Source organism: Somniosus microcephalus, chromosome 22 (assembly GCF_052327205.1).
Source record: "Somniosus microcephalus isolate GS21.2 chromosome 22, FLI_Smic_1.0, whole genome shotgun sequence".
In the NCBI taxonomy this organism is placed as follows: Eukaryota; Metazoa; Chordata; class Chondrichthyes; order Squaliformes; family Somniosidae; genus Somniosus; species Somniosus microcephalus.
The window spans coordinates 52,058,673-52,116,536 of record NC_141008.1 but is presented as its reverse complement, the minus strand read 5'-3'; the positions used below and the strand labels follow the sequence as shown (position 1 = coordinate 52,116,536).

Sequence of the window (57,864 nt, the reverse complement as noted above, 5' to 3'; positions counted from 1 at the left end):
GTCCAGGTCAATATTTATCACTAAAACAGATTATCTGGTCATTTTCACATTGCTGTCTGCGGGAGCTTGCTGTGCGCAAATTGGCTGCTGCGTTTCCTACAACAGTGACTACACTCCAAAAGTACTGCATGGCTGTAAAGAGCATTGGGACGTTCGGTGGTTGTGAAAGGCGCTATAGAAATGCAAGTCTTTCTTTCTTTCCTGTGTCACTGGAATCCAAGAGCAGCAGAGGCTGCGGTTCTGGAGTGAGACAGAAGAGGGTGCCAGAGTGCTGTGACAGCCCCTCTTCCCCGTGTTGAATTGGTTGTCTGACAGTGGCTGAATGTTGTCATCAGAGTGCGACGGGCTGCTGTCTCCTGTCGCCCTGCAGGGGAGAGAGAGAGAGAGAAAAAGAGAAAGAAAGAAGGAAGGAAGGAAGGAAGGGAGAGAGAGAGCGAGCGAGTGACAGAGACAGAGAGAGAGAGAGAGTAAGAGTGTAAGTGTGGGAGAAGGAGAAGGAGCGGAAGAGGAATAGGAGGGAGAGGACAGGGCAGAGGGGGGAGAGGAGGGAAGCCACCATTTGATGTCTGGTGTGAAGCACTGAGGCAGCATGTCCCGGGAGAGCGTGGGAGGAGAGGGCCGTTCCCCAAAGGGAGCGGGGTCGAGGGGGGTCAGGGCAGGGTCGAGGGAGGTCAGTTCGGGGTCGTGCGATGTCAGGTCGGGGTCGAGGGAGGTCAGGTCGGGGTCGAGGGGGGTCAGGCCGATCAGGTCGGGGTCGCTGCCCATCCACCGGCACAGGGAGCAGCTGGTTCAGGCGGTCAGGGACCATCCCTTCCTTATAGTGACTGGAGAAACGGGCAGCGGGAAAACCACACAGTTACCACAGTATCTGTACCACGCAGGTAAGCAAAGACTTGCATTTATATGGCGCCTTTCACGACCTCACGACATCCCAAAGCGCTTTACAGCCAATGAATTATTTTTTGAAGTGTAGCCACTGTTGTAATGTAGGAAATGCGGCAGCCAATTTGTGCACAGCAAGCTCCCACAAACAGCAATGTGATAATGACCAGATAATGTGTTTTAGTGATGTTGGTTGAGGGATAAATATTGGCCCAGGACACTGGGGAGAACTCCCCTGCTCTTCTTCAAAATAGTATGGGATTTCTTACATCCACCTGAGAGAGCAGACGGGGCCTCGATTTAACGTCTCATCCAAAAGACGGCATCTCCGACAGTGCGGCACTCCCTCGGTACTGCACTGGAGTGTCAGCCTAGCTTTAGGTGCTCAAGTCTCTGGAGTGGGACTCGAACCCACAACCTTCTGACTGAGAGGCGAGGGTGCTACCAACTGAGCCATGGCTGACACCATTGGTCCAGGTGTGATGCCTGCTGTAGTTGAACAGCTTTCCAGCTGACACAGTCCAGGCCCTCGCAGCACGAATGGCCACTTGGGCGGGGTCCTGGAGGAGGTCCAGTCTGTGAGAAACTGTGTCCAGTCAGGGGGCTCTCCGGGCATTCACAGAATCACAGAAACCCCACAGTGCAGATAGAGGCCGTTTCGGCCCATCGAGCCTGCACCGACACATATCCCACCCGATCCCTGTAACCCCTACACCAACACATATCCCACCCTATCCCCGTAACCCCATGTATTTAATCCCCCTAACACTAAGGGTCAATTTATCATAGCCAATCATCCTAACCCGCACATCTTTGGACTGTGGGAGGAAACCGGAGCACCCGGAGGAAACCCACGCAAACACGGGGAGAATGTCTGTGTGGAGTTTGCACAGTCACCCGAGGCCGGATTCGAACCCGGGTCCCTGGCGCTGTGAGGCAACAGTGCTAACCACTATGCCACCGTGCTGCTGAAGGTTTCTCGGATCCGGGATGGGGAGAGGGGGGGATTAAGATTTCTCTGTACCTCCTATTTGAGAAGCACACAGCTGGTTGTTTAGTTCAGCAACTCCTGGTTTTACTTTTGAACTTTTTTTCTTTTCCCTGGTGTTTCAGGACTCGGTCGGCACGGGGTCATCGGGGTCACACAGCCGCGGCGCGTTGCCGCCATTTCGGTGGCCCTCAGAGTGGCGGAGGAGATGGGCTGCACGCTGGGGAAGAGAGTGGGTTACCAGGTGCGCTTCAATGACTGCACATCCCAGGTGAGAGGTCGTGATGTCGTTTTCTTGTGTGAAAGAACATTGGCGATGCTTAATCGCTGCTCCCACTAGAGGTCGTAGGTCGGCAGTCCAGAGCTGCCCGAGACTGGGTCTGAGCAACCTTGGTTCTGTGCAGTCCTTGGGGGTCGTCTCAAAAGTTCAATGAAATTTTTTTTAGCCCGTATGTAGCAAGCCCAACAAGGGAGGGGGCGGTGGGAAAGCAAATTTTGCTAAGCTCAGAGGGGATTTAGCCATAGTGGACTGGAAACAGCTACTTGAAGGTAAATCCGTGTCAGAGCAGTGGGAGGCATTCAAGGAGGAGATCCGGAGGGTTCAGACCAAACATGTGCCCTTAAAGAAAAAAGGTGGGACTAACAAATCTAGAGCCCCCTGGATGTCTAGAGACATACAGGGTAGGATAAGGTAAAAAAGGGAGGCGTATGACAGATACCGAAGGCTAAATACTCCAGAATCTTTAGAGGAATACAGAAAGTGCAGGGGTGCAATTAAAAATGATATTAGGAAAGCAAAGAGAGAGCATGAAAAATTCTTGGCAAGTAAAATCAAGGAAAACCCAAAGATGTTTTATAAATATATTAAGAGTAAGAGGATAACTAAAGAAAGGGTAGGGCCTATTAGAGATCATGAGGGTAATCTGTGTGTGGAAGCGGGAGATGTCGGTAGGGTTCTTAATGAATACTTTGCGATGTGGTAAACCACGTTCACTATCGTATCACTGTTAGTAGTTAGCACTGTTCACCACTGTTCGTTATAACTGTATCACTGACCACTATTGTATCACGGTACGAGGTCGCCTCTTGCCACACTGCTATACCTGGGATGACCACTGCCGACTCCGCCTTGGCTCCACCCACCAGGCCAGGTATAAAGGTGAGCGACTGGCTGGTATTCCTCCTGCTTGGATCGGATCACCCACGAGAGTGGGCTCTGTTATTTAGTCAATAAAAACCTTTAGTCACCTTCGTAACTCTTCGCCTTTTATTGGAGGAATTGATAGGTATATCAATTTTATTGACTAAATTTAATGATGTCCGACAACGAGTCACAACCGGCGGAGGAGCCACCAGCGCAGCTCCCAGGAGCACAGCCACACCAGCCAGCTTGGCTGCGAGCCCTCAGACCGCCGTACCTGGACCTGAACCCACGAGCAGCAAACTCAGCCGCAGACTTTAAACACTGGCTGGTCTGCTTCGAATCATACCTGAGAGAATCCAGCGTCCCTCAGGCATCCAAACTAAGTGTCCTGCAGGCACAACTGAGCCCGAGAGTATACACTCTCATCGAGGACATGACTACCTACGAGACCGCCATCAACCTGCTGAAACAGAAGTACCGGACCCCGGTAAACTACATGTACGCTAGGCACCTCCTAAGATCACGGCCGCAACAGCCAGGAGAATCAGTAGCCGAATTCTCACAGGCGCTATATGCACTCGCCAGGAACTGTGACTTTAAATCGGTGTCGGCAGCCGAAAATACTGAAGATAATATCCGCGACGCATTCCTGAAAGGCCTACGGTCCGAGTACTCACGGCAAAGACTGCTGGAAGCTAAAGACCTCAGCATGGAAAAAGCTGAAGCCCTCGCTATCTCCCTGGAAGTGGCCCACCAAGATCAGGAAGCATTCACCAGGTACTGCTCGCGACCCTGGGACTCGGGCCCGACCCCTACCACAGCACCCTTCCCAGCGCCGCCCCCGGGACCTACCTCTGCGTCAGCGTCCCGGCCCCGCCACCCCCGGCACCGGCCCCGACATCGGGCATCCGCGATCGGGCCGCCGGCTGTTTTTTTTGTGGCCAGGAGAAGCACCCGAGGTCGCGCTGCCCAGCCAAGAACTCCATATGCAAAACCTGCCTGAAGAAAGGCCACTTCTCCAAGGCCTGCAGGAGCGGATCCTCAGAGGCCAGCAGTGCCGCATGCGAACTATGGGGGCGGCCATCTTTGTTTAGGGCAACTGAGGCCAGCATCCCCACACATGAGTCATGGGGCGGCCATCTTTGATTAAGGCAACCGACCCCAATAGTGCCTCATGGGGCCCTACCTCGTGGGAGACGCCATTTTACTCACCACGCCCGACCGCCTCGCCCGCAGATGACAACGACTCGCTCAGCTACACACTAGCTTCCGTCACCCTGGACCAAGCCCGCCCGCACCATCTGTCCAAGTCAATGATGGACATCAAAGTGAACGGCCACGCCACGACCTGCCTGTTCGACAGCGGAAGCACGGAGAGCTTCATCCACCCAGACACGGTGAGCCACTACTCCCTCTCTGTCCTACCAACGCGCAGCCGAATCTCGATGGCATCGAGGTCCCACGCCACGGACATCAGCGGCTACTGTGTCGTGACCCTGTCGGTTAAGGGCACGGAGTATAAAAACTTTAAACTCCTCGTCCTCCCCCATCTCTGCGCTGCCGTCCTACTAGGGCTGGACTTCCAATCCCACCTCCAAAGCGTAACCCTAGCATACGGTGGACCCCTCCCCCCACTCACAGTCAACAACCAGCAAACGTTAAACCGCCCACCGCGTAACACCTGCAGCCTCTCCACCCTCAAGGTCCCGCCACCCTCTCTGTTTGCTAACCTTACCCCTGACTGCAAACCCGTCGCTACCAAGAGCAGGCGGTATAGCGCCGGGGACAGAGCCTTCATTAGCTCTGAGGTGCGGCGCCTCCTGAAAGAGGGCATTATCGAGGGGAGCAGCAGCCCCTGGCGTGCCCAGGTCGTAGTCGTAAAGACCGGCGATAAAAACCGCCTGGTCATCGACTACAGCCAGACCATAAACAGATATACCCAGCTGGACGCATACCCCCTCCCCCGCATATCTGACATGGTCAATCAGATTGCACAGTATAAAGTATTCTCGACCATCGACCTGAAGTCGGCCTACCACCAACTCCCTATCCACCCTGAGGACCGCCAGTATACCGCCTTCGAGGCGAATGGGCGCCTATACCACTTCCTTAGGGTCCCCTTCGGTGTCACTAATGGGGTCTCGGTCTTCCAAAGGGAGATGGACCAGATGGTTGACCAGAACGAACTGCAGGCTACATTCCCCTACCTAGATAACGTCACTATCTGCGGCCGCGACCGGCAGGAACATGACGCGAATCTGGAGAAATTCCTCCGTACGGCCCAACGGCTGAACCTCACCTACAATAAGGAGAAATGCGTGTTTAACACCACGCGCCTTGCCATCCTCGGCTGCATAGTGGAGAACGGAATCATCGGCCCCGACCCAGAAAGAATGCGCCCCCTCATGGAGCTACCCCTCCCCCACTGCCCTAAAGCACTTAGGAGAACCCTGGGGCTTTTCGCCTACTATGCCCAATGGGTACCCAATTACGCGGACAAAGCCAGACCCCTCCTGAAAGCCACTTCCTTCCCCCTCACGGAGGAGGCGTGCGCGGCCTTCTCCCTCATTAAGGGAGACATAGCCAAGGCCACGATGCACGCAGTGGACGAGTGCATCCCCTTTCAGGTGGAGAGCGACGCATCCGACTTCGCCTTAGCCGCCACCCTAAACCAGGAGGGGAGGCCAGTGGCCGCCTTCTCAAGGACCCTACAGGGCCCCGAGATCCGACATTCGTCGGTCGAGAAAGAGGCCCAGGCGATCGTGGAGGCAGTACGGCGCTGGAGGCACTACCTGGCAGGCAAACGATTTACCCTCCTCACCGACCAGCGTTCGGTGGCTTTCATGTTTAATAACAAGCTGAAGGGCAAAATCAAGAATGACAAGATTTTGAGATGGAGAATCGAGCTCTCCACCTACGATTATGAGATCTTGTACCGGCCAGGCAAGCTGAACGAATCCCCTGATGCCCTTTCACGAATGACATGCGCCAGCGCGCATATCGATAGGCTTCAGACCCTCCACGACCAGCTCTGCCACCCCGGAGTCACCAGACTCTACCATTTCATTAAGGCCCGCAACCTGACCTACTCCATCGAGGAGGTCAGGACCATGACCAGGAACTGCCAGACCTGTGCGGAGTGCAAACCGCACTTCTATAGGCCGGACCGAGCAAGCCTGATCAAGGCCACCCGCCCCTTCGAGCGCCTGAGCATCGACTTTAAGGGGCCCCTCCCGTCCTCTGACCGTAATGTGTACTTCCTCAACATCGTTGATGAGTACTCCCGTTTCCTCTTTGCCTTCCCCTGCCCCGACATGACCAGTAGCACGGTCATTAAGTGCCTGAATGCCCTCTTCGCCTTGTTCGGGTTCCCGAACTATATACACAGCGACCGGGGCTCCTCCTTCATGAGCGAGGAACTCCGGCAATTCCTCCTAGAGAGAGGTATTGCAGCAAGCAGGACCACCAGCTACAACCCCAGAGGTAACGGTCAGGTGGAAAGAGAGAACGCGACGGTATGGAAGGCCGTCCTCTTAGCCTTAAAGTCTAAGGGCCTCCCAACCTCCTGCTGGCAAGAAGTCCTCCCGACAGCGCTGCACTCCATCCGGTCATTACTTTGCACGGCCACTAACACCACCCCCCATGAACGAATGTTCGTTTTCCCCAGGAAGTCGACTACGGGAACCACTCTACCAACCTGGCTGACCGCCCCGGGGCCGGTCTGGCTGCGGAAACACGTGAGGACCCATAAAACGGACCCCCTGGTCGAGAGGGTGAACCTCCTGCACGCCAACCCCCAGTACGCCTACGTGGCGTACCCAGACGGGCGGGAGGACACTGTCTCCCTACGAGACCTCGCACCCTCAGCCGATCCGGAAACACCGCCACCACCCCCCCCCCCCCCCAACCTCAGTCCAGGTAGACGGCATGCCGGAACCCCACTAGCCCTCGCCGACCACGCAAACACCAGCATCAACACCGGATAAGGCACCAGCACCGGATAAGGCAACACCACCGCTGCGGCGATCGGAGAGGCTTACGAAGCCTCCGGACAGACTGACCTACCAGAATTGGTAGTACACTTCACCCCGCCGGACTTAATTCTAAACAAGGGGTGAATGTGGTAAACCACGTTCACTATCGTATCACTGTTAGTAGTTAGCACTGTTCACCACTGTTCGTTATAACTGTATCACTGACCACTATTGTATCACGGTACGAGGTCGCCTCTTGCCACACTGCTATACCTGGGATGACCACTGCCGACTCCGCCTTGGCTCCACCCACCAGGCCAGGTATAAAGGTGAGCGACTGGCTGGTATTCCTCCTGCTTGGATCGGATCACCCACGAGAGTGGGCTCTGTTATTTAGTCAATAAAAACCTTTAGTCACCTTCGTAACTCTTCGCCTTTTATTGGAGGAATTGATAGGTATATCAGAGGATAACTAAAGAAAGGGTAGGGCCTATTAGAGATCATGAGGGTAATCTGTGTGTGGAAGCGGGAGATGTCGGTAGGGTTCTTAATGAATACTTTGCGTCTGTTTTCACAAAGGAGAGGGGCGAAGCAGACATTGCTATAAGGGAGGAGTGTGAAATATTAGATGAAATAAACATAGTGAGAGAGGAAGTATTAAGGGGCTTAGCAGCTTTAAAAGTGGATAAATCCCCAGGCCTGGATGAAATGTATCCCAGGCTGTTAAGCGAAGCAAAAGAGGAAATAGCAGAGGCCCTGACCATCATTTTTCAATCCTCTCTGGCTTCAGGTGTGGTACTGGAGAACTGCTAATGTAGTACCCTTGTTCAAAAAGGGAGAAAAGGATAGACTGAGTAATTACAGGCCAGTCAGCCTAACCGGTGGTGGGAAAATTATTGGAAAGAATTCTGAAGGACAGGATAAATCTTCATTTAGAAAGACACGGATTAATCAAGGATAGTCAGCATGGATTTGTTAAGGGAAGGTCGTGTCTGACAAACTTGATTGAATTTTTTGAGGAGGTAACGAGGGTAGATGAGGGTAGTGCATTTGATGTAGTGTATATGGACTTTAGCAAGGCTTTTGATAAGGTTCCACATGGCAGACTGGTCACGAAGTTAAAAGCCCATGAGATCCAGGGCAAAGTGTCAAGTTGGATTCAAAACTGGCTCGGAGACAGGAAGCAGAGGGTAATGGTTGTTTCCAGTGGGGTTCCGCAGGGCTCAGTAATAGGTCCCTTGCTTTTTGTGGTATATATCAATGATCTAGACTTGAATATAGGGGGTATGATTAAGAAGTTTGCAGATGATACTAAAATCGGCTGTGTGGTTGATACTGAAGAAGGAAGCTGTAGACTGCAGGAAGATATCAATAAATTGGCCAGGTGGGCAGAACAATGACAAATGGAATTCAATCCGGAGAACTGTGAGGCAATGCATTTGGGGAGGGCTAACAAGGAAAGGAATACACATTAAATGGTAGGACACTGAGTAGTGTAGAGGAACAAAGGGACCTTGGAGTGCATGTCCACAGATCCCTGAAGGTAGCAGGCCAAGTAGATAAGGTGTTTAAGAAGGCAAACGGAATGCTTGCCTTTATTAGCCGTGGCATAGAATACAAGAGCAGGGGGGTTATGCTTCAACTGTATAAAACACTAGTTAGGCCTCAGCTAGAGTACTGTGTGCAGTTCTGGTCACCACATTACAGGAAAGATGTGATTGCATTAGAGAGGGTACAGAGATTTACAAGGATGTTGCTGGGAGTAGAGAATCTTAGCTATGAGGAAAGACTGGATAGGCTGGGTCTGTTTTCCTTGGAACAGAGGAGGTTGAGGTGTATAAAATTATGAGGGGCATAGATAAAGTGGATAGAAAGGACCTATTTCCCTTCGCAGAGGGGTCAAAAACCAGGGGGCACGGATTTAAAGTAAATGGGGGAAGGTTTAGAGGGGATTTAAGGGGACATTTTTTCACCCAGAGGGTTGTGGGGGTCTGGAACTCACTGCCTGAAAGGGTGGTAGAGGCAGGAACCCTAACCACATTTAAAAAGTACTTGCATATGCACTTGGGATGCTCTAACTGTAGTGTATGTACCTTTAAGAGCCCCTGTGTACTGTAATACCGGTAGTGACCACTCGGGTATATAAGCCTGTATAGCATCTTGTATCTTTTAGTTCATCTCCAGACTTTGTTCAGTAAACACCTGTTAAACCAACTCCTGCATTCCGTGTCTCCATTAACACACGGATACAACAGTGGCGACGAATTGGAAACGGACTTACCTGCAATTCGGCAGCACCTCAAGGGGATCGATTCCTCAGACGAAGGTCGAAGAAAAAAAACAAAAAAAAACTGTGAGTTCACCAGCTAGCCAGGCTGGTGGCAGGTACTGCACTAATCCTTCTTGGGCGGCGGGCTGGGGCTCGATCGGGTGGGTCTGCAGCGGGGCCGAGCAGCGAGTCGGAAGGCGGAGGCAAACAGAGACGGAGGGTGGAGCACTCGGGAGACGGCCGGCGCTGCAAAGCAGGTCGGCGTTCGGACCAAGCAGAGGGAGGGAAAAGTCCCAGAGAGTCCGGTGGGAACGAGTCTCGAACTATTAAAAATATCTGTGTAAATAAAAACCGTGGAGAACAGCGTTGTCGGCAGCGGAGGGAAAGCGCGGGAGACGCCATTTTTTTCTCGGCAGGGAAGAAAGGAAAGCGCGGGAGGCGCCATTTTTGATTTTCAGGATGCCTAAGACTGGCAATATTACTGCTTTCGATAGTGATATAGAGGATTGGACCACATATGTGGAAAGAGTGGAGGTATATTGCACAGCGAATGAAGTAGAGGATGATAAAAAGGCATCGGTACTTCTAAATCTGATGGGCGCAAGGACATACGGGCTGTTACGAAACTTAATCACTCCAGCCAAACCGATGGACAAGAATTTTAAGGAGATTGTTGATACCCTACAGGAGCACTTAAACCCAACACCGCTGCTGATAGTGGAACGATTCAAATTCTTCAGGAGGAATCAGCACAAGAATGAAAGTAACACTGATTACCTCACCGAAATTAAGAAAGCTGTCAAAGCACTGCCAATTCAGGGCAGGACTGGCAGATTCTCTACGAGACAAATTCGTCTGCGGTCTCCTAAGTGAAGGAACACAGAAAAGGCTACTTTCTGAGAAAGATTTGACACTAGACAAGGCTTTCAGTGTGGCTGTATCATACGAAGCAGCAGCAAGAGGAGCTGCAGATACAGCAAAAGCCACAGGACTTCAGCACCCATGAAATGACACGGGGTTTCGAGAGATGTTATCGCTGCGGCAGATCCACCCATGACCAGAGGGACTGTGCTGGTTCAAGGACAAAGCATGCAGGCAATGCGGAAAGATGGGACACATCGCACGTGTATGCCGAACTGGAAACAAAAAATCCACTGACAGAAAAAAAATCAATAAGGAAAAGTACAGAAAGGTACAAATGATGACGGACAGTAGCTCCGAAGACCAGAAGAGCGATAGCAACTCCGGAAACAAGAGACTAAGCTGTCTCAAATTACATAATGTAATTGCCAAAGAAGATTACCAGACCATTTGGGTTACCCTCATGATAGCGGGGTCCCCAGTTAAAATGGAGCTAGATACAGGATCAGCTCTGACCGTCATAAGTCGACGGGATTACGAGCGGCTATTTCCGCAAAAACCTTTGAAAGACACATCCATTATCTTGAAGACATATACGGGGCAGAAAGTATACCCCAGAGGGAAAATAAAGGTGCCTGTTGTATACAACGGCAAGGAAATACAGAAGTTGTATTTATACGTTCTGCAAGATGGTGGTCCACCGCTGTTGGGACGTGAATGGATCAGGAAGATATGTTTAGACTGGCACTCCATTCAGGCACTGACGGTGACCAGTAAGAAAAAAAATGATGATGACGTCATACCTGAACGATTAAAAGACATCTTGGCCAACGCCACAGTAGTGTTTCAACAGGAACTAGGAACCTTGAAAGGCGTCACCGCCTCAATAAAAGTAGAAGATGCGGCAATTCCCAAGTTTTTTAAGGCAAGGCCGGTGCCATACGCAATTCATCCAGCAGTCGAGGCAGAGCTGGAGAATTTGGAAAAGGCAGGCGTGTTATCCAAGGTAGATTGGAGCGAGTGGGCAACACCCATCGTCCCGGTCATGAAGAAAACGTTGAATAATGATAAATCTGAAGAACAGAGAAAAATTCGCATCTGTGGGGACTTCAAGGTGACTGTAAACCCGGTCCTTCACACGGTACAGTATCCTCTTCCCAGGATAGAAGATATTTTCGCCTCACTATCCGGAGGGAAACGTTTCACCAAAATTGACTTGGCACAGGCATATCTACAGATGGAGGTTGAGGAGGCCTCTAAAAAGTATCTCACGATAAACACACACAAAGGCCTGTACCAGTACAATCGACTGGTTTTCGGAGTAGCATCAGCTCCAGCTATCTGGCAAAGAGCTATGGAGCAAGTCCTGCAAGGGATTCCGGGGACTCAACGCTACCTAGACGACATCCTTGTAACAGGAGAAAACGACAACGAGCACCTTGCCAATTTGGAGCAGGTGCTCACTAGGCTGAGAGAACGGGGCCTACGAGTAAATCGCCCCAAGTGCGAATTTTTCCAGAAACAAATATCATATTGTGGCCATATAATTAACGAAGAAGGGTTGCATAAATCACCTGAAAAAATTGAAGTGGTCGTAAAAGCCCCAGCACCTGAAAATGTCTCACAATTAAGGTCGTTCCTGGGATTGATGAATTACTATCATAAATTTTTACCGAACTTGTCAACTGTTCTGCACCCTCTTAACACACTGCTACAAACGGGAGTAATTTGGAAATGGAGCGAAGACTGTAAACATGCCTTCCATAAATGCAAAGGCTTGATCACGTCCAAGGAAGTGTTGGCTCACTACAACCCATCACTGCCAATCAGACTGGCGTGCGATGCATCCCCTTACGGCGTAGGAGCGGTATTATCGCATAGATTCCCTGATGGCTCGGAGCGGCCGATAGCTTTTGCGTCACGCTCATTGAACTCAGCTGAGCGTAACTATGCCCAGATCGACAGGGAAGCACTCAGCCTGGTGTGGGGAGTGAAGAAATTCAACCATTACCTACACAGACAAAAATTTACCTTGTTGACTGACCATCAACCCCTCGTCTCCATATTCAACCCTAAAAAGGGCGTTCCCATTATGACAGCGCAAAGGCTACAGAGGTGGTCCCTTTTCCTAGGGGCACACCAATATGACATAGAATACAAAGGATCAAAACAGCATGGGAATGCTGATGGTTTATCGCGCCTACCGTTGCCAACGGTAGAAGAGGCACCTACAGTGGACCCAGTGGAGATGTTCCACTCAACCATAATGGAATGTCTACCAGTAACAAATTCTACCATTGAAAAGGAAACGAGAAATGACCCGACTCTTTCACGAGTCTACGATTTAACGGTGAAGGGATGGCCAGCACATGGCGAACCACTGTTGCCAGCATTCTCGCAAAGAAGAGAACAGCTGTCAGTGTGCCGAGGAACCTTGATGTGTGGATCCAGAGTGGTGATTCCACCCAAACTCCAGGATAAAGTGCTAAAGGAGCTTCACGAGGGGCATCTGGGTGGAGTGAAAATGAAGAACCTAGCCAGAGCGTTTGTGTAGTGGCCAGGTATCGATGGAGACATCGAAGGAATTACCAAGAGCTGTCTAGGATGCCAGAAGGTCCAAAACGCCCCACCACAAGCCCCTCTACATCCATGGGAGTGGCCCTCATCTCCATGGCAAAGGGTACATATCGACTTTGCTGGTCCATTTATGGACTCAATGTTCTTAATCGCGGTTGATGCACACTCCAAGTGGCCAGAGGTAATAAAGATGTCCTCCACCACCACGGAAAAAACCATCACCGTATTAAGGACCATATTTGCCAGGAATGGGCTGCCTGAACAGATCTGTTCTGATAATGGACCGCAATTTGTGTCCGAAGAATTCAGGAAGTTCTTAAAAAACAATGGGGTTAAGCACTACACGTCCGCCCCATACCATCCCGCCACCAATGGATTAGCTGAAAGGTTTGTCCAGACCTTCAAGAAGGCCATAAAGGCCATGGGTAATGAAGACATAAATCTACAGCATAAGGTAGATAACTTCTTGTTTGCGTACAGGAATGCAACACATGTGGTTACAAACCAAACTCCCGCCATGATGTTTTTCAATAGAAGACTAAGATGCCAGCTGGATTTGATCAAGCCAAACATCAGAAGGGACGTAGAGAACCGGCAATTTCAAGGCATGAATGAAAGGCCAACTAGAACCTTCCAGATAGGTCAACAAGTTTTGGCCCGGGACTACCGTACCGAGAAATGGCAGCCTGGAACTATTTGCACACGACTAGGACCGCTGATGTATACCGTAGACATTGGAGAAAGCATAATAAGGCGCCATGCTGACCAGATCATAGAGTCATCCGAAAAGGGACAACCTACACCACAACTCTATACGCCTAATGATGAAGCAGAGATACCCATAGTATCTACCTCCGATCTGGTGATACTGGAACCAGATGAACCCGACACTGGCATTCAAGCCGAATCGACCTTGCCAAAAGAACCTACTACACCACCGAAAACTACTACACCACCGAGGCGTTATCCGGACCGAGTCAGGAAGCCTCCAGAGAGACTGACTTATAATTGATTAACTGCAGCAAATGTGTAGATTATTGTTCTTGTAAACATGTTAATTAATGATTACTTAAAATGTTATGTACTAATTATCTAAAAGGGGAGGAATTGTAGCGTATGTACCTTTAAGAGCCCCTGTGTACTGTAATACCGGTAGTGACCACTCGGGTATATAAGCCTGTATAGCGTCTTGTATCTTTTAGTTCACCTCCAGACTTTGTTCAGTAAACACCTGTTAAACCAACTCCTGCATTCCGTGTCTCCATTAACACACGGATACAACACTAACCTGCAGGGCTACGGACCAAGAGCTGGGAAGTTGGATTACGTTGGATAGCTCTTTGTTGGCCGGCACGGACATGATGGGCCGAAATGGCCTCCTTCCGTGTTGTAACTTTCTATGATTCTATGAAAATCCAAAAGCGTTGTAGTGTTTACATCTCTCTCTCTGTCTCTGACCCCGATTTTCTGCCAGCTGTCGGGCAGCTTTCCAGGCGGCCGGGGGCTGAAAATCGCCGAAAAAGCGGGTTGTGACCCCCCCGCCTGATTCCCCGCCCCGTCCAACTTTCGGACCGCCGTTTCTCCGCGACCCACTTCAGTCCCGCCCGCCGCTGGCGGGACTGGCCGTCGGAACACAAATCACCAATTATTACCTTGTTTAAGTAGATTTTGAGGGGCCGTTGCGATTTTGGGGCTTTCCCCACGTGAAACACGCCTGCGGGGAACCCCGCTGATGAGACCTGGCGTGGTAACAGTTGGCTTGCTTGCTTGCAGCTGCAGGTCAATCGGAGAAGCTGCGATTTAAAGGGCCAGCACTTGTATGTTGAAGGACCTTGTTGTTGCAGGTTTGGGGCTACTTCTTCAAGGCTTAGGCACAGCTGTAGAAGGTTGGAGCCTCACACACTTCTGCAATGCGATCTCCTGGGAAGCCCCTCTCGCCACCCTCACTCAGTGCTTCCTCAGCGGAGGCATCTACGAGAAGCATGGACGCCTTTTTTTCCTTCCCTTCTTGCCATTAGAGGATCTCCAGCAGCAGAGGTGGCAGGAACAGCAGGATGAGCACCAGGCTGCTGCTCACTCACCTGAAGCTGCACAGGCCAGAAGGGGCCAGTGCTTGGAAGTGGCTTGAGAGCACCTTGCTGCGCTTTAGGGGGCCATGGGGACCCGTTTCAGCACTGGCAGTCCTACTCAGAAGGACTTCCATGAGGATCTGGTTTCTCTGTTCAATAGACGGCCAATGCTCCTCAAGAGATGTCATTCTCTTATGAGCACTTACCATGTTTTCCGTACCCTGGCGAGTTATCTCCTCCATGGAGGTTGCCAACCTTTCCATAGTGATGCGTTCATGCGCCAATGACTCCACAAAGGCTCTGCTCATGGTCGCTATGGACTCCTCCATTCACTCCACACTCGCAGCGACCCTGGAGACAAAATCTGCCAGAGACTCCTGCATCTGTGCATGGAGATCCATCACCTCTTCTCTTGCGGATGGACCCAGAAGCAGAGGGTCGACATGCAGCGCAGCTGAGCTGAGCTGGCAGAGTCCTGCGCCCTCCAACGAGGACTCTCCACTGTTGTCCCTGTCTCCAGAATCTGCTGAGGCTCACTTGTGAGCTGTGAAACACCAGGTGACAACACTACTCTATGTCCCGAAGGTCCCCCCGAGGTGTGTGTGTCTGCGCTGGTGCTGGGTGCGCTTACTTCTGCTGACGCTGCGCCCTCAGAGGTTGGAGCTTCCTCTGAGGAGTCTGGCTGCACAGCCTCTTCCTCCTCCACAGTGAGGACGGGGGCTCTGGATGGTACTGTGGGGGAGTAAAGGAAGGAGTTAGAGATGTAATGCCAAGGTTCTTCTGGTGACTCCCAGCGAGTGGGCATCTGCTAACACCTGCATCCATGCAGCATTGGTCTCAGTGGGAGGCCTCTTCCTGCCTGACCTAGGGAAGAGGGCCTCTCTGTGGGCCCTAACCCCATTCAATAATGCCTGCAGCGAAGCCTCGTTGAATTTGAAGGCAGCTCGGGGTCTGGCACTGGCCACAGTTGCTGCAGGCTCCTCTGCCATCCTGTGTGGTTCGTTTGGAAGCCTTCAGAGGATGCAGTGTTTGCTATGGACCTTGAAAGCACCATGAATGATGACATCATACGGTGGGATTTTCTGACTAGAAATGGACAATTAGCAAGGCTGCCCACATGCTGGAAATTAATTGGCCACTTGAGGGAAAATTGCGTGGAGCTGGCTGACATTTTTTTGTGTGTCAGAAACCCCACATTCGGGGAAACCCAACCATTTCCCACACAAGCCAAAAATCGGGCTGTGTGTGTCTCTCTCTCTCTCTCTCTGTCTCTCTCTCTCTGTGTCTCTCTCTCTCTCTCTCTCTCTCTCTCTCTCTCTCTCTCTCTCCTCTTCACAGATGCTGATGGCCCTTGTTGCTGTTTTCCCTTTTCCCCCCTCCCCCCAAATAATCTTGTTGCTTGTGGTCTGCACTTTCTCCTATATCATTTTGCTCTTTCTCATTATTCTTACTAATACTCCTTACAAGGGGATACAATCTTAAAATTCAGGAGGGAAATCAGGTAGCACATAAAGGGTAGCAGAAATCTAGAACACTCTTTCCTTCCCCCCCCCCCCCCCCCCAAAAAAAAAGGCTGTGGATCAGTTGGAGCTTTCAAGACGGGGTTGCTAGGTCAGGTCAGGGTATCCCGTGATCTGGAGCTAAGGCGGGTGAGTGGAGTTGGGGTGCGGATCAGCCGTGATTTAATTGGATGGCGGAGCAGGCTCGAGGCGCCGACTCTGATTGGACGTATTCCTGGAGGTTTCATCACATGACCTCCAACCGCCCCACTGGGCCAATTTCCCCTCCGTCGCCAAGTAATGAACAAAGGTGTTCAAAGAAAATGGGAAAAATACCCAGACACTTTCTGTTAACACCCCAATGTTTTTTTCCCCTCCTGCAGCAGTGTCCAGGAGATTAATCTTTAATTCCTGGAAGGCTCCAGGGCATTCCTCAAGGGTTGGTCACCCCTAATCAAGGGGCCGAATGGTTTCCTCCAGTTCCTAGATAATCAGGCGCAACAGAAGTCACTGGGATGCATTTAAGGGGAAGCTGGATAAGCACGTGAGGGAGAAAGGAATGGAAGGATATGTTGAAGAGTGAGATGAGGTAGGGTAGGAGGAGGCTCGTGTGGACCAGCTGGGCGGAATGGCCTGTTTCTGTGCTGTGAATATAATGAACGGCTGGTTTCTTTTTGCCCAGGACACTATGATAAAGTACATGACCGACGGCTGCTTGCTGCGGGAGATCCTTCAGGACCCGGTTCTCAGTCGGTACGACACTGTCATTCTGGACGAGGCCCACGAGAGGAGCCTCAGCACAGTTAAGTAACGTTTTAACACTCCCGTAAATTCTGTAAGGCGTGGTTAGTGACGGGAGTGTAGCGTTGGATTTTAAATGGGAAATTGATTTTTTTTCCTAATATTTTTACCGGCCCCTCCCTCCCCCCCCCCCCCCCCCCCCCAACCTTCTCCGGAAAGTGTTTGTTGCTGGGATATGGTTTCACAGGCCCCAGCTTCATCTCCACCGCCAGCCCCCCCTCCGCACCCCTGAACTCGCACCGTGGCTGCAGTGGGTACTGTCTACCAGATACACTGCAGAAGCTCAGCAGCATCTCTCGAACCTGTGACCTCTAGCGCCTAGAAGGACAAGGGCAGCAGTCGCATTGGAACACCGCCACCTCCAAATTCCCCTCCAAGTCACACCTACAGTTTACAGAAATCATGATTAAGGGACAAAATGTTGAGAATGCCCAACTTGGGAGGGGGTGCGGCGGGGGGGTGGGGGTGCGGATAGTGGTACTGCTGCAGCCGCCCATGATACTGTACATAGGGTTGAGTTGATAAGTGGCAGGTAACATTCGCGCCACAGAAGTGCCAGGCAATGACTATCTCCAACAAGCAAGAGTCTAATCACCTCCCCTTGACATGAAAACGGCATTACCATTGCCGAATCCCCACCATCAACATCCTGGGGGTCACCATTGACCAGAAACTTAACTGGACCAGCCACATAAATACTGTGGCAACAAGAGCAGGTCAGAGGCTGGGTATTCTGCGGCGAGTGTCTCACCTCCTGACTCCCCAAAGCCTTTCCACCATCTACAAGGCACAAGTAAGGAGTGTGATGGAATACTCTCCACTTGCCTGGATGAGTGCAGCTCCAACAACACTCAAGAAGCTCGACACCATCCAGGACAAAGCAGCCCGCTTGATTGGCACCCCCTCCACCACCTTAAACATTCACTCCCTCCACCACCGGTGTACCGTGGCTGCAGTGTGTACCATCTACAAGATGCACTGCAGTAACTCGCCAAAGCTTCTTCAGCAGCACCTCCCAAACCCACGACCTCTACCACCTAGAAGAACAAGGGCAGCAGGCGCATGGGAACACCACCACCTCCAAGTTCCCCTCCAAGTCAAACTATCCTGACTTAGAAGTATATCGCCGATCCTTCATCGTCGCTGGGTCAAAATCCTGGAACTCCCTCCCTAACAGCACTGTGGGAGTACCTTCACCACACGGACTGCAGCAGTTCAAGAAGGCGGTTCACCACCACCTTCTCAAGGGCTACTAGGGATGGGCAATAAATGCCAGCCTTGCCAGCGACGCCCACATCCCATGAATGAATTATTTCAAAAGCTGCCATTTCTCCTGGAAGTAGTTATTGGTGGGCTATCTGAGGGGGTGTTTAATCCCAGCCTGATTCTATCACACCCGCGCCTGCACGTGCACCTTCTAGTAAAGGGGCAACTCGATAGCGATCAGTAGCAAGAATCCTGACCGGTTCATTCCTCCCTCCTCCCTGTTGTGGGAGCATTGCAGCTCGTTGGAGAAGCTCAGCTGCTATCCCGGCCGAGATTAGCTCACTTGGCACCGACTGGGCGTCGAACCTAGAAGCGTGTGCTCTCTTGGGGCGGGGATCGGGCGCGGGGCGGGGATCGAGCGGGGCCGGGATCGAGCGCTGGTGATCTGCTCCGCTGGTTTACCGCGCAAGCAGTGAAGGACAAATCCACCCCATTTGTGTAAAATTGCAGAAATAGCCAGGCTTTGCCGTGCTCAACCACTTCTCCGAACGGTGATGTGCTTTCTGCCCGCAGGATATTCTCTTCGGTTTGCTCAAGTCCCTGTCGACGCGGGAGACTACATCACACGAGCGCAAGGTTCCCCTGAAAGTCGTCGTGATGTCAGCCACGCTGGAGACAGAGAAACTGGCGGAGTTTCTCCACGGCTGTCCCGTCTGTCATGTGTCGGGCAGGACCTACCCTGTCCAGGAACTATTCTGCAACCTGATTGGACCGAAGGATAAAGAGCCCACAGGATTTGTTAAAGAGGTAACTGTTACTCACCCTCCCCGATACGTCGAAGCGGGCACATCCCGACAATGTGGCAGGCTCCCAATTTGAGCTGGGCTGTTTTGTGGGCCGGTGTGGGGGAGGAGCGTGGCTGAGTGGATAGCACTTTCATGTCTAAGTTAGAAGCTGCTGCTTTCAGGGCTTGAGCACCTGATCCAGACTGACACTCTAGTGCAGTACTGAGGGAAAGCAACATTGTCAGAGGTGCAATCCTTTGGATGAGAAGTTAAACCACAGCTCTGTCTACCTGTTCAGTTAGGCGTAAAAGATCCCATGGCACTATTGGAAAATGATTAGGGAGTTCTCCCATCCCTCCAACTCTGGCCTCTTGTGCGTCGCCCGCTTTCTTCGCCCCCACCATTGGCGGCCGCGTCTTCAGCCATCTAGCCACCAAGCTCTGGAATTCTCTCACCAAACCTCTCCACCTCGCCGTCCTCCCTTAAGATGCTCCTTCAAACCTACCTCTTCGACCAAGCTTTTAGTCACCTGTCCTAATGTCTCCTCCTTTGGCTTGGTGTCAATTTTTATCAATTATGCTTCTATGTAGCCTCTTGGGAGGCTTTTAAATGTGTGATATAAATGCAAGTTGTTGTTGTCCTGGCCAACATCTATCCCTCAACCAACAGGACCACAAACTCAGCATAACCGGCCTTTTATCTCAGTTGGTCATTTATCTCATTGTGTGACCTTGCTGTGTGAAATAGGCTGACGCACGTACCGACATAACCGTAATTGCACTGCAAAAGTAATTGATTGTGAAGCACTTTGAGACATCCTGAGGACGTGATATTCAGCAAAGGAGGACCAAGAAATTGATAAAGGGAAAATAGAATATGAGAGTAAACTAGCGAGAGACATAAAAACAGACTGCAAAAAGCTTCTATAAGTATGTTAAAAAGGAAAAGATTTGCAAAAGTAAATGTGGGTCCCTTACAGGCTGAGACAGGAGAAATTATAATGGGGAATAAGGAAATGGCGGAGAAATACATAGGGCTGGATTTTTTCAATGGGAAGCTTTTGGAGGCGGGACTGCTGCTTGCCGGCTTTCAATCCCACCTCCATCAGCTTCTGGCCAACCAGCGGTATTTTCCCCTGATTCCCCGGTGGGCTCAGCAGGCCAATTAGGGGGAAGTCAGTGACAGAGCACGTCAACGTATGATGTGTCATCTGTCAAGAACTTTTGAAAGAAGAAATGTCATCGTTTGACAGCTCTGTGAAGCTGTCAAACACTGACATTCTGTGTAGTTTGACGAGTCCTCGTGTTCAGGACTCATCAAACCTTTCAACTTTGCAGAAATCAGCTGGCTGTTGGGTCGGAGGATCCAACAGCCAGTCTGTGATAACAACAGAAAATGCTGGAAATACTCAGCAGGCCAGGCAGCATCCGTGGAGAGAGAAACAGAGTTAACGTTTCAGGTCTGGGACCCTTCATCAGAACTGGAAAAAGATGGAGATGTAACAGATATTAAGCAGGTGCAGAGACAGGGGGGCGGTTAGGGGAGGAAGGAATAGAAAGAACACCCTGTACTTTTGTAAGAGGCAGGAAAGATAAAATGTTGCAAATGGGAATGGCAAAAATCATACTGCATGAAAAATGGGGGCAGGGATAATTATCTGAAATTGTTGAACTCAATGTTGAGTCCGGCAGGCTGCAAAGTGCCCAATCGAAAGATGAGGTGCTGTTCCTTGAGCTTACGTTGAGCTTCATTGGAACAATGCAATAGCCCGAGGACAGAGAGATCAGAGTGGGGGTGAAGTGGTGAATTAAAGTGACAGGCGACCGGAAGCTCAGGGTCACCCTTACGGACTGAACGGAGGTGTTCCGCAAAGATCTCTACAATGGAGATGTCAGGACTCCGGCTCCACAGCAGCTGAAGACTGTAGAGAGAAACAAAGGTAAGTTAACATTTTCTAACACTTTACACTCACCGCACATACTTACCACTCCACACTTGCACCCATCACTCACCTCTATATCGCACTTTCAGACCCCGCAGACCTCCTACTCGCCTCCTACACCCCGCCGGGGTTCCCCCAGGTCGGGAAGCCCGCACTTCAGCGCCAAAATAGGGATAATCCTATTTTCTGCCTGTTAACAAGCAGTTAATAGGCTTTAATCCCTTCCCGCCTCCAAGGAGATGGGACCTGGGGCCGGATGGCTTCCGGCCTCCCGGCAAGAGTGCACGGAGGCGGGTTGGGGGCGGGTTTGCTATCCGCCCCCAAATTCTGCAACTTTCCCGGCAGTCCCGCCTCCATACCCGCCTCCTCGGGGCTGAGAAAACGGACAGAAAACAGAGAGTAGGAATAAACGGGTCATTTTCGGGTTGGCAGGCTGTAACTAGTGGGGTACCGCAAGGATCAGTGCTTGGGCCTCAGCTATTCACAATCTATATCAATGATTTGGATGAGGGGACCAAATGTAATATATCTAAGTTTGCTGATGATACAAAGCTGGGTGGGAATGTAAGTTGTGAGGAGGATGCAACGAGGCTTCAAGGCTAAGTGAATGGGCAAGAACATGGCAAATGGAATATAATGTGGAGAAATGTGAAATTATCCACTTTGGTAGGAAAAATAGAAAAGCAGAGTATTTTTTAAATGGTAAGAGATTGGGAAATGTTGGTGTTCAGAGGGACCTGGGTGTCCTTGTACACGAATTACTGAAAGTTAACATGCAGGTACAGCAAGCAATTAGGAAAGCAAATGGTATGTTGGCCTTTATTACAAGAGGATTTGAGTATACGAGTAAAGATGTCTTACTGCAATTATATAGGGCCCTGGTGAGGACCACACCTGGAGTATTGTGTACAGTTTTGGTCTCCTTACCTAAGGAAGGATATACTTGCCATAGAGGGAGTGCAACGAAGGTTCACCAGACTGGTTCCTGGGATGGGGGGGATTGTCCTATGAGGAGAGATTGAGTAGACTAGGCCTATATTCTCTAGAGTTTAGAAGAATGAGAGGTGATCTCATTGAAACATACAAAATTCTTACAGGGCTTGACAGGGTAGATGTAGAGAAGATGTTTCCCCTGGCTGGAGAGTCTAGAACCAGGGGTCACAGTCTCAGAATAAGGGGTCGGCCATTTAGGACTGAGATGAGGAGAAATTTCTTCTGAGGGCGGTGAATCTTTGGAATTCTCTACCCCAGAGGGCTGTGGAGGCTCAGTCATTGAGTATATTCAAGACAGAGATCGATAGATTTTTGAATATTAAGGGAATCAAGGGATATGGGGATAGTGCAGGAAAGTGGAGTTGAGGTAGAAGATCAGCCGTGATCTTATTGAATGGCGGAGCAGGCTCGAGGGGCCGAATGGCCGACTCCTGCTCCTAATTCTTGGCCCAGAAATTCCAGAACGGGGCTTGCAGCGCGTGCAAGCCCCGTATTTACACTTACCCCGCGCTACTGCCGATCAGCTCCAGGGACGCCTGGAATTGGTGTTTCCAGAAGAAGAATCCCGGGCAGCGTATGACGTCACGCCGCCCAGGAGTGCAGCCAGCGCGAAGCCAGGAGCGTGCAGTGCCAGTGAGACACGCCCCTTGAGGTCTCAGTTTCACTGGACACGCCCCCAATGTTTCTGTCAAGCTGCTAACCATTTTTACATGCAAAGCAGCAGTTTAAATAGGTTTTTGGAAGTTTTTTGAAGATTTTGGTAACTTTTATAAACTTTTTAAAATGTTTACATTATTTTGAGTAATCTGAAGTAGTTTTAAACAGAATTAAAGCAATTTAAAGACTTTTAAAAGCCCTAAAAGAATTTTTTTAATTCCATTTATTTATTTAGCAATGTCGTCGTCATACGTGTCTTCACACTGTTCCCTTTGGGGAACTGTATGAAGTGGTGGAAGGATTTATGGCCATGATTAACGCTCATTCCGTGACCGTAACCATCTTTGAACCAGCCATTAGGGCGGTTAGTCCTATGGCGGGAGGGTTTTACGGGCTCCCACAAGCTATACAAGGAGGGGGGGCCACCCACACCCACGGACGCAAATATCCCACTGGATGTCAACCCAGAATTTAGAGCCGGAGCTCCGACTCCACTTGCCAGGACTGTCTGGAGCGGGGTTCGAAACCCTACCCTGATCTGGCCCAGCGGCGGGGATCCTACCGCTATGACAAAGGCCCAATCCGATTAGCAACGTGAAATGGCAGCATAGGGCTCCAGTCACGGGGAGGGAAAAGGCGCAGGAAACGTATGGGTGTCACCTTTTGTGCGGAGTGGGCCTTTTGCGTAGCAGTAAGCATCCCCGCCGCTGGGCCAGAAGGAGTAGGGTTTTGAACCCCACTCCAGACAGTCCCGGCAAGTGGAGTCGGAGCTCCAACTTTAAATTCTGGGTGGACATCCAGCGGGATACTTGCGTCCGTGGGTGTTGGTGGCCCCCCCCCCCCCTCAGATGGGTTGTGGGAGCCCGTAAAACCCTCCCGCCATAGGACTAACCACCCTAATGGCTGGTTCAAAGATGGTTACGGTCACGGAATGAGCGTTAATCACGGCCATAAATCCTTCCACCACTTCATACAGTTCCCCAAAGGGAACAGTGTGAGGATACGTACGATGATGACCTCTTGCGCAATGCACCTCCTTGGACCCTCAGTCGCAGATGCGAGGGGGCAAGTCGTGCAATTGTTAAATTTTTCATTTTATTGACATGTAAAATGTTGGCCCAGTAATTCCCTTCCAAATGCGCGAGTACGGTCGGGGTACTTGCGCATCTGGCTGGATGAAATGCCGGTTTTCAGCATGCACAGTGCATGTGGGGAAAACCGGCATTTCCTGTCCTCTGAACGAAGGGGTTCAGAGGCAGAACGCATGCGACTGCACAGGCAGCGCGTGCGCAGTATAATTCGCCGCTTTCATTAATGCTTTCAGTGAGGTCAAGTCATTACAACTTACACATGAAAAAAGCATGGGTACAGTTGCTCCAGAGGCTGCGGAGGAAGATATTTATTATCGTGGAGCTTCTGAAAGTATGTATGTCTGTATATATTCCTTTACTTATGTGTATGAATGTATTATTTAATTATGACTTTCAGAGAAAGTAACTTATTGGAAAATCATAATTAAAAACATACATTCATACACATTAGTAAAGGAATATAAAACATACATACATATACGTAAAGGAATATATGTGGACATACATACATAACTCATTCTCATATTCCATTCACACAGCCACAATTGCTCCTTCTACCTACCGTTCTGAAAACCCTTTTTTTTAAAAAAAAAAAAAAAAAAAAAATTTAACTTTAAAACTTACTTAAAATGTCTTAAAATAACTTCCCTCCCTTTCCCAAACAAAAATATTGCATTTCAGAAGCTCCACGATAAAATGTTTCTTCCTCCGCAGCCAATGAACCACTTTACACTTGCTTTTTTCAAGTGTAAATTCTGAGGACTTACCCTCACGGATTTCATGAATGAAATCTACGAAGTTCACTGCGCAAGCGCTGCCTGTGCAGTCGCATGCGCTCGAGGTCTGGAAATGCCGGCGTTCCCCGCATGCGCTGTTCATGCTGAACGCCAGCATTTCCAACGGCCAGATGCGTGAGTACCCCGAGCGCACTCACGCCTTTGGCCGCGAATTTCTGGCCCCTTATGTTCTTATATAAATACAAGTTCTTTCTTTCTAATCCACACCAGAGTTGGCTGAATTTTGTAATCTTGTCTTGTTCCTCTTTTCTAGGTTGTAAATGTCACTTTGGACATTCACATGAATGAATCAGAAGGAGACATCCTGGTGTTTTTAACAGGTGGGTCACCGCGCAATGGGCTGACTCTGTATCGTAGCCTGTCAGATCCTTCCCACACACAATATAGGGGAGGAAAAGAAAGCCTTGCATTTCTATAGCGCCTTTCACGACCACCGGACGTCCCAAAGCGCTTTACAACCAATGAAGTGCTTTTTGAAGTGTAGTCACTGTTGTAATGTAGGAAACGCGGCAGCCAAGCTCCCACAAACAACAATGTGATAATGACCCTTACACTGGCGTCCAGCTCAAAGGCAAAGGCTGCGCTCCTGAGCCAGTTTCCTAAATTCTCAGGTCCCACACTCGGAGAAACACTGAGATTACAGTAATAAAATGACTCCAATGTCCGGAATAGTTTTATGATGCGACATTTACCCTGAACTACGGAATCTTAAATCATTCTGTTCAGTATTTTAGCTTCAATTTCATTTTTTCTATCTTAATTTATTTAGTCAAAGACTTTTCTAACTTTAACTTTTAATTTCTTTTTTTTAAATAACCCTTTTGGCTTCTGCCTGCCCTTTTGGACACGAGAACAGCTTTTCAGGTTAAATAAAAATCTGGAAATGAAAAGCCGGGATCAGTAAAAGTGACCGCGAAGCTGCCGGATTGTCGTAAAAACCCAACCGGTTCACTGATGTCCTTCAGGGAAGGAAACCTGCCGTCCTAACCCGGTCTGGTCTACATGTGGCTCCAGTCCCCACACCAACACGGTCAACTCTTGACGGCCCTCAGTAGTGGCCTCGCAAGTCACACAGTAGGGCAACGAGGAGACCAAACGCAGATTGGGTGACCGCTTTGCGGAATACCTCCATTCAGTCCGTAAGAGTGACCCCGAGCTTCCGGTCACCTGTCACTTTAATTCTCGGCTCCACTCCCACTCTGACCTCTCTCTCCTTGGCCTCTTACACTGTTCCAATGAAGCTCAACGTAAGCTCAAGGAACAGCACCTCATCTTTCGATTAGGCACTTTACAGCCTTCTGGACTCAACATTGAATTCAACAATTTCAGACCATAACGTCTGCCCCCATTTTTTCACATGGCAGCTGTTGATGATTCTGCCATCCCCATTTGCGACATTTAATCTCTCCTGCCTTCCATCCTCGAACAGACCGTCCCTTTTGTTCTTTCTTCCCCTCCCCCTTTCCCTGCCTCTGCACCTGCTTAAAACCTGTCACATCCTTAACTTTTTCCAGTTCTGACGAAGAGTCACAGACCTGAAACGTTAACTCTGTTTCTCTCTCCACGGATGCTGCCTGGCCTGCTGAGTGTTTCCAGCATTTTCTGTTGTTATTTCAGGACAACTAAGGGGGTGGGCAATAAATGCCAGCCTTCCCAGTGACGCCCACATCCCGAGAATGAATATATATTAAAAAATAAGCTTCTATTGTTGGATATTCAGCACTCGATTTCTCCTTGGAACAGAGACGGTTAAAAGATGACCTAATCGAGGTTTTCAAGATGGTGAGGGGTTTTGATGGAGCAGAGAGAGAAAAACTATTTCCTCTGGCGAGTGGATCAATAACCAGAGGTCATTGATTTAAAATCATTGGCAATAGATCTAGAGGGGAGATGAGAAATGTTTTCTCACTGAGTTGTGGGGATCTGGAACGCTCGACCTGACGGAAGCTGATTCCATCAATAATTTTAAAAGGGAGTTGGACGGGTTCTCGAGGATGAGGAACTCACAGGGTTACGGACAAGAAGCGAGGATGTTGGGACTGAGCACGACAGTTCTTTCAAAGAGCCGGCACAGGCACGACGGGCCGAATGGCCTCCTTCTGTGCTGTAAGTTTCTATGAATCAAAATGCTCTGTTACATGTGCCGTTTAACAATTTTCTTCGCACAGGGCAGTCTGAGATTGAGCGAGCGTGCGACTTGCTTTTCCAGAAGGGAGAATCGATTGATTACCAGTACGATGTGAGGGATGGATCGGTCGAAGGGCTGCTCATACTGCCACTGTATGGGTCTATGTCAACAGGTAACACCAATTGCAAAAATAAAAAACAAACGAGCAATCATTTTGTACTTCATTTTATTCACTTCTCCGTCTGTCATCTCCTCGCTCACTGTCTGTGAGCCCAAGGGCGAGCTGCAGACCTGCTCCCAGGATGCTGACGGAAGATCCAAGTGCAGTCGCCCTCTGAGCTCCTGCCACCTGAGATGGTCTGACTGTCCTTGGATTGTCTCACCCGCAGCGGGGGCAGCCCCCAGTCTCTCTTCGTGTCTCCCTGCATTGGCGTGGCTGGGACTGAGGACTCGGTGCATGGAGAAAGGTGACTGTGAACTTGAGTCATGCCTCTCTCGGCCGGACAAGAGATAGGTCATCAGAAGAGCAGGAGATGAGGACACAAAGTAATTTAAAACCAAAAGTGGCTAGCGTTTGCTTTGACCGTGTGGCGGGGACCACCTACTGTGGTGGGGACCTTATTAAAAGTAGCGACGTCTGATACAGATTGTGATGTTTATGATGTTGGACCTCACCGGGTTTAAGTTTTAAACCTCCTCACCAGGTAGCCTTGAACAAGGGAATAGAGGATCATGCTGACAGCGTTAGATGAAGAAGGATGGGAGGAGGCTCGAGTGGAGCATAACTGGACTGGTTGGGCTGAATGGCCTGTGTCTTTGCTGTATATTCTATGTAATTCTGTGAAGAGAAAAATTGACTCCCTGCTGCAGAGGGACTGGAATGTTCCATGTGTTACATGCTGTCGTTTCAACCCTGGGGCCTGAGTTTGAATTTAGATTCAACTGTTGAGGGTAAAATAAGTCCCTCCACCTCCGCTGGTTCTCTGGGTCCTCGGTGAAAGGAGCTTGCGGTGGTTTCTGTCCAGTTATTGGCTGATATTGGTCCCTAGCACAAATTGGTACTAAATTGTCGGTGTAACTCTGAGAACTCATGAGGCTGGCTCTTGTGGGAAATGGAAAAAAATTGCTTTGGTGCAATAGAGACTGCTCATGTCAGGTTGTTGGGCACTCCCTCACTAAAGGGAACTTTACTGTGCATCTAACTGCTGCTGTACCTGCCCTGGAAGTGTTTGATGGGACAGTGTAGAGGGAGCTTTACTCTGTATTTAACCTGTGCTGTACCTGCCCTGGGAGTGTTTGATGGGACAGTGTAGAGGGAGCTTTACTCTGTATCTAACCCGTGCTGTACCTACCCTGGAAGTGTTTGATGGGACAGTGTAGAGGGAGCTTTACTCTGTAACTAACCCGTGCTGTACCTGCCCTGGGAGTGTTTGATGGGACAGTATGGAGGGAGCTTTACTCTGTATCTAGCCCGTGCTGTGCCTGCCCTGGGAGTGTTTGATGGGACAGTGTAAAGGGAGCTTTACTCTGTATCTAACCCGTGCTGTACCTGCCTTGGGAGCGTTTGATGGGACAGTGTTGAGGGAGCTTTACTCTGTATCTAACCCGTGCTGTACCTGCCCTGGGAGTGTTTGATGGGACAGTGTTGAGTGAGCTTTACTCTGTATCATACTGTGCTGTACCTGCCCTGGGAGTGTTTGATGGGACAGTGTAGAGGGAGCTTTACTCTGTATTTAACCCGTGCTGTACCTGCCCTGGGAGTGTTTGATGGGACAGTGTAGAGGGAGCTTTACTCTGTATTTAACCCGTGCTGTACCTGCCCTGGGAGTGTTTGATGGGACAGTGTAGAGGGAGCTTTACTCTGTATTTAACCCGTGCTGTACCTGCCCTGGGAGTGTTTGATGGGACAGTGTAGAGGGAGCTTTACTCTGTATCTAATCTGTGCTGTACCTGCCATGGGAGATAGAAACATTTGCAACTCCCCAGCACTGACAGTCTCTCGCGGGCAGACGGGGGGGTGAGCTAACTGCGAGCTATTTCCGACTGTGGGAGCATTGTTTTAGTTGGCGTGTAGGGTTCTCTTATCTCAATCCTTACAGCCTTTTCTCCTTCAGATCAGCAGAGAAAGGTTTTTCTTCCTGCTCCACCCAACATCAGGAAATGTGTTGTTGCTACTAATATTGCAGCCACTTCTCTGACTATTGACAGAATAAGGTAAGAATGTGCAAGCTCAATATTACATTCAGACACTAATTGCCACGCAGTTATTATCTTTGGATCCTAATTGCCCTCAGTTGTCTCAACCTATCTCCCAAAGATACTGATGTGTTGAGGTTCCACAGGTGCCACCTGCCCACTTCTCTCCGTTACCTTAAGTGACACTGGAAAATCATGCACGAGTCTAGACTGAGCATTGACAACTATTTGACCACGGGGGGAATAATCACTGACCAGACCAATCCTGTCATCCCCTGATGTCCTCGCAAACAAACGTTCCAAAAGAGGTCATTGTCTAATGATAAGGAGCACGACCCCATGTCAATTTACTCTCTCTTGGAACCACCACCTTCTGCATAGCTGGTGGCTTTTCCGACTGAACCTTTGGGGAAAGCTCGTCCGATCCTTTATCAGGACCATGATATTGAATAAGTCTGTCAAGTCCCAGCACAGGCTGGTGCCCCTACTTCTTAACCAGTGCTGAGGGACCTCTGCCAGCAGACTTTAGCACATAATCCCAGTGGACAACGAGGGAGTGCTGCACTGTTAGAGGTGTCGTCTTTCGGTTGAGACATTAATCCGAGGCCCCCCCTGTCTGCCCTCTCGTGACACTATTCGAAGAAGAGCAGGAAATCCTCCCCGGTGTCCTGGCCAACAATTATCCCTCCACCAACATCACTAAATTATCTGATCATTATCTCATTGCTGTTTGCGGGAGCTTGCTGTGCGCAAATTGGCTGCCGCGCTTCCTACATCACAACAGTGACTACACTTCAAAAAAGTACTTCATTGGCTGTGAAGCGCTTTGGGACGTCCTGAGGTTGTGAAAGGCGCTGGCGAAATGCAAGTTCTATCTAAAAGTTTGTTTACTGACATGTCAGATGCTGGACTCCAGAATTACAATTCAGAGCGTATACCTGGCAGCAGAGCAAACCTGGAGTTCAGCCCAGGAATGAGAGAATTATTTTTAATAGAATTGAGTATCCATTCGTCACCGGCTGTACGTCATCAGGCGATGTGTAATGGATTTTGTGATCGGAGCCGGTTGCTGGGATTGTGTAATGTTGAGCAGCAGTCATCGTGTCCTTTTAATTACAGGTATGTTGTAGACTGCGGCTTTGTGAAGCAGCTGAATCACAATCCACGGGTTGGACTCGACATACTGGAGGTGGTTCCCATCTCAAAGTAAGTTTTTGTTATAATTCATTCCAAGTAGACACACCTGGGAGTGACACAGAATTCCAGTCTGTTTCCAATGAGCCCCATTGTACAGAATCCCAATGTTCCAAACCCCTCCCATATTGAGTTCCAACTGAACCCTTACCATTCACTCCTATTTAGTAGAGTTCCAATGGACTAAACCCCTTCCCTATCGCTTCTATTTTGAAGAAGAGCAGGGGAGTTCTCCCCGGTATTCTGGCCAATATTTATAGAAACATAGAAAACATAGAAGATAGGAGCAGGAGTAGGCCATTCGGCCCCTCAAGCCTGCTCCGCCATTTAATGCGGTCATGGCTGATCATCCAAATTCAGTACCCTGTCCCTGCTTTCTCCCCATATCTCTTGATCCCTTTAGCCTTAAGAAATATATCTAACTCCTTCTTGAATATATTTAATGAATTGGCCTCAACTGCCTTGTGTGGTAGAGAATTCCACAGGTTCACCACTCTCTGGGTGAAGAAATTCCTCCTCATCTCTGTCCTAAAGACAGAGGGTTTCTGTGGTCGCGACCGAGACTCCAGGATGGTATGTTGCCTCCCTGGTGCAAGGGTCAAGGATGTCTCGGCGCGGGTGCAGAACATTCTGGAGGGGGAGGGGGAACAGCCAGTTGTCGTGATACATGTTGGTACCAACGACGTAGCTAAAAAAAGGGAAGAGGTCCTACAAGTAGAATTTAGGGAGTTAGGAGCCAAGCTAAAAAGTAGGACCTCGAAGGTAGTAATCTCTGGATTACTACCAGTGCCACGTGCTAGTAAGAGTACAGAGAACAGGATAGTTAGGCTAAATACGTGGCTTGAGCAGTGGTGTAAGAGGGAGGGTTTTAAATTTTTGAGGCATTGGAACCAGTTTTGTGGTAGGTGTGACCTATACAAAAGGGACGGTCTACACCTGTGCAGAGATGGAACTGATGTTCTCGGGGTAATTTTTGATAAAGCAGTTCGGGAGCATTTAAACTAGTATGGCAGGGGGCTAGAAACCTATGTAGTGAAATAGAGGAAAGTGAAAGGCAGACAGAAATAAATGGTAAAAGGGTGAGGAACAAAAAACAAAGGGCCAAACTAATTCATAAAAAATGTGAGCATAAAAAAAGCCTGAGGGTTTTATACCTTAATGCGAGAAGCATCAGGAACAAGGTAGATGAATTAGCTGTGGAAATAGAGGTTAATAATTATGATCTAATTGGGATTACGGAAACATGGTTGCAGGGTGAGCAGGGCTGGGAGCTTAACATACAGGGGTATTCAGTATTTAGGAAGGATCGACAAAAAAGAAAGGGAGGAGGGGTAGCATTGCTAGTAAAAGAGGGGATAAATGCAATTGAAAGGAAGGATATTAACTCAGTTAATACAGAATCTATATGGGTGGAGCTAAGAAATAGCGAGGGGCGAAAAACATTAATAGGAGTGGTATATAGGCCTCCAAATAGTAAAATAGAGGTTAGGGAGGGCATCACGAGGGAAATTAGAGAAGCGTGCAATAAGAGCACAGCTGTCATCATAGGTGACTTTAACTTACATATAGATTGGACTAGCCTAATCAGTAAAAATAATGAGGAGGAGGAATTCCTTGAGTGTTTAAGGGATGGTTATCTGGATCAATATGTCGAGGAACCAACTCGGGAACAGGCTATATTGGACTGGGTACTGTGCAATGAGAAGGGACTAATCAGTAATCTTGTTGTACGGGGACCCTTGGGTCAGAGCGATCATAACATGATCGATTTCTCACTCGAAATGGAGAGCGAAGAAATTGACTCAGAGACTAAGGTCCTGAATTTAAACAAGGGGAATTATGATGCCATGAGACGGGAACTGAGTAGGTCTGATTGGACAACGTTCCTGAGAGGACTGGAGGTAGATAAACAATGGCAAACATTTAAAGATAGAATGACAAAATTGCAAAAATTGTTTATACCAATCTGGCATAAAAGGAAATCTAAAAAGGTGACTCAACCGTGGATAACAGGGGAAATTAGAGACAGCATAAAATCCAAAGATAGGGCGTATAAAATAGCCAAAAAAAGCGCCAGAGCGGAAGATTGGGAACAGTTTAAGATAGAGCAAAGGAGGGCAAAGGGCATGATCAAGAGGGGCAAAATAGCTTACGAAAACAAGCTGGCGGAAAATATAAAAACTAACTCCAAAAGCTTTTATAAATATATCAAAAGGAAAAGACTGGTGAAAACCAAAGTTGGTCCATTGCAGTCAGATACGGGGGAATATATAATGGGAAATAAGGAAATGGCAGATCAACTAAATGCATACTTTGGGTCAGTCTTTACGAAGGAAGACACAAAAAACCTCCCTGGGATATCGGGAAAAATAGGGACATTGGCAAAGGAGGAACTGACGCAAATCAATATCTCTAAGGATATGGTGTTAAGGAAGCTAAAGGGATTGAAGGTGGACAAATCCCCAGGGCCTGATAACATGCATCCTAGGGTACTGAAGGAGGTGGCCCTAGAGATAGCGGATGCACTAAGGATGATTTTTCAGAATTCATTAGACTCGGGAACAGTGCCGATGGATTGGAGGGTAGCTAACGTTACCCCACTATTCAAAAAGGGGGGTAGGGAAAAAGCAGGTAATTACAGACCTGTAAGCCTTACATCAGTTGTGGGCAAAATGCTGGAGTCCATCATTAAGGATGAAATAGCGGAGCACTTAGCAAATGGGGACAGGATAGGACAGAGTCAACATGGATTTACAAAGGGTAAATCGTGCTTGACTAATCTATTGGAATTTTTTGAGGGAGTAACTGGTAGAATAGATGGGGGAGAGCCAGTAGATGTGGTGTACCTGGACTTCCAAAAGGCCTTCGATAAGGTCCCACATAAAAGATTAGCATGGAAAATTGAGGCTCATGGGATAAAGGGGAAAGTTTTGGCGTGGATAGGGAACTGGCTGTCAGATAGAAAACAGAGAGTTGGAATAAACGGCTCATTTTCTGAATGGCAGGCAGTAACAAGTGGGGTACCACAGGGATCTGTCCTGGGCCCCCAGCTGTTCACAATTTACATTAATGACCTGGATCAGGGAGTCGGATGCAGCATTTCCAAATTTGCAGACGACACTAAACTAGGAGGTGGGGTGGGCTCAGAGGAAGAGACCAGGAAGCTCCAGAGCGATTTGGACAGACTGGGCGATTGGGCGGATAAATGGCAGATGCACTATAATGTGGACAAGTGCGAAGTTATCCACCTTGGGTGCAGGAACGGGAGGGCAAATTATTATTTAAATGGCAATAGATTGGGAGAGGGGGAAGTACAGAGAGACCTGGGTGTTCTTGTACACCAGTCACTGAAGGCGAGCATGCAGGTGCAACAGGCGGTCAAGAAGGCAAACGGTATGCTGGCCTTCATAGCAAAAGGGTTAGAATACAGGAACAGGGATACCTTGCTGCAGCTGTACAGGGCACTGGTGAGACCACACCTCGAGTACTGTGTACAGTTTTGGTCGCCTCATCTGAGGAAGGATGTTCTTGCCATGGAGGGGGTGCAGCGGCGATTCACCAGGCTAATACCAGGAATGGCGGGAATGACCTATGAGGAGAGACTATGTAGTTTAGGGATGTACACACTGGAGTTTAGAAGATTGAGAGGGGACCTCATAGAAGTGTATAAAATTCTGACAGGTCTAGACAGACTGGATGCAGAAGGAATGTTTCCCTTGGCGGGTGAAAACAGAACTAGAGGACATAATTTAAGGATAAGGGCTAAACCATTTAGGGCAGAGATGAGGGGGAATTTCTTCACTCAGAGAGTGGTGAACCTGTGGAACTCATTGCCACAGAGGGCAGTGTACGCCAGCTCATTAAATATATTTAAGAGGGAATTAGATATATTTCTACGGGCAAAAGGGGTTAAGGGTTACGGAGAGAAGGCGGGGACGGGATACTGAATTAAAGGATCAGCCATGATCTCATTAAATGGCGGAGCAGGCACGAAGGGCCGAATGGCCTACTCCTGCTCCTATCTTCTATGTATCTATGTAAATGGCTTACCCCTTATCTTTAGACTGTGACCCCTGGTTCTGGACTCCCCCGCCATCGAGAACATCCTTCCTGCATCCAGTCTGTCTAGTCCTGTTAGAATTTTATAAGTTTCAATGAGATCCCCTCTCATTCTTCTAAACTCCAGCAAATATCGACCCAATCCCTCAATCAACATCACTAAAACAGATTATCTGGCCATTATCACATTGCTGATTGTGGGAGCTTGCTGTGTGCAAATTGGCTGCCCCGTTTCCTACATTACAACAATGACTACACTTCAAAAAGTACTTCATTGGCTGTAAAGCGCTTTGGGATGTCCGGTGGTCGTGAAAGGCGCTATAGAAATGCAAGTAATTTCTTCTTTTTTTTTCTTAAAATCTAAATAGAATTTAAAAATAGCAACTAGTACTAAGAATTAAAGGATTATTTTGGCTCCTTGGCACAAATCACATGCAGATACTTGCACCGGAGATGGCACTGACGCTGTTTAAGCTGTAAGTTTTTTTCCAGTTCAAAGCCTAACCCCTTGCAATTGCCTACTGCAGGAGTGAAGCCATGCAGCGAGCAGGAAGAGCTGGAAGGACGTCTGCTGGGAAATGCTATCGGATCTACAGCAAAGAATTCTGGGAGACGTGCATGCCTGATCACATGATCCCGGAGATCCAGAGAACAAGTTTAACGTCCGTGATCCTTACCCTGAAGTGTCTCGGAGTGAACAATGTAATTGGGTAATGTAGTTCAGATACACTTTCTGTTCCCCCTTCTCCCTCTCTTCCACGGAGATGTGGGATGTTGGCTTGCATCTGTACTTCACCACATGGGTGATGTGTGAATCAAGGACCGGGTATTTTATGGGAGCCAGTTACAGCTGCAGAGACCAAGAGCTGGTGTGCAACCCCTTCCCATTCACTCCCATTGTATAGAATCCCAATGGACCAAACCTCGTCCCATTCACTCCCATTGTATAGAATTCCAATGGACCAAAACCCCTTCCCATTCACTCCCATTGTATAGAATCCCAATGGACCAAACCCCTTCCTATTCACTCCCATTGTATAGAATCCCAATGGACAAAGCCCCTTCCCATTCACTCCCATTGTACATAATCCCAGTGGACCAAATCCCTTCCCATTCGCTCCCATTGTATAGAATCCCAATGGACCAAACCCCTTCCCATTCACTCCCATTGTATAGAATCCCAATGGACAAAGCCCCTTCCCATTCACTCCCATTGTACACAATCTCAGTGGACCAAACCCCTTCCCATTCACTCCCATTGTATAGAATCCCAATGGACCAAACCCCTTCCCATTCACTCCCCTTGTATAGAATCCCAATGGACCAAACCCCTTCCCATTGTATAGAATCCCAATGGACCAAACCCCTTCCCATTCACTCCCCTTGTATAGAATCCCAATGGACCAAACCCCTTCCCATTGTATAGAATCCCAATGGACCAAACCCCTTCCCATTCACTCCCATTGTATAGAATCCCAATGGACAAAGCCCTTCCCATTCACTCCCACTGTATAGAATCCCAATGGACCAAACCCCTTCCCATTGTATAGAATCCCAATGGACCAAACCCCTTCCCATTGTATAGAATCCCAATGGACCAAACCCCTTCCCATTCACTCCTGTTAAATACTTTTCTCGCTAAGAGTTTACATGTAGCGGGGAGGTTAATAAAAAAATGTGCCGAATATATATAGTTAATTCTGCCTTCTGCAGGTTTTCAATTATTTCAGCTGTACTAAGATGCCCATATCATGCCGTACCCCACTGCTGATGGGCACTGTCCTGCAATGCTTTTAAGGCTGCATTTACTCTAGAACTGTAGCACTGGTGCAAAATGAGTTCTCTTTACTCCAATATTCTAACTATATGGTAAATGTGGCCGCGTTCCAGAGTCCGACCCCAACCCTTTTCCCTCCCTTTGAGGAGCCTCTTGCCCTCTGCTCAGTGCCTCCCGGGCAGCCCCAGCCCAGGTTCACAATTTCCCACGTAATGGTCTGCACTTGTGTGCGCTGCCTCCTGCTGTGAGATGGATTGCATCGAGCCATCCATCTTATGCCAACAAGGTAAAAAGAAAAGAAAGGCTTTCATTTCTACAACGCCTTTCCTGGCCACCCAAAGCACTTTACAGCCAATGAAGTACTTTTTGAAGTGTAGTCACTGCTGTAATGTAGGAAACGCAGCAGCCAATTTGCGCACAGCAAGGTCCCACAAACAGCAGTGTGATAATGACCAGATCATCTGTTTTAGTGATGTTGCTTGAGGGATAAATATTGGCCAGGACTCCCCTGCTCTTCTTCAAAATAGTTGCCATGGGATCTTTTACGTCCACCTGAGAGAGCAGGCGGGGCCTCAGTTTAACGTCTCATCTGAAAGACGGCACCTCTGACAGTGCAGCAACTCCCTCAGCACTGTACTGGAGTGTCAGCCTAGATTTTTGTGCTCACGTCTCTGGAGTGGGACTTGAACCCACAACCTTCTGACTCAGAGGCAAGAGCGCTGCCCACTGAGCCACAGCTGGCACAAATACTGAGATCAGTACTGACGGGTCTTCCTGATCGGTACGACCTGGTACTAAGCCGCACAGTCCAGTTCCTTGCTAAACCCCCTCACGAGGGGGAGCTGACCAAGGCTATTGTTCTCTGTGAAATTTTCCACTCTCCTGAGCAAGGCTTGTCTGGTTGCTCCCTAGGTTTCCATATCTTGACAGCCCAGAGGAGAGGCACATCCTGGAGGCACTGAAGCAGCTCTACCAGAATGATGCTATCGACAGGTGAGCAACTGACCCCATCACTGACTTTGTGTTCAGTTTAGCAACTCCTCGAGCAAAACAGCACCTTCCACAGTGCAGCCCTCCCTCAGTACAGCTCCTCCGACAGTGCGGCGCTCCCTCAGTACTGCACTGGGCTTGTCAGCCTAGACTATGTGCTCATGTCCTGGAGCTGGGTTTGAACCCATCAGCTTCTGACTCCGAGGTAAAATGTGCGACCCACTGAGGCAAGCTGACACTTGGACACTTTGACAAAGGGCCTACCCAACATGTTACGCTAACGTTCTCTTCTAGGTTCTGTTGTGTATTTCTGACATGTTCTGTTTTTATTTGAGGAACCCTAGCTTATAGTTAACCCCTTTCCCCCTGCCACCTCCCCACCAGGACTTTAAGGCAAATTGTAGCTACCTCCCCATCACTGAAGGCAGCTGACTCAGCAGAGACCCGGAATCCAACCTGAGGCACGCGAGGTCGATATTACTCAGTAACACAACAATTGGTACATTTATCCATTGGACGTCCACACGCTCTCTCCTTAATGGTACTGAACTTAGTGAAGAGTGTCATTTAACCCTGGGTGACGGGCCCCCTTAATGTGAGCCTTTTGGTTCCTGAAAACATAAAAGAAAGACTTGCATTCATATAGCGCTTTTCACGACCACAGGGCCATCCCAAAGTGCTTTGCAGCTAATGAAGTACTTTTGAAGTGTAGTCACTGTTGTAATGAAAACACAGCAGACAATTTGTGCACAGCAAGCTCCCACAAACAGCAATGTGATAATGGCCAGATAATCTGTTTCAGTGATGTTGGTTGAGGGATAAATATTGACCAGTACAGTGGGGAGAACTCCCCTGCTCTTCTTTGAAGTAGTGCCTTGGGATCTTTAATGTCCACCTGAGAGAGCAGACAGGGCCTCGGTTTTTTGCTAGTCATTTCTTGTTTCTGTTTCTCCTTTTTCCCCCCCCCCCCCCCCCGCTCAGGACAGGCAGTGTGACCAAACTCGGGCGGCTGATGGTGGAGTTTCCTCTCCCGCCGACTGTGACGCGGGCGCTGATAAAAGCCGCCGCGATGGGGTGCGAATGTCTCTTGCTTCCAGTGGCTGCGATGCTTTCGGTGGAAAACGTTTTCATTCGACCAGGTAAAGATGGGGCTGAAGAACGGTCTCTTGAAGAAGAACATTAAGTTTGTACCATGTCCTCCCAAAGCACCTCCCAAAAACTGAAGTGCAGCGACTGTTACATGGGTGAAGGTGGCAGCTATTTTGCATGCAGCAGAATCTCTCAGCAATGAGATGGATGGCCAGCTAATGGATGTTAAAGGCGCTATATAAATGCAAGTTGTTAATCTGTTTTTGGTGGTGTTGGTTGACGGAGGAATAGAATCATAGAAATTTACAGCACAGAAGGAGGCCATTCGGCCCATCGTGTCAGTGCTGGCCGAAAAAGAGCTATCCAACCTAATCCCACTTTCCCAGCTCTTGGTCCGTAGCTTTGCAGTTTACGGCACTTCAAGTGCATATCCAAGCACTTTTTGAATGTGATGAGGGTTTCTGCCTCTACCACCCTTTCAGGCATGGACACCAGGAGAATCCCCCCTCCCCTCAATCAAAGGACAGTGCCTCCGACAATGCAGCACTCCCTAAAGGCCAGCCTAGGTTATGGGCTCAAGTCTCTGGAGTGGGGCTTGAACCTTCTGACTCGGGGTGAGAGTCCATCCAATTGTGTATAAAATGATGAGGGGCATAGATAAAGTGGATAGAAAGGACCTATTTCCCTTAGCAGAGGGGTCAAAAACCAGGGGCTATAGATTTAAAGTAATTGGGGGAAGGTTTAGTAGGGATTTGAGGGGAAATTTCTTCACCCAGAGGGTTGTAGGAGTCTGGAACTCACTGCCTGAAAGGGTGGTAGAGGCAGGAACCCTAACCACATTTAAAAAGTACTTGGGTGTGCACTTGGGATGCTCTAACCTGCAGGGCTACGGACAAAGAGCTGGGAAGTGGGATTAGGCTGGATAGCTCTTTGTTGGCCGGCATGGACACGATGGGCCGAAATGGCCTCCTTCCGTGCTGTAACTTTCTATGATTCTATCCCAACTAAACAACGATGGTGATTTGATGACACAGCAGTTTTAACATGAGAAAACACTATTGAGAGTAAATAATGTGTGGGGCATTTGCTTTAAGGCTCCAGATACAACTGATCGAGCGTACAGCACAGAGAGAAATAACCCGTACGGTTGTTAGCTGACCACAGACACTACAGTTGTCCTCAGTGTCTTGGTCTAGGCAGAGGGGGGAACTAGATCAGCCAGGAATGCAACTCTTGACCACTGCCCAGTGACAGCTGCTGAAAGTGCACTTGTGTGGATTAGGGGTGGACAGGATCGGGCGCGGCTACCTCCCCCCATGGTCAAATAGTCCGCTGAGATTCCATAACGAGGCTCCTGTATGAAGAATGGCCACTTAGATACCAGAGGCGGCTGACTGGCAGCAGGGGACACCGTGCCTTAGTGAGAGTCGGAGCCTTCAGGAGAATAGGGAGGAAAGAGATGATTTGGCAATGGTAGGGTACGGGTAGGAGTGTCAACTATCCCGCACACGGCGGGAGGCATCAGGAAGAGGCGATGAGCTCCCAGCAGGGGAAGGAAAGACCCCCACCACCCTCTGGGTGAAAAAGGTTCTCCTCAACTTCCCTCTAATCCTTCTACCAATTACTTTAAATCTATGCGCCCCTGGTTATTGACCTCTCTGCTAGGGGAAATAGATCCTTCCCACCCATTCTATCCAGGCCCCTCATCATTTTATACACCTCAATTAAGTCTCTTCTCAGCCTCCACTGTTCCAAAGAAAACAACCCCAGCCTATCCAATCTTTCCTCATAGCTAAAATTCTCCAGTCCTGACAACATCCTCGTAAATCTCCTCTGTACCCTCTCTAGTGCAATCACATCTTTCCTGTAATGTGGTGACCAGAACTGTACACAGTACTCTAGCTGTGGTCTCATCTGACAGACGGCACCTCCGACAGTGCATCGTTCCCTCAGCGCTGCCCTGGGAGTGTCAGCCTGGATTATGAGCTCGAGTCTCTGGAGTGGGAATTGAACCCACGACCTTCTGACTCGGAGCCGAGAGTGAGCAACTAGGCAGGCTGGTCAGGGGGGCACTCACTGAGGTCCTGTACTCTGTCCAACAGGGAACCCGGACAAGCAGAAAGAAGCTGAGCTGAGGCACCGGGAGCTGGCGCTGGAGGCTGGCGGCAGCAACGATTTTGTCACATTACTCAACGTGTTCGAGAAGTGCAAAGCAAGGTAAGGACGGAGTGGGAGGGAGGGAGGGTGAGGAGACTGACTCGGCTTAACCAGGACAGACAGGGAGCAGTGCGGACCTGCTTGGGCCTGTGGAAGCACTGCGTAGTGGGAGATAGGAGAGCCGGGGAATCCCTGGTCTGAGCTGTGTTGCATTGATGGAGGTCAGGGTCTTTCCAAAGGCAGTAAAAAAAAGAAACAACTTGCATTTCTATAGCACCTATCAGGACCTCGGGACGTCCCAAAGCGCGGCCAATGAAGTACTTTTTGAAATGTAATCACTGTTGTAATGTAGGAAACGCAGCACCCAATTTGCGCACAGCAAGATCCCACAAACAGCAATGACAAGCCTGTATTCCCTTAAGATGTTGAGTAAGGGATTTATATATTGGCCAGGACACCGGGGAGAATTCCCTTGCACTTCTTCGAAATAGTGGCCGTGGGATCTTTTACGTCCACCTGAGAGCGAAGACGTTAGGGCCTCGGTTTAACGTCTCATCTGACAGACGGCACCTCCGACAGTGCAGCGCTCCCTCAGCACTGCCCTGGGAGTGTCAGCCTGGATTATGAGCTCGAGTCTCTGGAGTGGGAGTTGAACCCACGACCTTCTGACTCGGAGCAACTAGGCAGGAAAATCCAGAGAGACCCGGTCTTGACTGTGCGGACTTGAAAAGGACCTGGGAGCAGGTTGAAGGGGAACCAAGAACGGGAAACCAAAATACTGCGATTCCTACATTACGACAGTGACTACACTTCAAAAATACTTCATTGGCTGTAAAACGTCATGAAAGGTGCTGCAGAAAGGCAAGTTTTTTTTCTGCTAAGAGGGAGTTACAATCCCCCCGTGGCTCAGTGGGTACATCCACCACCTGATGTGGTGCTGGCCTTTATAGGCCTTGAAGGAACTAGTCGGTGCCGAGGTAGCTGGTCTCAGGCGCTACAATTACTCTCGGTGCCCCTTGTTATGAAGGGGACAACCAGCCAGAGCTCCTGCTCCTATTCACTTTGAGTGAGGACAGGATCATGCGTGGCTGCGATGCCCCCCACGGTCGAAGAGCCACCAGCATTCACTGTCCGGGATCACTAGACATGAAGAATGGCCACGAGGGCAAGCTGCCGGCGGGCACCCTCAGTAAAAGGATTTTGCTGAAATAGGAGATGACCCGGTGAGAGTCCCAGCACTCGGTGCGGACACTGTTGGGAGCTGTTTATTCTCGGTCGTTGTTGAACTGGCACAGCTCCCCAGCCCTGTGCACTCACACCTGTGATATTCGCCCTCAGTGACTCACCGGCTTCCTGGTGCCGCGAAAACTGGATCCACTGGCGAGCGATGAAGACCGCGTTTAGCGTGGAGACGCAGCTGCGAGAAATACTCAATAAACTGAAACAGGTGCGAGTGCCGGAGTGTCGCTTTTCATTGCAGTTGAAAAATGTTTTTAAATGCTTTAGGTGAAGAATGTATTTTCTCTCTCTCTCGCTCTTTCTGGGTATGCTTGGGTATTTCTCTCTCGCTCTATCTCTCCTCTCGCTCTATCTCTCCTTCTCTCGGTCTATCCTTCTCTTGTCTGACTCTCCTCCTCTCCCTCTCTCTCTCTTCCTCTCCCTCTCTTCCTCTCCCTCTCTCTCTCCTCCTCTCCCTCTCTCCTCCTCTCCCTCTCTCTCTCCTCCTCTCCCTCTCTCTCTCCTCCTCTCCCTCTCCTCCTCTCCCTCTCTCTCTCCTCCTCTCCCTCTCTCTCTCCTCCTCTCCCTCTCTCTCTCCTCCTCTCCCTCTCTCTCTCCTCCTCTCCCTCTCTCTCTCCTCCTCTCGCTCTCTCTCTCCTCTCGCTCTCTCTCTCCTCCTCTCGCTCTCTCTCTCCTCCTCTCGCTCTCTCTCTCCTCCTCTCGCTCTCTCTCTCCTCCACTCGCTCTCTCCTCCTCTCGCTCTCTCCTCCTCGCGTGCTCTCTCTCTCCTCCTCTCGCTCTCTCTCTCCTCCTCTCGCTCTCTCCTCCTCTCGCTCTCTCCTCCTCTCGCTCTCTCCTCCTCTCGCTCTCTCTCCTCCTCTCGCTCTCTCTCCTCCTCTCGCTCTCTCCTCCTCTCGCTCTCTCTCTCCTCCTCTCGCTCTCTCTCTCCTCCTCTCGCTCTCTCTCCTCCTCTCGCTCTCTCTCTCTCCTCCTCTCGCTCTCTCTCTCTCCTCCTCTCGCTCTCTCTCTCCTCCTCTCGCTCTCTCTCTCCTCCTCTCGCTCTCTCTCTCCTCCTCTCGCTCTCTCTCTCCTCCTCTCGCTCTCTCTCTCCTCCTCTCGCTCTCTCTCTCCTCCTCTCGCTCTCTCTCTCCTCCTCTCGCTCTCTCTCTCCTCCTCTCGCTCTCTCTCTCCTCCTCTCGCTCTCTCTCTCCTCCTCTCGCTCTCTCTCTCCTCCTCTCGCTCTCTCTCTCCTCCTCTCGCTCTCTCTCTCCTCCTCTCGCTCTCTCTCTCCTCCTCTCGCTCTCTCTCTCCTCCACTCGCTCTCTCTCTCCTCCTCTCGCTCTCTCCTCCTCGCGCGCTCTCTCTCTCCTCCTCGCGCGCTCTCTCTCTCCTCCTCGCGCGCGCTCTCTCCTCCTCGCGCGCGCTCTCTCCTCCTCGCGCGCGCTCTCTCTCCTCCTCGCGCGCTCTCTCTCTCTCTCTCTCTCTCCTCCTCGCGCGCGCTCTCTCTCCTCCTCGCGCGCTCTCTCTCTCTCTCTCCTCCTCGCGCGCTCTCTCTCTCTCCTCCTCGCGCGCTCTCTCTCTCTCCTCCTCGCGCGCGCTCTCTCTCCTCCTCGCGCGCTCTCTCTCTCCTCCTCCTCGCGCGCTCTCTCTCTCCTCCTCGCGCGCTCTCTCTCTCCTCCTCGCGCTCTCTCTCGCTCTCTCTCTCTCTCTCTCTCCTCCTCGCGCGCGCTCTCTCTCCTCCTCGCGCGCGCTCTCTCTCTCTCTCTCTCTCTCTCCTCCTCGCTCTCTCTCTCTCTCTCTCCTCCTCGCGCGCGCTCTCCTCGCGCGCGCTCTCTCTCTCTCTCTCTCTCTCTCCTCCTCGCGCGCGCGCGCTCTCTCTCTCTCCTCGCGCGCCTCGCTCTCTCTCCCTCTCTCTCTCTCTCTCCTCCTCGCGCGCGCTCGCTCTCTCCTCCTCGCGCGCTCTCTCTCTCTCTCTCTCTCTCCTCCTCGCGCGCGCGCTCTCTCTCCTCGCGCGCTCTCTCTCTCTCTCCTCGCGCGCAGCGCGCTCTCCTCCTCGCGCGCTGCGCGCTCTCCTCCTCGCGCGCGCGCGCTCTCCTCCTCGCGCGCGCTGCTCTCTCCTCCTCGCGCGCGCGCTCTCTCCTCCTCGCGCGCTCTCTCTCTCCTCCTCGCGCTCTCTCTCGCTCTCTCTCTCTCTCTCTCCTCCTCGCGCGCGCTCTCTCTCCTCCTCGCGCGCGCTCTCTCTCTCTCTCTCTCTCTCTCTCCTCCTCGCTCTCTCTCTCTCTCTCTCTCCTCCTCGCGCGCGCTCTCCTCGCGCGCGCTCTCTCTCTCTCTCTCTCTCTCTCTCTCTCTCTCTCTCTCTCTCTCTCTCCTCCTCGCGCGCGCGCGCTCTCTCTCTCTCCTCGCGCGCTCGCTCTCTCTCCCTCTCTCTCTCTCTCTCCTCCTCGCGCGCGCTCGCTCTCTCCTCCTCGCGCGCTCTCTCTCTCTCTCTCTCTCTCTCCTCCTCGCGCGCGCGCTCTCTCTCCTCGCGCGCTCTCTCTCTCTCTCCTCGCGCGCGCGCGCTCTCCTCCTCGCGCGCGCGCGCGCTCTCCTCCTCGCGCGCGCGCGCTCTCCTCCTCGCGCGCGCGCTCTCTCCTCCTCGCGCGCGCGCTCTCTCCTCCTCGCGCGCGCGCTCTCTCCTCCTCGCGCGCGCGCTCTCTCCTCCTCGCGCGCGCGCTCTCTCTCCTCGCCGCGCGCGCTCTCTCCTCCTCGCGCGCGCGCTCTCTCCTCCTCGCGCGCGCGCGCTCGCTCCTCGCGCGCTCGCTCGCTCGCTCCTCCTCGCGCGCATCGCTCGCTCCTCCTCGCGCGCGTCGCTCGCTCCTCCTCCGCGCGCTCGCTCTCTCCTCCTCCTCCGCTCGCTCGCTCCTCCTCCTGCGCTCGCTCGCTCGCTCTCACTCTCCTCTCTCTCCCTGGAGCTTAACCAAAGGTTGATCTCCCTGTTGTTGTTTGCAGAGGAAGGACTTCCCCTCGGAGACGTTCGATGGCTCCAAGACTGAGCTCCTGAGGAGATGTTTGTGTGCTGGGTATTTCTGCAATGTGGCCAGAAGGTAAGCAGTCGGCCCCTCGCCGTGGTCCGAGAATTCTCTCCCTTGCTTGACTTGTGAGTCTGGGTTTCTTTTTATTCTTTAATTTGGCTTTCATCAAGAAGAGGGACGTCGGTGCTGTTGTAGGAATCGACAGATCCCTAACTGAAGTACTGAGGTCGAGTCAGTCCGATAATAAAACGAAGTTTAATGTAAACTAGAGAACAAACAATGGTATGCAGGAGAAACAATCAACAGGTCTTTTCTTAATGCTGGCTTCACGAGCTCTGAGCTGGGAACCTCCCAGTCTGACGTCATGACGTCATCACGTTTCCCGCCGTTCGGGACGTCACGTGACAAACGTGATGACGTCATCGCGCTGGTTCTGGGACCTACCCAGAACTGGCTATTTACATACAGTAAACAACTTAGGTGCTGTAGCACTCTTGTTAAAGGCAGTTATACAGGAGTCCCTTGGTGGCTTTGCCACATGCGCCCCCCCAGAAGTGTCTTTAACCGCAAAAGTCAATCGCGGAGGAGGTCGGGCGAGCCTGTTCGAACGACTCCGATATTCCCGGAATCTCCAACCGCCATCGTAGTTGCAAAACCGACCTCGGGTTCGTCCTTCCGCTCACGCAGCCGGTGCTGTTGCTTTCTCGGTGCATTAGGCACGAAACTACAGGGAGGACGGCAGCATTTGGCTTTTGGGCCGAAACGGGCGTGATAGTAACAGAGCCTGGATGGTGGAGGTGCCAAGGCGGGGTTCTTCGGGGCGCGACACTTCGAGGTGGCGCAGTACTGCATCACCGCATAAATGGTGTCGGCTTCGGCCGCGAGCGCTACACCGTCCGTAGCCTCCAACCTGGCGAGGGCTGCTTGCACCTGCTCGGGGAGCTGGCTCAGGAACAGTTCCCAAAATAGGAAACACTGCGGCTCGGAACCGAGGAGCGTGACCATCTGGCTCATCAACTCGGACGGCTTGGCGTCGCCTAACCCGGGCAATGTGAGTAAACGTCGCGCGTGCTCCGCTTTCGTGAGGCCGAAAACCTGCATTAGTCGCGCCTTAAGCGTATCATACTTGTTATCTACGGGCTCTCCAGCAGGCTGATGATCCTTGAAGCCGTCGAGCTGTCCAGTGCGGAGACCACGTAAAGATAACGGGTCTGATCCAGCACTATGTTCCGAAGCTGGAACTGAGCCTCCGCTTGGACGAACCAGGAGGCCGCCTGTTGTTCCCAAAATTGAGGGAGCTTCAAGGTCGCTGCGTTAACATTCATCGTTTTGTTTTGCGCGTCCTCCGCGAAAATCGTCCACGAAGCTTCGGGGTCATCAATGTAGGAATCGACAGATCCCTAACTGAAGTACTGAGGTCGAGTCAGTCCGATAATAAAACGAAGTTTAATGTAAACTAGAGAACAAACCATGGTATGCAGGAGAAACAAGCAACAGGTCTTTTCTTAATGCTGGCTTCACGAGCTCTGAGCTGGGAACCTCCCAGTCTGACGTCATGACGTCATCACGTTTCCCGCCGTTCGGGACGTCACGTGACCAACGTGATGACGTCATCGCGCTGGTTCTGGGACCTACCCAGAACTGGCTATTTACAAACAGTAAACAACTTAGGTGCTGTAGCACTCTTGTTAAAGGCAGTTATACAGGAGTCCCTTGGTGGCTTTGCCACACTGTCTCTTTTTTGTATTTTATGCAGGCAGTGTTAGCAGCACCGATCCCAGCTCAAGTACGGCGCGGGCCGGGTGTGGAGAAAAAAACTCCTTCAACTCCGTCACTGCGGCATGGGTTGTCTGAATTGTGGTGCCAATCTCATGTCAAACTCTGGGGACTTATACCCTGTGGCCCTGCAGGTTGAGAAAGCGGTTAAAAAGGCATCCGGGATCCTGGGCTTCATAAATAGAGGCAGAGAGTACAGGAGCAAGGAAGTTATGATGAACCTGTATAAAACATTGGTTCAGCCTCAACTGGAGTATTGTGTCCAATTCTGGGCACCGCACTTTAGGAAGGATGTGAAGGCCTTAGAGAGGGTGTAGAAAAGATTTACGAGAATGATTCCAGGGATGAGGGACTTCAGTTACGTGGATAGACTGGGTTGTTCTCCTTGGAGCAGAGAAAATTGAGAGGAGATTTGATGGAGGTGCTCAAAATCACGAGGGGGTCTAGACAGAATAGATCGAGAGAAACTGTTCCCATTGGCAGAAGCGTTGAGAACCAGAGGAGACAGATTTAAGGTGATTGGCAAAAGAACCAAAGGCGACATAAGGAAAAACTTTTTTACGCAGCGAGTGGTTAGGATCTGGAATGCGCTGCCTGAAAGAGTGGTGGAGACAAATTCAATCGTGGCTTTCAAAAGGGAATTGGATAAGTACCTGAAGGAAAGAAATTTGCAGGGCTACGGGGAAAGGGCGGGGGAGTGGAACTAGCTGAAGTGCTCTTGCAGAGAGCCGGCACGGGCTCGACGGGCTGAATGGCCTCCTCCTGTGCTGTAACCATTCTATGATTCTATGAAATCACCCTACTGAGACCGCTCTACAGTGACCCCTAAAGGTGGGTTATTGCACATCATGGCAAAGGGACGGGGCACATTGCTTGCAGAATGTAGGAGAAGAACATAGAAGCTGACAAAGTATAAACATTAAGACAATAGCAAAATACTGCGGATGCTGGAAATCTGAAATAACAACAGAAAATGCTGGAAACACTCAGCAGGTCAGGCAGCATCGAGGAGTAACACTTGGTGTATTTCTTTGCAGGTCTGCTGGTAAAAGCTTTCACACCATGGATGGACACGGATCAGTTGTCCACGTTCATCCGTCCTCCATCGTACGTAACCTATTATTGGGTTTATTTGTCATTTTATTTCTCCTCGTATCATTTCCGCCGAGGGGAGTTGAGAGCTGTCCCTGAGCCGGATCCTGTCCGGAGGACACTGGATAGTGATCAGAAACGGGGAACCTGGGTTGGCGTTTACCCCTCCCTGGCCCAGGTGATGCCAAAGTCAGCTCATGCAGGGATCGAGTTGGGGCCGCCCTAGCCTTTATATCTCAGTAGTGCACTCGCCCACTGAGTGACCAGGAAGCCGAACAACAACAACTTGCATTTATATAGCGCCTTTAATGTAATAAGCGTCCCGAGGCGCTTCATGGGAGCGTTATCGGCAATGTTCCCTGTAAGCTGCCTGGCCGCACACCGCTCCAGGGGTCCCGCGCAGCCCGCTTGCCGGCTTTTAAATAGAAACACCACACGCGCGATATTGTGAATGGGCTGCGCGGCCTGAAAAAAAATTACAGGGAACATTGGCTATCGGACAAAAAAATTAACACCAAGCCAACGTTGGTGCATTAGGGACAGGTGACCAAACGCTTGGTCAAAGAGGTCGGTTTTAAGGAGCGTCTTAAAGGAGGAGAGAGAGGCGGAGAGGTTTAGGGAAGGAATTACAAAGCTTAGGGCCCAGACAGCTGAAGGCACGGCCGCCAATGGTGGAGCGAAGGAATTGGGGGATACACAAGAGGCCAGAGTTGGAGGAATGCAGAGTTCGCAGTGGATTGTCGGGCTGGAGGAGTTTAGCGATGGGGAGGCCAACAGTGGGTAGAGGACAGGGAGTAGATTCTCCCCTGGCCTGAGAATTTTGTGTGTTACAAAGGTGGGAAGCAGAAGATAAATTTCAAACTGGAACATTTTAAAAATATTCACCACAGTAGCTTTTTTAAACTTGTTCCCAGCTGTTTGATCAGGAAAGCCAGCTCGATTGGATTATCTTTCACGATGTGATGGTCACATCTAAGATTTATGTGCGGACGTTGTGCCCAGTTCGTTACGAGTGGGTGAAGGACCTGCTGCCCAAGTTGCACGAGATCGACGTGTACCAGCTGAGCAGTGTGGCAAGGGATGAGGTGACCGAGGGCACCACCCAACAAGGAGAAACAATGCACACGGCCAAAAAACAATCAGGTGAGTTGTTGGCCCCACCCTCCCCTCCCCCCTCAATCCTCTCCCCTCCTTTCCTGAGGACGGTGACCTATGCTGGGGTATGTGAGCAATCAACCTCCTTTCTCCTGGATCACAACAACATGTTTCGAGTAAGCACGAGACTTTGTAGTGGAGTATATGGAACAGACTTTATTGATGCACAGTAAAGGTGATCGGTCTTAACTGTATACAGCGAGTGGCTTTTAGTCATAGAGTCATAGAGTTTTACAGCACAGAAAGAGGCCCTTCGGCCCATCGTGTCTGCGCCGACCATCAATCCCTGTCCAGTCTAATCCCATTTTCCCGCATTTGGTCCATAGCCTTGTATGCAATGGCATTTCAAGTGCTCATCCAAATGCTTCTTGAATGTTATGAGGGTTCCTGCCTCTACCACCCTTTCAGGCAGTGAGTTCCAGATTCCAACCACCCTCTGGGTGAAAAAGTTCCTCCTCAAATCCCCTCCAAACCTCCTGCCCCTTACCTTGAATCTATGCCCCCTTGTTATTGACCCCCCTTACTAAGGGGAAAAGTTCCTCTTTATCTACCCTATCTATGCCCCTCATCATTTTGTACACCTCAATCAGGTCCCCCCTCAGCCTTCTTTGCTCCAAGGAAAACAACCCCAGCCTGTTTAGTCTTTCTTCATAGCTGAGGCGCTCCATCCCAGGTAACATCCTGGTGAATCTTCTCTGCACCCTCTCCAAAGCAATCACATCCTTCCTATAGTGAGGCGACCAGAACTGCACACAGTACTCCAGCTGTAGCCTCACCAGCGTTTTGTACAGCTCCATCATAACCTCCCTGCTCTTATATTCTATGCCTCGGCTAATGAAGGCAAGTATCCCATATGCCTTTTTAACCACCTTATCTACCTGTTCCGCTGCCTTCAGGGATCTATGTACATGTACACCAAGGTCCCTCTGACCCTCTGTACTTCCTAGGGTCCTACCACTCATTGTGTATTCCCTTGCCTTATTTGTCCGTCCAAAATGCATCACCTCGCACTTTTCAGGGTTAAATTCCATTTGCCACTTTTCCGCCCATCTGACCAACCCGTTTATATCGTCCTGTAGCCTGAGGCTTTCCTCCTCGCAATTTACCACCCCACCAATTTTCGTGTCCTCTGCAAACTTACTGATCATACCTTTTACATTCTCATCCAAATCATTTATGTAGATCACAAACAGCAAGGGTCCCAGCACCGATCCCTGAGGTACCCCACTGGACACAGGCTTCCAGTCACAAAAGCAACCTTCGACCATCACCCTCTGCCTCCTGCCACTCAGCCAGTTTAGGATCCAACGCGCCAAGGCACCCTGGATCCCATGGGCTCTTACCTTCTTGACCAGTCTCCTATGCGGGACTTTGTCAAAAGCTTTACTGAAATCCATGTAAACCACATCCACAGCATTTCCCTCATCCACACACCTAGTCACCCCCTCGAAAAATTCAATCAGATTGGTCAGACATGATTTACCCTTGACAAAGCCATGCTGACTACCCCCGATTAATCCTTGCCTCTCCAAGTGGAGACTAATTTTGTCCCTCAGAATTTTTTCCAATAATTTCCCTACCACAGATGTTAGGCTCACTGGCCTGTAATTCCCTGGTTTATCCCTGCTATCCTTCTTGAATAATGGTACTACGTTAGCTGTTCTCCAGTCCTCTGGTACATCCCCTGTGGCCAGAGAGGTTCTGAAAATTTGTGTCAGAGCCCCTGCAATCTCCTCCTTTGCCTCACACAACAGCCTGGGATACATCGCGTCCGGGCCTGGGGATTTATCCACTTTTTGGTCTGCTAAAACCGCTAGTACCTCCTCCCTCTCGATGCTAATATGTTCAAGTATGTCACAGTCCCCTTGCCCGATTTCTATGTCTACATCGTCTTTCTCCATAGTGAACACAGATGCAAAAAATTCATTTAAAACCCCGCCTACATCAGCTGGCTCTACACACAGATTGCCACTTTGGTCCCTAATGGGCCCTACCCTTTCCCTGGTTATCCTCTTGCCCTTAATATACTTATAAAACATCTTAGGATTTTCCTTTATTTTGCTCGCCAGTGTTATTTCATGGCCCCTCCTCGCCCTCCTAATTTCTTTTTTAAGTATGCCCCTGCACTTTTTATACTCCTCTAGGGCTTCCTCCGTCTTTAGTCTTTTGTAACAGCCAAAAGCCCCCCTTTTTTTCCTAATGCATTTTTGTATATCCCTTGTCATCCAAGGTTCCCTTTGCTTGTTGGTCCCACCCTTGACCTTTACAGGAACATGTTGGCGTTGTACTCTCTCTCTTTCCCTTCTGAAAGTCTCCCACTGCTTTGATGTGGATTTTCCTATAAGTAGCTGCTCCCAGTCCACTTTGGCCAGATCCTGCCTTATATTAAAATCGGCCTTTCCCCAATTTAGAACCCTTATTTCCGGGCCGCCTTTGTCTTTTCCCATGACCACCTTAAATCTCACCGAATTATGGTCACTGTCGCCAAAATGCTCTCCTACTGACACTTCCACCACTTGCCTGGCTACATTCCCTAGAATTAGGTCCAGTACCGCCCCCTCTCTTGTAGGACTTTCTACATGTTGGCTCAAAAAGCTCTCCTGGATGCACTTTAAGAATTCTGCACCCTCTAAGCCTTTCACACTCTGACTATCCCAATTAATATTGGGGAAGTTGAAATCCCCCACTATTATTACCCTATTATTTTCGCACTTCTCTGAGATTTGCCTACATATCTGTTCCTCTATCTCCCCCTGACTGTTCGGGGGCCTATAGTACACTCCCAGCAAAGTGCTTGCCCCCTTTTTGTTTTTAAGTTCTACCCATATGGCCTCATTAGAGGAACCCGCTAATATATCATCCCTCCTTACAGCAGTAATTGATTCCTTAATTAATATTGCAACACCCCCTCCCCTTTTACACCCCCCTCTGTCTCGCCTGAAGATTCTATACCCCGGAATATTGAGCTGCCAGTCCTGACCCTCCCTCAACCATGTCTCCGTGATAGCAACAATATCATACTCCCATGTGTTCAGCAACAACTTCAGTTCATCCACCTTATTTGCAAGACTCCTTGCATTAAAATAAATGCCTTCCAGCCTTGCCATATTCCCTTTTGCCTTCACATATTTGCTCTGCCTTCCCAGCTGACTTGTTTTTTCCTCCGTATTTGGCTGTAAATCACCCCCTACTATAGTTCCACTCTGTGTCCCATCCCCCTGCCAAGTTAGTTTAAACCCCCCCCCCCCCCCCCAACAGTGCTAGCAAACCTCCCCGCAAGCATATTGGTCCCCCTCTGGTTCAGGTGTAAACCGTCCGACTTGTACAAGTCCCACCTTTCCCAGAAGCAGACCCAGTGATCCAGGAAGCTAAAGCCCTCCCTCCTGCACCATCCCTTTAGCCACGCATTCATCTGTTCTATCTTCCTATTCCTATACTCACTAGCACGTGGCACTGGGAGTAATCCAGAGATTACAACCTTTGAGGTCCTGCTCTTTAATCTTCCACCTAGCTCCTTAAATTCTTGCTGCAGGACCTCATCCCTCTTTTTACCTATGCCGTTGGTACCAATGTGGACCACGACCTCTGGCTGTTCACCCTCCCCCTCCAGAATGCCCTGCAGCCGCTCAGTGACATCCTTGACCCTGGCACCAGGGAGGCAACAAACCATCCTGGATTCACGTCTACGGCCACAGAAACGCCTATCTGTTCCCCTTACTATAGAATCCCCTACCACTATTGCTCTCCCACTCTTTTTCCTCCCTTCCTGGGCAGCAGGAGCACCCCCAGTGCCAGGAAGTTGGCTGCTGCTGCCTTCCCCTGGTGAGTCATCCCCCTCAACAGTATCCAAAGCGGTATACCTGTTTGAGAGGGGAATGGTCACAGGGGTCTCCTGCACTACCTGCCTGCTTCTATTGCTCCGCCTGGTGGTCACCCATTTCCTTTCTTCCTGTGCAGCCCTACCCTGCGGTGTGACCAACTCACTAAACGTGTTATCCACGACCCTCTCGGCATCGTGAATGCTCAACAACCCATCTACCCGCAGCTCCAGTGCCTCAATGCGGTCTGCTAGTAGCTGCAGATGGATGCATCTCTGGCACACGTGGTCATCAGGGGCACCGGCAGTGTCCCTGAATTCCCACATAGAGCAAGAGGAGCATATCACGGGGCTGGGCTCTCCTGGCATGACCTTCCCTTTAATTAATTTAAATTAATTTACTATCACCAATTAAAGATATCTCTAAGGCGCTTGTATAGTCTACCAACAGTCCCTGCTATACCAGAAAAGACCCTAGTAACTATAAACTACAGAGTTAAAGTTTAAAAAAGAGAAATACTCACCAACCAATCACTTACCTGCTCCCTGGTGATGTCACACTCTGATTACTTTTTACCTCTCTCCCCGCTGCTGAGTTGGTATGCCTCGCTGGTCGCCGGTTTTTATACCGGGCTCCTCCTCGCTGCTCCCTGCTCCGAGTGGTCTCGGGCCTCGCTGGTCGCCGGTTTTTATACCGGGCTCCTCCTCGCTGCTCCGAGTGGTCTCGGGCCTCGCTGGTCGCCGGTTTTTATACCGGGCTCCTCCTCGCTGCTCCCTGCTCCGAGTGGTCTCGGGCCTCGCTGGTCGCCGGTTTTTATACCGGGCTCCTCCTCGCTGCTCCCTGCTCCGAGTGGTCTCGGGCCTTGCTGGTCGCAGGTTTTTATACCGGGCTCCTCCTCGCTGCTCCCTGCTCCGAGTGGTCTCGGGCCTCGCTGGTCGCCGGTTTTTATACCGGGCTCCTCCTCGCTGCTCCCTGCTCCGAGTGGTCTCGGGCCTCGCTGGTCGCCGGTTTTTATACCGGGCTCCTCCTCGCTGCTCCCTGCTCCGAGTGGTCTCGGGCCTCGCTGGTCGCTGGTTTTTATACCGAGCTCCTCCTCGCTGCTCCCTGCTCCGAGTGGTCTCGGGCCTCGCTGGTCGCCGGTTTTTATACCGGGCTCTTCCTCGCTGCTCCCTGCTCCGAGTGGTCTCGGGCCTCGCTGGTCGCCGGTTTTTATACCGGGCTCTTCCTCTCTGCTCCCTGCTCCGAGTGGTTTCTGTATCTTTCGAGAACTCTGAAAAACTGTTGAAAACTGTGCTCCTTTTATACATCATATATTTGACTACATCAAAGGAAAATGCCATAGCTAAGACTGTATGATGTATCTATTCCCAAATCCTTTGAAAACAGACTATTCATGTAAACAGTTCACAGCTGTTTACTTCAGAACTACTTCCCCTACACAAGACTTCCTGATGTAACAATTACTAACACCCTTGAAGTAAAAGCTTTACCAACTGCTATCTGTAGCTAATGGATTCCTCCGACCCATGTTTGTTACCTTAAAACTAAATAGTAACCACTCATGGGTGACGTAATTACTAACACTTTATTCCCTTACACAAGCACTTTACATCTCAGAAATCAAGCAACGACACTTCAAAGTCATCCTGATTATATCAGAAAGCCTGTTAATCCAAGATACAAAGATGTTCGGCTAGTGAACATTTAACTCTCATGATGTCCAACAGTGTATGATTCCTTAGGCCCCCCCCCCCCGTTACCATCTGGTAACTCACTCCAGTGTCCGTTCTTAATGTCTGAGCCTAGTCAGTGAGTCTTTTTACGAATTCAGTCTCTGAATGTGGGTGTTGCTGGCAAGGCCAGCATTAATTGCCCATCCCTAATTGCTCTTGAGAAGGTGGTGGTGGGTCTGCTTCTTGAACCGCTGCAGTCCATGTGGTGAAGGTACTCCCACAGTGCTGTTCGGTGGGGAGTTCCAGGATTTTGTCCTGGTGACGATGAAGGAACGGCCGATATATGCCCAAGTCTGGATGGTGTGTGACTCGGAGGTGATGGTGTTCCCATGCGCCTGCTGCCCTTGTCCTTCTAGGTGGGTGGAGGTTGCTGGTTTGGGAATATTGTCCGGATGTTCAGCTGAGCTCGATTGTGTTCTCACCTGGCGTTTGGCGCATGAGGGGATTTCCAGCCGGGACCCCTGGATGACGATCGGGAAACAGGATTCTCGTCCCCAGCCTCTGGACACTTGGCCAAGCTGCAGTGGCTCCGTCGCTACCCAGGCTGAGGCAAGTCAACACGGCCAAGATATCAAGCTTGACCTACGGCTTGGTGCCACACCATGCACCCAGGGTGCCATCATGGCAGCCCGTGTTAGTTGGTTAAATCAATCCCTGTGCCACACTGCTGAGTAAATCATGGTGCACCATCCCAAATCTTGCGTCAATTATTGAGTCCACTCAGCAAGAAAACGGAATATGGATTCCTCCTACCCATGTTTGTTACCTTAAAACTAAACAGTAACCACTCATGGGTGACGTAATTACTAACACTTTATTCCCTTACACAAGCACTTTACATCTCAGAAAACAAGCAACGACACTTCAAAGTCATCCTGTTTATATCCGAAAGCCTGTTAATCCAAGATACAAAGATATTCGGCTATTGAACATTTAACTCTCATGATGTCCAACAGTGTATGATTCCTTAGGCCCCCCGTTACCATCTGGTAACTCACTCCACTGTCCGTTCTTCATGTCTGAGCCTAGTCAGTGAGTCTTTTTATGAATTCATTCACTGAATGTGGATGTTGCTGGCAAGGCCAGCATTAATTGCCCATCCCTAATTGCCCTTAGCAAAGAGCTTGTATTTATATTGCACCTCGTCGAAATGTCCCAAAGCCCTTCACAATACAATGAATTACTTCGAAGTGCCCTCACTGTTGTTATGTAGACAAATACAGCAGCCAATTTGCATAAAGCAACATTCTACAAAGGGCAGCGGGACAAACAATCTGTTTTTGGTGATGTTAGTTGAAGGAGCAGTGTTGGCCAGGACACGGGGAGAACTCCCCTGCTCTTTAAGTAGCGCCGTGGGCTCTATAACGTCCACCCAAACCATCACAACAAGGCTTCGGCTGAACATCTCATCCGAAGGTCGGCATCTCTGATCAGGTAGGCCTTAGTGCTGGAGTGGGACCTGAGCCCACAGGCTTCCGAGGCAGCGGAGAGTCCTGCCGCTGAGCTGACCATATGGTAGGAAATGATTGTTTCTGCTGTGTGGTGCAGTTTAACACACCCTGAGCATGTTCTGAGGCTCGAGATCTAACTGCTCAAGCTTCACTGCTCTGTTTTGTGACCAAACCCCTTGACATATTTTCTGCTTTAATTTCTATTTGATCCAGTATAAAATCTTATCTTTTTTTTACCCTAATTTTCCTTCCTTCCTCTCTGGAAGGTGCTGATATGTACTTGGTGCATAGTTCCACATGCACTTTGTGCCCTCTGGTACTTTGCCCTTGTGACGATTCCTTCTTAACCTAAACAGAGAGTATTGTACAGCTATTTGAACACATCCCTGCACACGAATACATGCACTTCCCAGTAGGGGCTACTGGATAGCAATCGAGAACAGGAATAATGGTTGATTTCTCCTCCTCCCCCCCCCCCCCCCCACCTCCCTTGCTTGTCAAAATGCTTTGAGGCCAAATGTGGTACCTCAAGTACTGGCCCATCTGACAACAGCTAACTCAACACAGAAGCAGAAAGCAAACCTGGGGCCCCTCTTCTCTGCGGCTCAGCAGTGCACTGGGCGTGAAATCATGTTTGCGGCTGTTTTATCATGGAGATTTACCATGTGTAGTTTGCAAAATGTCAGAACTGAAAGAGTTAACCTGCGTCCAGGAACGCGGAGCGCTGGTGCTTGGCGGGTTTAAATTAAAAGAAAGACTTGCATTTCTACGGCACCTTTCACGACCTCAGGACGTCCCAAAGCGCTTTACAGCCAATGAAGTACTTTTTGAAGTGTAGTCACTGTTGCAATGTAGGAAACGTGGCAGCCAATTTGCGCACAGCAAACTCCCACAAACGGCAATGTGATAATGACCAGATAATCAGTTTTAGTGATGTTGGTTGAGAGAGAACTCCCTTGCTCTTCTTCGAAATAGTGCTTTTACATCCACCTGAGAGCAGACGGGGCCTCGGTTTAACGTCTCCTCCGAATGTCGGCACCTCCGACAGTGCAGCACTCCCTCAGCACTGCACTGGAGTGTCAGCCTGGATTTTTGTGCTCAAGTTGGCGGTTTAACTTTCCACTCTCTCTCTCTTTCTCTCCCTCTTGCAGAGCAAGCCCTGGAAGAAGCCCTACGGAAGCTGGAAAAGAGGAATGACGAGAAGTCCGTATCGGACGCCCGGGCTCGATACCTTCAGCGCAAACTAGACAAGTCGCGGAGCCGGACGGGCCAGTGAAGGTGCAGAGGAGCCGGCAGAAAATGAAGACACCACACAGGAACCCCCAGATCCCAGTACCTGACTGGGGCCGAAGGGCGCAGAAGTCCACTGCCATTCTCGGGCTCTACAGAAAAAAGGCTCTGAAGTTAATGAATACTTGTTGATCCCCCCCATGGCATTGCGCACGTGGAGTTGAGACCAAGTATACAAGTATGTAGTGGGGTTAGAGGGTGGGGGAATAATTGGAGCTAGGCACAAAGGATGTAATTCAGTCACCCTTTTAAAGGTGTACATTCTTATAATAGAAATTAATTTCTATTATAAGTTCCCATGTCCACAGTTGTAATGGAAACGGCCCATGTCAACTTGTCATGCTGTAATTACACCCTCCCGCCAGTGGTGTCACTGCAGCGCCTCCTTTGGCAGGAAGGTGTGATTACAGCAGCCAGTTTCCATTATAAATGTGAACTTAGGCATTTATAATGGAAAAAGTGCACGCAGATTAAGCTTTTTAAGATAGATAAATAGATATAGATAAAAACTGCCTGACAAATCCTTTTCCATCGATGAAAACCTTCTTGAAGCACGGGAGCCACCAAACCGCTCAGAACCTCTAATGTTGCTCCCCGAAAGCTACAAAGTTACCTGGGCCTTGTAATCCTACCAGCGAATATTAGCATCTGAAGATTTGACGTGTTACTGGGTTTAAACAGGTTCGAGTCTAGTGGGCAGAGGAGTTTCATATGCGCGTGTTATCCGTACTCTAATATTTGTACAATAACGAGCATTCATATTGCGCTTTTAATGTAACACTCATTTTGAGGCACTTCACAGAGGAGGGAGAAAGATAAAATGGGATGAAATGAATGAATAAAGGGCAGAGTCATTGCAAGGCCGTGGTGTATGAATGGATGCTGTGGTAAATTAATCCTTTTTTGCCAGATTTATTTATTTTTATAACTGTGTTTTATAAAGTATGAAATTAAGCAAATAAAGAAATAGTTTCTAAATGTACCTTTTGTAATGTTCCATTCTTTTTAAGATTAAGAATAAAATTTAAAATGGTTACAACCCTAAGCAGGGGCGCGTCAGTGCTGGATTATTGAGTTTTTTTTAAATTGGGGATTAACCCTTTCACAGCTGAAGCAGGCAGGTGTGAGGACGCTGAGGCTATTGGGACAACGCACTATTCTGATAACTGTCTCGGCATTTATCAACGTGGTTTTA

The 57,864-nt window shown here is 50.0% G+C and overlaps 1 protein-coding gene across 3 annotated transcripts; it reads left to right on the top strand.

Moving 5' to 3' along the window:
- Positions 1–350: 350 nt before the first annotated feature.
- Positions 351–57,651, top strand: dhx40 (DEAH (Asp-Glu-Ala-His) box polypeptide 40). 3 transcript variants are annotated; one of them, XM_085964719.1, is made up of 17 exons: positions 352–881; positions 1,996–2,141; positions 16,946–17,065; positions 18,844–19,077; positions 24,789–24,855; positions 26,704–26,835; positions 28,778–28,877; positions 29,979–30,065; positions 34,640–34,822; positions 36,802–36,882; positions 37,861–38,018; positions 40,071–40,185; positions 41,464–41,572; positions 44,332–44,426; positions 47,168–47,237; positions 48,137–48,365; positions 56,531–57,651. In XM_085964719.1, exons 1-17 carry the CDS (start codon positions 590–592, stop codon positions 56,653–56,655), a joined length of 2,343 nt encoding a protein of 780 aa, XP_085820845.1. In that variant the 5' UTR covers positions 352–589; the 3' UTR covers positions 56,656–57,651. The 3 variants fall into 3 exon arrangements, with proteins under 3 accessions (XP_085820846.1, XP_085820845.1, XP_085820847.1); XM_085964721.1 differs by having other exon boundaries at positions 353–475; XM_085964720.1 differs by lacking the exon at positions 40,071–40,185 and having other exon boundaries at positions 351–881; positions 37,866–38,018.
- Positions 57,652–57,864: the final 213 nt, after the last annotated feature.

Excerpts from the sequence above, each read along its gene's own strand:
- dhx40 (XM_085964719.1), top strand. The coding sequence starts at position 590 with ATGTCCCGGGAGAGCGTGGGAGGAGAGGGCCGTTCCCCAAAGGGAGCG. Across the intron at positions 28,878-29,978 it reads CTGACTATTGACAGAATAAG|GTATGTTGTAGACTGCGGCT; the intron begins GTAAGAATGTGC and ends TTTTAATTACAG. Across the intron at positions 40,186-41,463 it reads TTCGAGAAGTGCAAAGCAAG|TGACTCACCGGCTTCCTGGT; the intron begins GTAAGGACGGAG and ends ATTCGCCCTCAG.